The sequence below is a fragment of the Morus notabilis genome, unplaced genomic scaffold (assembly GCF_000414095.1).
Source record: "Morus notabilis unplaced genomic scaffold, ASM41409v2 Scaffold2342, whole genome shotgun sequence".
Classification (NCBI taxonomy): domain Eukaryota; kingdom Viridiplantae; phylum Streptophyta; class Magnoliopsida; order Rosales; family Moraceae; genus Morus; species Morus notabilis.
The window spans coordinates 4,776-67,499 of record NW_010363825.1 but is presented as its reverse complement, the minus strand read 5'-3'; the positions used below and the strand labels follow the sequence as shown (position 1 = coordinate 67,499).

Sequence of the window (62,724 nt, the reverse complement as noted above, 5' to 3'; positions counted from 1 at the left end):
CTCGAGCAAAACTTTAAGAAGTTTCAAAGAAATTTTATTGTGAACAAGAGGGTGTAAGGTTTTAACCGGAGAATTCCTAATGATAATCAATTAAGTTAAGTTGGTTCATTCATGACTTAAAAGTATTTTATCCGTAGCGTATAGCACTATAGCTCTAGAATTATGGAAAGGAAAATGTAAAAAATAAAAAATGCAAAAGATAAAAGAATTTTCAAAAGAAAATAAAAGAGAAGGAATCTTAGGGGTTATTCTTTTGGAGTGTGACTTGAGTGTAGTTTTTGAGTTGAGTTTAAAGTTATAACTTGAGTTTAAAGTTATAACTTGAATAAAGTTGAATAAAATTGGAACTTAAAAGAACGTAAACTTAAATAAAATTGTAACTTGAGTTTAAATTTTTTCTGAATTTTATTGTAAAAGAACAACCCTTTAATTTCTGAAATAAAATATTTGAAAGTCAAATATTATTAAACAACCTCTCTGTGACGTTTGGTTGCATATCAAAGTCCCGAATAAAAAGGAAAGAATGATTAATATTCGTTCAATTCACCAAATCTATTTGGTCGAATCAAACATCTTCACAGAAAGACTCTTCAAATACAAGGAAGAAGCTAAGCCTCTCCTTTTCTTCTGTTTTTTTTTTTCTCTCTCTCTCTTTCTCTTTCTCTTTTCTTTACTTTTCTTTTCTTTCTGAGAAGAGACGAAGATTGAAATTCTGCTAGAAATGGTACAAGGGTTATCTGTAGTTTCTATATGTAAGCCTTCCTTTAGGCGAAGCAGGAAGAAAAAGCAGCTGAGGGAAAAAGAGAATGGGAGAGAAGAAGGTAAATAATATATTTTTAAAAAAAAAGGGAAATAAAAAGGCCGTTGGATAACTGAAATTTAAAGTTGCAGATTAGAGGAGGGAGAAGGAGGAGGAAAAAGTTGAGTTGATGATGCTTTCTTTCTTTGTTTCTTTATTTATTCGTTTGGCAAAAATGCCCTTTAGCTTTAATCAAATAGAATCTTTATTGCTTTGAATGAGAGGAGTGATGGAATTGCACTTTCAATCATTGGAAAATGGCTTCCTTGTAATTGTATTTGAAGACCTCTTTCTGGTGACAATGAAAGGATAAAAGTCACCATCCAGCTTCGACCAAATCTATTGCTTTCTGTACCTTGTTTCAATTAGGGTTTCACCATCAAACTTCTAATGACAACATGAAATTTCGTTATCTTTTTGTTATCTTTTTTTTTACCTTTGGCCCTGTCATTTCTTCCTTTGGAATCTAAGGGCCATAGATTATAAGAATTATCTAACGCGAGAAGCGCACGTAATTCCATCAATATCTTCTTTATATAATATATTATAATTTTAGAACATATATATATATATATATATAAATCTTCTTTTAAAAAAAAAATTACGGTGGAAACAAATTTTTTTCACTACTTTTTTTGGTGAGCCCTTAGTAGAGCTGCCAACATGTTGTTTATAGGCGTGTTTTCAATAATAATGAGTCCTTTTACAATTTCTCTTTATAAAATATAACACACTGTCATTATTCTTGAGCGGACAATGCTCGTGGTATTCTAAGAGAAATATACTATTATAGAACTTTAACAACACAGTTTCAGCCAGTCAGAAATGGAGTCAACTACTCGTAGTGCTAAAACAAGGTTCCACAATCATATCACACAAATAGCCTCACGATACGTCACATACCCGCATCACAGTCAATGACTGTAATACCCGAGATTTAATTAAGCCTTAAGCTAATAATAAATAAATTTAGTAAATTAAAATCATGCATCACATTTACCATTTACCTAAAAATTATTTGTTGGCATTATATTTTATTATTATAGTTATCATATGATTTTATTAAACTTATAGCTTTGCTAATCGAGTTTTCAGTTTTAATGTGCAGTGCAACTAGCTCAATGTGGGAACTCAATGTGCTAAACTTATGAAGAAAAATGATATTTATTATATTATTTGATTTATGAAGAAAAATGATATTTATTATGATTATTTGATATGATAATTTACCTCTATTATGATTGATTTAATGATGAATCATTATTTTATATTTTTATTATATGGTTTTATGTAAATGTGTTGAGGACTTAGTTGTTATTTTGAGTTTTTGGTGAGAGAAGTCTATGTTAGCAAATTGAGTGAACTTTAGGCACCTAATTGAAGAAGAAAAATAGAGACTTTAGAGCTGATTTTATGAGTTTAGGATAACTATTAAAGGCTTAGAAAAACCTAGGCACTTGTTTTATTATAAGGCCATTTTACTTTTATTTAGTTTCTATCAAGTTTAGACTTCCTTTTCGGGTCTATTTCAGCAAAAAAAACCCTAGAACTCCGACCATAGCACTTTCTTCTCTCTTCTCACTCATTTTCTCACCTAAAACTCAGAATCAAACCTAGGTTTTTAAGAGATAATGAGCTAAAGACTCAACCAACCCATCTCAACTCGTTTTCAACCTAGAACCAAAAATAACCACTAAGTTTTGAGCTTCTATTCACTTGGGAATATGGTTTTATGTAAATGTGTTGAGCACTTAGTTGTTATTTTGAGTTTTTGGTGAGAGAAGTCTATGTTAGCAAATTGAGTGAACTTTAGGCACCTAATTGAAGAAGAAAAATAGAGACTTTAGAGCTGATTTTATGAGTTTAGGATAACTATTAAAGGCTTAGAAAAACCTAGGCACTTGTTTTATTATAAGGCCATTTTACTTTTATTTAGTTTCTATCAAGTTTAGACTTCCTTTTCGGGTCTATTTCAGCAAAAAAAACCCTAGAACTCCGACCATAGCACTTTCTTCTCTCTTCTCACTCATTTTCTCACCTAAAACTCAGAATCAAACCTAGGTTTTTAAGAGATAATGAGCTAAAGACTCAACCAACCCATCTCAACTCGTTTTCAACCTAGAACCAAAAATAACCACTAAGTTTTGAGCTTCTATTCACTTGGGAACACGTTTTTCTTTGAGGTAACTTCTTTCTTATGTTAGAAACTAAGATTTCAGAGATTAAGATATTGAAATCCTACTTCAGACTCGGATTTTTGATGGGGCTTATTATGCATGTTGGTTGTAGACTCTTAAAAATGGGTTTCTTGAGGTTTTGGTTCAAATATTAGTTTATGGGTGAAATTGATGATTTTAGCTTGATATTATTGATGATTATTTGAAGATAAAGTCTTATTAAGATGATGATTCATGTATGTGAGAGTGGTCTTTGAAGATTAAGATCTACATGCTAGGTATTTGATGAAATGTTCAAATATAAGTCCTCTGTACAGCCTACGTAGATTTTATTTTCGTGCCATATATACTTATGATTTTGACTGATATTATATTTTTCTATTAAATTATACATCTCAAGGTTTATGTGAATTTTTGAATCACTCCAAACGAATTTTTCTACATTTAGTTATGAATTTTATAATTTCAGTTAAAAAGCTTTCATTTTCCTGACGAGATTGTACTTCAATTTAGATTTCGGGCTGTTTTTGGTTAGTTTGAAAAATCTGAAAGCCATCATGTAGTAGCTCTAAAAAGAGGGTTTTGAGTTTACTTTTATTTGCCACTGGCCTCATAATATTTTGAGTTTTGATGAATTTGTTATGAATATTTTCGTAACAATGCGTAGTTATTTGTTTCGTTAAATAATGATATGAATGTGATTTTTGAAAGCTGTGGTTTTAAACATTAATTAGCACATTGAAGGCGTCCCACAACCAGCTAGTTTGTGCTTGCAAAGTGGTGATCAAAATTCAGGTTAGTAGAGTTAAAAGCATTTAAAAACTGCATCACAAGACCTTATATGATTATGTTCAAAGAGTATTCATGATTAATTATTTTGAAAGATATTATGATATTTGCTTATTATGTTTTTATGCTTTAAAAGATTTTATGGTATGGTATATGGATGAGAGGCTGGGGAAGCAAGTGTGCGAGGGACCGGTGCCCCAAATTAGAGAAACTGTCTCTTTGAGACAACTAGAGAAAAATGCTAGTGAGAAGTCTCTTGTTGATCACAAGAGAAAGAGATTCTAAAAACCCCACTTAGTGTTGAAGAGAAGAGAATTGGCCAAAAGTAGAGAAGGTCCTGTATAGAGAGGCTTACTTAGAACCGAAGTTCTGTATCATATCTAAATTAAGAATAAATATGAAAGTTTATGAACAATGTTTAACAAAGAGATTTTAGCCACGGAGATTTTAGATATTTACTTTATTTGAAATCTACTTACTGAGTTTTTGCTCATTAGTTTTACCTTGTGATGCAGATGATGTTGTTGTTACCGAAAAGTAAAAGAAAAAAGAAAAATGATTTTCAAGGTTGGTTGAGTACTCCAAGTCCTACATCTGGCATCTTGCTCATATGTACTTCCAAACAATAGATATGCTCAAAATGTTTTTTTTTTTGTTATCGCTTTTGAATAATTGTTTAATGTCTAAGATTTGTGATTGTAATCATTTTACGCACTGACTCATTTTGTTCAAAAACTTTTAAGAAAATTTTGTGATGATATCAACCACAAGTTTCTGCATCTTATAAATGACATTGTTTTAAGTATAGAAAGTATGTTTTAAGTAGCACCACCTCGCTAAATTCGGCCTTAGACTGGTTTAGTGATGGGGGCGTTACAAGGATGCTACGAGTGTCTATTTGATACTTTTTTAACAAAGTAGCTCCTCCTTTTATCCTTTATGCAACTTGATTAATCCGCATCGAGAGATCCAACTACAACAAAAGTGTTAGTTCATCGATACACAACTATCTAGTACTTCATTCCCAGTTAATTTAGTAATAATAACAACAATCACTCAAATACCGAATCTGCACGTCAACAACAAACGCAATAATAAGACATGTGCATACTTAAGCATACATCAGGCTGCTAAACATGTAAGCATAAGGGACAATTTTATATGATCTCTCTTACTTCACCATAAGGACATTACACCTTTATGAGTTTGTCACTTTAATAAACAATGCTTACTAGGAGAACAAGAATGCATACTGAACCTGTTCAAAACAAGAACAATATGGGTTCTCTGAGACGACTAGAAAATGCATTTATCCTTGTCACGGAGAGTCTACATGCCTAGAACATAAGAGGTTTTTTTAAGATTCTCAAATCAAAGTGACTAGGTGACAAGCTATTCGTCTTAACCAGTAGGTCAGAATCATTAGGCGCGAGCAAGTTGTCACCGATATAAAAAATAGAAACATGCAACTGCTCCCACTGACCTTACACCTATGCATTTATCAACAACGCTCTCCATAAAGCTAATTTTAGTGACTGTCTCATCTTAAAATTGAGACGCTACTGCCTCGGTGCTATCCATATACTCCCACTCTTCATAGATTTTCTCAACACAATAGTGGAGTTAAGAAATACATCCACTCTCAAGGCTATGTCCATTTCATCATCAACAACATAATCACGAGAGATCCATACAATATCTAATGACTTGTCTCATTTAGTGTCAAGACTGTGGAGATGCAGGATTGCTCAAGGCTAAAGAAAACAACATGGATCACCAACAATAGGCATGTTAAACAAGATCGCGCAATTTGCCCTTTACTTAGCCTTCTCAATGATCCAAACCAATATGATCATTGTGTGCTAGAGTCGGTTGAGCAAGAATAAAACTCTTTCGTAGGTAAGGACAATGCATCAAACATCACAACCAAATGCATCACTCCAACACTGACAAAGTAGTAAAGATTATGCGGTTCATGACATCCAACAAACTTCCTTCATCGGTCTAAGCATCCTACTAAAAAATTAATTATTGATATGATAATTTAATTACCCGTATGGATCTTAGCAAAATGGTAAATACATATCTTTATCTTTCACACTCCAATATATTATTTGACCATAATATGAGTTTAGTGATTATAGAAGTCCATATATAATTATTTCTAATATTATCTCACTTGAACTGCATAATCAAAAAACATGATACTCTTATAACCAAAAAAAAGTCAAATAATAATACGAATAGCCGAGACATGGATAAAGATAATAAGCTTAAGCTCCAACCAGACACAAGTGTTCTACCAAGCAATAAAACTGTCGATAGGATAATTATATTACCTGTATGGACTTTCGGAACATAATCAACAAATTAAGTTTATCCATATAATCTCGTAACTTATTATTTGATAATAGTATATGAGTCAGTGATTATGCTAATCCACAAAAAGATGTTTTAAATTTTCTCCCACTTGGATAGCATAATAAAAAAACATGATACTCACATAAAACAAGATATCAAATAATAATGATAGCAATAATAAATAAATTATGGATAAACTTATAGTTTAAGCTTTAAAATAACACATGAGCTTCTAATAAAATTTTCATTCTCACTTTTACACAAAAGAGACTATGTATGCCTATACAAAAACTAGGCATTAAAACATTAACATAAGATGGGCATTTCAAAAAAAAAAAAAATTGAACAAACATCCATATTATAAGTCTAAATTTTATTTACCAAAATATCAAATTATGTGGGAGAACAAATAAAATATGACCATATAATATGGAGTAACAAATAAAATATGAACAAATAAAACATGCCCCAAAATGTTAGGTCTCAAAATAGTGAGAATTAAAACTACCCAGAAAATATATGAAAATTATTACAATAAACAAATATTTAAATAAAATATTTTCTAGTAGCTCATGTACATCCATGTAAGGATTGTGTGTATCTCAATGCCTTTTTCAAAAGGAAATGTTAAATTTTGTGAGAGAGTCTGTAACATACGCAGATAATTTGACATCTTTAGACTCACGACAGGTGAGGACATAAACATTCACTATTGTCAAATTCTGACCATTAAAATTTACTGTGCCGTACAAAATCAAACAATACAATTAAAACTTTATGGCATTTAATCATCAAACAAATTATATGCAAAATGCTAAAGAAAAATTTGTTTAAAAATTGTGAGATAATAATAGCCACCCATAAAAATATACAATTAATAATATAAAAATATTAAAAACATGATTTTATGGTGGCCCAAACCCAAAATGAATCATTTAAATGTGTAGGAAATGAAAAACGAGCGCAACGGCGAAAATGGTGGTCAAAATGGACTTCGGATGTGACCGTACGGACCAATGAAAACTTTTTTTTTTGGTGCCCATAACGACATGTCGTTTTGGGCTTACTGAAAATGACATGTAGTTTTGCCAATACAACAGCCACACGTCCTTCAAACGACATGTCATTTTTCTCAAGGATGAAAAAGGACACGTCGTTTGGAGCTTCCCTGTCCTCTGAAATTGTTGAAATGGATCCGTGACCCGGCCCGTCAGAAAGTTGAGCTCCAGTGGTCCATTTTTGACGTTTTTAAAGGGGTTTTGCTCCAAATTTCATTCTCTTTAGTTTTCAAACATCAATTTCACTCAATAATCTACAGAAAACAAAACCCCCAATGGAGGACACAAACAACAAATCAAAAAAAAAAAAAAAAACTACAACCTCAAATCCAATAAGATAGGCTCTGATATCATTTGTTAGAAATAAGTGGGTTCTCAATACTCATAAAAGAGATTAGAACAACAATACCATTGAACCCAAAAATAAAACTATTAAATTGGATTTTGAAGCATATAGAAAATTAATGGTTTTAGGATTACCTCATCCACTGCGTAAGAACGGTGTCGTTCATGGTGGCCGGAATCCGTTCTTGATCGGCCATAGTTGAAGCTTCAATGATCTGATAAAATCAAGGGACTTGGAGGGTTTTTAACTCCTCTCTCCTCTGCCTCTCTCAACTCCCACAGGCACACACACATACACGGCGGGGCGCTCAAAATTTCTGCCCCTCTGGTTTTGTTTTTGCCACATTAAGCAATGGGTCTTAACCAAAAAACTTGGGAGGAGAGAAAATTTGGCCCAATAAGCTGATTAAATATACAGAGAGAGTGAGTCTAAGGGTCCCAAGTACATTAGTAATTAAATTGTACATTCTATTATGGCCCTTATTATAATACCATGTGTAAATCATATTACAATATAATTGTCCATAAAACTATGCTCTAATTTGTAGCATATTTGAGTGAATTAATAATGATTTGTACTAGTCCATAAAAATATTCCAACAGTTGTTGCCATTGCGCCAGATAACTGAAGACTCTCAGCAAGATATTGAAAAGCAGGTTAACGATTTAGTTGCCAATGGTAACACAAACATCACCGACGGGCTGAAAACGGCCTTAAGAGTACTGAATGACCGCCATGTTAAAGATGGCCGTGTCGGTGCCATCTTGCTTATGTCTGGCGGTGCCGAAAACAGGGGTAAGGCTGCCGAGGTTGACGTTGGAAACGTGCCTGTACACACATTCAATTTTAGCGCGGAATGTGAACCAAGCGTATGTCCCTTAAGTAATACTTGTTAAAGCAAAAGCTGTATGAATAACTTTACCAATTAATTCATGAGTACGTCCTAAATCATTCAATCGAAATGTAATATAGGTGCTACAAGAGATTGCAAAGAAAAGCAATGGAGGCACATTCTCAGATGTTCTAAACCATAGCAACTTGAGCGCCGCATTTTCCTAATGTTTGGCTGGTCTTCTCGGCGTGGTTGTTCAGGACGTGAAGCTGACCGTCAAACAATTCGATGGAGATTTGAAAATCATGAATGTATATGCAGGAGACTATCCACAATCCAGTAACAAGGACTCTTCTGTAACTATATCTTTAGGCGATCTCTACAAAAAAGAGGTACGCAAGGTCATTGTGGATCTTTTTCTTCCAAAAGTTGATAGTCAGACGAGCCCGGATGTTATCAAAGTAAGTTACACATACAGGTGAGTGTGTGGTACCAAATAAATTAGTCCCAGCAAGCATTTACATTTAATTATTATTATATATTATGATCTGATATATATGTATATAATGGATGCGGATGCAGTGATGTGGGGAAACGGCTGTATGAAGCAAATCCAATAAAAGCTACCGTAACCCGCATCGACACCCCCCCAAGGAAAGAAAAAGAGAGGGAGAACCGTGTCAAGAGTGCAAAGATGGTCAACGACGGCAAGGAAGCCAACTACAAGATGGTTGAAACCAAAAACTTGGCTAACCCGTTGCCAATTGAGATAATGAAATTTGCGACGCAACTGCTCTTCAAGCGTTTCGCTGATCTCCAATCGGCTGGGAGTAGTTTAAGATTTGACATGATCAACAGAAAACAAGTTGGGCGTGATCCTTTTGCGCTATCTACATTCAGATCACCCTTCATGAATCACGAGGCTCTCAAATCCAATGACAACATAATCACTAGTAGCCGTTGAATGCTGCAATGCGTGATTTAATTTTAATTTGCAATATTTTACTTTTGCACTAGTTGAATAAATAAATCAAGCCGCCGTATGTCTATCTGTTACTATATACACACACACACACACACACACACACACACACACATATATATCGGCAAGCATGCATGCATGTATGTTTGCATGGCTGCGTTGCATTGTATGGTTTCATGCTTTTTTTTTTTGAATTATATTCAGATTTCAATTTCAATCGGACAACAACCCGTGTGGATAAATTCCTCCCCTTAAAACCATACTTGTGAGTTTCCGATCTCACACGGCTTAGCAGTCAAGTTCTCAAATTCTTTTGGTGCCTTTTTCTAATCTACCCAATAGGAATTGATTCAGAAATTACTTGACGGCACCAACTAATGTGGGAGGCTTAGTATTAGAAACCCACAGTTAAAAGCCGTACTCAAAAAAGTCTCTGATCCCGAGCGATGATGAGGGGAGAACGTCAAGGTGCGAATCGGCAGTTTATTTCGAGACCAGTAGAAGAACTAGCAATAAATGCAGACTTCGCTGGCTCCGCACCTTTAGCTAAATACCCCCATTGTGAATATATTATAATAAATGCTAGATTGTACTTTTACATATATGGATAGCCTATTCAAATTACCATATATATCGCAACAACATATAACGGAAAACAAGAAAAATATGAAAAATCTGTCTAGGGCCTTCAAACAAAAAATTATAGGGTAATCTTCAGAAGTACGAAAACTCACCCCTTTTTCTGTCTCTGAGAATCACAATACTCGGGAAAGTTACATTTGCAAGGTGTTGTTCGAACCTGAAAAACATAAAGATAGTTTGATTTTTAAAAGTACCGACCTTGTCAAATAGAAGATAACTATAGAACCTACATAATTGATTGCGTAGAGGGATAGTAGAGCAACATTTTTCAGAGTACAAGTTTTTCCTTCAAAATCATCTATCATATCACATATTTGTTGACAAATGATATAAGAGTAACGCTAGATCAACAGGAAACCAAGCAGCGAAGAACTTAAAAACCAGACCTTACGAAATGTGAAAGACACTCTCCTTGATCCTCTTCTGATCACAGTGTCGTTCACCATATCAATCTTATGGTGTGGTATGTAGTGATTCCATGCGTGGCGTGCCTCTCCAGATAACAATAGCATAGATCGCGGAGGAAGATGGATCGCCTTTCTAAGAAAATTGGAGTTGTTTTCAGGATTTTCTGTTGTCGTATCAGTACTAAGTGTAGCTTTAGTATGCCGCCAATCACCATCAATGTATCTCCTGAACTCCATGATGCAAGGTCCTGCTAGTGAAAGGCTGAAAATTAACCCCTCAAAAGCAGAATGGGTATCTATATGTGGGGACAAACCTACACCTGGTGGATACTCGTTAACCTATAAGACAGAAACAATCATCGCTTCTTAAAGCATAGCCTAGCAGTAATTCAACACTAACACATACAGCTTTTCTCTCCTTCATAGTTAAAAACAGCAAAGGAACATTATTTTAAGGTTAATTTCACAAATGACATATGAGGTTTACACTCAATCCAACTTTGTTCCCTGACTTTTTAAATGTCCCACAAATGGTTCCTGCGATTTTATTTTGTTTCAGTTGCGGTCCTTCCAATAACTAGGCGTTAAAATTTGTTGGAATGTGTATAAATTAGGGACCAAAACTAGAAAAAGCTAATTTGAAACCATCTTTTGTTTTTTTTTTCTTTTGTATTGTTTTAGTCCCAAAACTTTATATGTTTCCAATTTTAGTCCCTAATTTTCGCATATTCCGTCAAATATTTACACCAAGATAACAGAATGACCGATACTGAAACAAAATAAAACCTCAAGGACTAACTATGAGACATTTGAAAAGTCAGGAAATACAATGGGATCGAGTGTAAACCTCAGAGATCATTCGTGAGATTAACCCTTATTTTAAAGATAGGTTTTTTGCTGGGGCGGAACATATAATCTAAAAAAACAAAAGAAAAACATAACTTCATACCGTCAATTGGTCCAACGCTACATCTGCAGTTATTTCATAAAGCTTTTTGAACATGGACATTTTCTCCAGTACAGGAGAAACAAATGAGGGAAGTTCACCTAACTGCTGTTTTGAATTGACATTCCTTGTCTGTTACAAACAGATTGAACAATTCAAAAGAGGAAGATACCAAAATGCTTGAAAATTTCAAAATGGAGAATTCATGTAAGGTAAAGCAGAGGCTGAGAAATAATAATTAAATGCAAAGAACAAGACGTCATTTTAGATTAGGAGAAATAGAAGAGGCAAAAATTGTTTTTTTCCGCATTTTAGACATAATTAAACAGCGGTCAGAAATCACATTGTCCCAGTTTCCTCCTTGCTGGAACATTTTATACGAGAAATATGGGTACTCCGTACTCCCAAAACTTTCTTTTTGGCTCAGTGACTGATATTGTGTTTCCAAACATACATTAACTTGTTATTTACTATTAATACTTTTCTAAGAACAGAATAGTAAAATTGATAAAGAGGTTAGTTTTAAGACTGGATAGAGACTAATATTTCCTCACCTGATAGCAAAATTCATAACCATAATGTTGGACCCTTCTTTTCGCTAGATGTTTCCAAGGTCTTTCATCAACCGCTGCAAGCAACTCCTAACAAGTCCAAAAGTAAGAATGACATCTACATACATACATTATGCGTGTGAATGAAATTTTGGCAGAAGAGAAATGACAAAGAGACCTATGGACCTGCTCTTCTTGAAGGCTGACAAAATCATGCACCAAGTAAAGCCCAGGAATGTTCAACTCCAAAGCGTTCAAAGACACCGGAACAACATTATTCGGCTCTCTCTAGAAGCACAGGGACATTCTTTCTTTAATAACATAAACAAGGATGAAAATGTGACTGATATTTTTACAAGGGGTGACTGTGAGTACCACCTGGAGAGGAGGTTGGACAAGGGAATAACGAATGTGCAAAGTGCGGCCATGGAGGTTGGGACAAGGGCGAGCGTTGAGTGCTTGGAAAGCAGCTTGAGCGGAGGAGTGATGGGAAAAGCAAACAACAACATGGACGCCAGAGTCGTCGGCTGAATAGACACCCTCGACATCTCCAAATGCACCAAACACCTCTTTGATGTCTGCAAACGAAACTCCTACTGCCGGCCCACAGTTGGCAACATACAGATTCCCGCTAACCTCGCCCTTTGCCGGCCTGAATCTCGCCGGTGGTTGAGGTGGTGTTGGTGAACCCGCCATCAGTCCTAATGTACTATTTCAATATGAACGTTCCAAACTCTCAAACTTCAATTATTGGACTTGATGTTACTAAAGTAAATGACACTAATTTCCTTTGACAAAAATCACAGAAATACTTTTTAAACAACGAATTCAGGTCATTACATAATCTTGAAACACAAAAGTTGAATGAAAAAAGCATATAAAAATACATCAAATGACATCCTCGAAAACTTTAGATTTATTTAGATTAAATTGCAAGGATTACATCGATTGTATATGAATGACACCAGATATACAATTCTTTCTGCCAATAGTTTCTATCACCAGAATTTTATAATTTTTCAACTATAACGCAACACATACGAAAACCCAAAAAATAAAAATAAAAAATAAAGATAAAATCTTCCAATCCCCTAAACGAAAATGAATGACTTCAAGCGTCAAAAACCATTGTCTACAAACCCAACAAAATTCGATCATGCAATTAACAAAACTAAACCCAAAAGGATACCTTTTTTTCTTAGAAAGCGATCGGGAGAAAAAAAGAAAAAGAAATAAAAAGACAACAAAGAAAGAGGCATGGAAATGCATGAACAGGGGATGAATACGATCTAAGCAGATGACCCTCGTCGGCCTCCGCCGCGTGAAACCCAGACCTCGCCGGCCTTCGTCGCCAGCATCAAATGGCCAACCCACTGGCCATCAACGTCCCACAACCAGCCCAGCCTCGTCACGCAGCCCAGCCGCCTTCGCAAAACCCAGGACCTCGTCGCGTCGGCCTCCGTCGGAAACCCAGGACCTCGTCGCGTCGGCCTCCGTCGCGAAACCCAGGACCTCGTCGCGTCGGCCTCCGTCACGAAACCCAGGACCTCACCGTCTCGAGGACGAGAGATACAAATTTTTTATTAATTTTAAAATGATTAGTTTAACGATGGATTTCTTTAAAGGAATTTAATGGTGGATTTGGTTTAATAATGGTTTTTTTAAAAAGAAATTAAATGATGGATTAGGTTTAAGTTTATTTTAAAGAAATTTTTTAAAAGAAATTTAATGAAATTTTGTGATGGATTAGGTTTAATGATGGATTTTTTTTTTTAAGAAATATTATGATGGATTAAATTTATGTAGAAAATGTATGGATTTATGTATTAAATCTACTCTGAATGTATATAGTTACTGAGATTAAAAATTAAGGCATCGTTCATTTCACCAATTCGAGTTTTCAATTTTAGGTTTTTACAGTAAAAAGCTCTCAGAAAATATCACATCTAACTTTTTTTGCTACAGTGAAAAATTCTCACAAAATGTCATATCTCAGCTCGAATTGAAAACTCGAATCCGCGAAGTGTAAGAGCTTAATGTATATTTTCTAAACATACCTAAAACATAAGGTATAAAAATGTAAGAGCTTGTTCTTTTAGAATAAAACTAAAAAAAAAAATAGAACTCAAGTTATAACTTTTTTTTTAAGTTCATGTTCGTTTGTAAAATTTGAGTTTTAACTTGAGTCTGAGCCTAAAATCTGAGTTTAAGTTTCTCCTTCAACTCAAGTTCTTAAACTCAAACTCAAGTTGATAAACAGTATTTTTGTTATTCTTAAAAACATCATAACTTTTTCATTTTAATTCCGATTGAGATGATTTTTTTTCTATACGTTCACAACAAAGAGAACAAGTTAACTCGAGTTTAACTAAAACTCAAGTTTAACTTGAGTTTTAGCTTGAGTTTGAGGCTAAAATCTGAGTATAAATTTATCCTTCAACTCAAATTTTTAAACTCAAACTCAAGTTAATGAACATTATTTTTTTTATTCTTAAAAATATCATAACTTTTTCATTTTAATTTTGATTGAGATGATTTTTCATTTTATGTATTAAATCTAATCTGAATGTATATAGTTACTGAGATTAAAAACGAAATGTATATTTTCTAAACATACCTAAAACATAAGGTATAAAAATGTAAGAGCTTGTTCTTTTGGACTAAAACTCAAAAAAAGTTTGAACTCAAGTTATAACTTTTTTTTAAGTTCATGTTCGTTTGTAAAATTTGAGTTTGAACTCGAGTTTTAACTTGAGTTTAAGGCTAAAATATGAGCTAAGTTTATCCTACAACTCAAGTTCTTAAACTCAAACTCAAGTTAATGAACAATACTTTTTTTATTCTTAAAAACATCATAACTTTTTCATTATAATTCCGATTGAAATGATTTTTTGTCTATACGTTCACAACAAAGAGACGAATAAAACATCACATATATACCCTATTAAAAATTTTCATCACCATTGAGTTTTTATTAAAATACTATCTAAATACAAATTCAAGTTTTGACTCACTCAAACACAAACTCAAATAGATTCTCAATTGAAATCATAACTCAAATGTGTACATCTAAACATCTCAAGTTACAATTTCAACTCAAATTATAACTCAAATTTAATTTAAGATCTATACTCAAATCACTATAACTCAAAAATATAACTGAACAAACCCTAAATAACCCAATATAATAACAACCACAAATTGAAACCATAACGGTGCATACAGAATCTTTAGAAGTAACAAAAACTCGCCCTTTTCTCTGTCTCTGAGAATCACAATACCCGAGAAAGTTACATTTGTAAGGTGTTGTTCTAACTTGAAAAACGTAAAGATAGTTTCATTTATAAAAGTACAGTCCTTCTCAAATAGAAGATAAATATAGCAACTACATAATTGACTGCATATAGAGAAATAATAAAGGTCAGGCATGAATTCACTACAGATAATCAGCAAAAAGTGATAGTAGATCAATATTTTTCAAAGTACAAGTTTTTCCTTTAAATCATCTATCATATCACATATTTGTTGACAAATGATATAAGAGTGACGCTAGATCAACAGGAAAACAAGCAGCGAAGAACTTAAAAACTAGACCTTACAAAACGTGAAAGACACTCTCCTTGATCCTCTTCTAATCACAGTGTCGTTCACCATATCAATCTTATGGTGTGGTATGTAGTGATTCCACGCGTGGCGTGCCTCTCCAGATAACAATAGCATAGATCGCGAAGGAAGATGGATCGCCTTTCTAAGGAAATTGGAGTTATTTTCAGGATTTTCTGTTGTCGTATCAGTACTAAGTGTAACTTTAGTATGCCGCCAATCACCATCAACGTATCTCCTGAACTCCATGATGCAAGGTCCAGCGAGTGAAAGGCTAAAAATTAACCCCTCAAAAGCAGAATGGGTATCTATATGAGGGGACAAACCTACACCTGGTGGATACTCGTTAACCTGTAAGAAAGAAACAATCATCACTTCTTAAAGCATAGCCCAGCAGTAATTCAACACTAACACATACAGCTTTTCTCTCCTTCATAGTTAAAAACAGCAAAGGAAAATTATTTTAAGTTTAATTTCACAAATGGCCTCTGAGGTTTACACTCAATCCACTTTGGTCCCTGACTTTTTAAATGTCCCACAGATGGTTCCTGAGATTTTATTTTGTTCCAGTTTCGGTCTTTCCAGCAACTAGGCGTTAAATGCGGGGACAAACCCACACCAGGTGGATACTCGTTAACCTATCATCGCTCTTAAAACATAGCCTAGCAGTAATTTAACACTAACCCGTGCAACTTTTCTCTCCTTCATAGTTAAAAACAGCAAAGGAACATTATTTAAAGGTTAATTTATGGTCTCTCAGGTTTACACTCAATCCTACTTTGGTTCTTAACTTTTCAAATGTCCCATAGATAGTTTCTGAGGTTTTATTTTGTCTCAATTTTAGTGCTACCATTAACTATACGTTAAAATTTGTTAGAATATGTGTAAATTAGAGACCAAAATTAGAAACAACTAATTTTAGTACTATTTGTGAAAATCATCTTTTGTTTTTTTTTCTTGTCTATTGTTTTAGTCCGTAAACTTTATATGTTTTCAATTTTAGTCTCTAATTTTTGCATATTCCGTCAAATATTTACGCCAAGTTAATAGAATAACCGAAATTAAAACAAAATAAAACCTCAGAGACCAACTGTGAGACATTTGAAATATCTAGAAATAAAGTGTGATCGAGTGTAAACTTCACAAACCATTTGTGGGATTAACTCTTATTTTAAAGATATGTTTTTTGCTGGGGCAGAACATATAGTCTAAAAAAACAACAGAAAAACGTAACTTCATACCTTAAAAAAATTAAAAATATAAAAAATAAAATAAAATAAAATCTTCCGGTCCCTAAAAGAGTAATGAGCTATAAGAACATAAGAAATGAGTAGTCAGAAATAAAATTGATTCAAGTTGATATGAAATTATAGAGAAACGAATATTTTGTGTCCTCTGAAGGGAAGCTGGTTGTACTAAAGACGTAGGGTTGTTCTGAGCTGAAATCGACAAAAATCTGATCGGTGTTTTTAAAAAAAAAAAAATGATAGGCCTTTTTTTCAGGGGAAATAGTCTTCTCATGATTTTATTTCGTTAAGTAATCTGCTATTACTCTCCACGATCTTACTTTTCCTACCTGTATGATTTTTAGCACATTTACCTTTTAAATTTATCAAGATTTAGCAACTTACATCTTAGATTTTTAATTTTAAAAATTAACCTCTAAATTTGTTTAACTGTTGGGAAAAACTGTTACAAAACTGCATTTTCAGAAAACAGCTTATGTAAAAGTGTGAACTTGCTTAAGTGTGAAAATATTTTAAGAAAAAGTATTTTTTTATATGAATTCTAATGTTTTATTTAAGGGCATTTTTAGAAATTCAATTGCATGTACATATGAATTTACACCTAAATGCCGTATTTGTTTTTTGTTTTTTTCCCCCCAAATCTTGGCCTATATTTCTCTTTTATTTTGATTTATTTCTCTCATTATCCCTAAAAAATATATCATTCCGCTCTTGTTAAAACCTTAAACAAATGAATAGTTCACACTCAATATAACTAGTGGCTAGTGCTCTAAAAATTTGTTAGGATGTGTTTGTTTCTGAAAAATTTTAGAAGTTATTTAACAATTTCAATATCAAGAACTAAAATCCTTAAAAAAATCAATGTTTGCAAATCATCTACAAAGCAAAAATTGTTCCAAGTATAAAATACACAATGCTCCTAATTTAGTGATTATGAAAATCCTTTATGTTATTTGATAAGAGGGAAGGATAGTTTAATAATAGTTAATTATTAATTACTATAATGTACATTTGTACAATTTATCAATAATTTTTGTAAAGGATCAAATAGTCTTCTAAAGATTAAAATTTATGTATTGCTCAAATCCATTTAATGGAATGATACAATTTGATGTATTAAGAGGGAGAATACATCCCTACTTTTTCTCTCATTCCTTTCATCTGTCCAACAAAATAATTGATTAGGTCTTTCCTTCTCTCCATCTCTCTCCAACCAAACATACTCAAAATGTTTATTACCCTCACATATTAAAAATGAAAAAAAAAATAAAAGATAAGCAAAACAAGCCATGAATTCAAATATCACCGTCTGTTTATCCAAACCAAAATGAAAAGAAAAAATGGAGAAATTTATTATTGAGAGTACATGATTTTAGTCCTTTACCCCTTATTCTTGATAAATACCCTTTTATTAGTGTAATTATTTAACTAAAAAGGTTATAAATTAATAATAAAGAGTAAAAATTCTACCCATGCACTTTTAAGAGATATTTGTCAAGATTATCTAAATGAAAAGCAAAACACATCGTTAGACTCAGACTTCAACTATAAGCAAATGAATGGATCTTTCCACTCTACTAGCCCCAAAATAATGCGAGCAAAGATAAGTACGTGAATTTGTTTTACTCAATCCTTTTTTATCAATTCATTTAGATATTTACTTGACACCATGTTTATCCATGAAATATTGCATCTTTCTGTTTAACCAGAAGAATTTTGTGTTCAATATAAAAAAAAAAAAAAAGAAGATGAAAACAGAGTTGCAATTGCAAATTCATAAACATAAACTTTCTACTATTATTCCAATAAAGGAAAATTACATACTTTATATAATAATCAAACAAAGAGTGTCATCTGATTAACAATACAAACACAAAGTTAAAGCATACACGTTAGAGACATGAGACATAATTAGATCATACACCCGTATAGATGTAGATATTGAAAAGAAGGTTTGCTCTCACAAACACAAAAGGAACATTTTTTTTTTTTTCTTTTTTGGCTTTTAACAAAAGGAACATATTTGAAACAAAGCCAAAACCTAAAGCCCTTAGAACGCCGACAAATTGTCCACATCCTCATATAGAGACGCCAAGTTATCCTTACTTGGATTCCTAGCAGAGCAATTGGCACGTATCTCACCTTGGCTGCCTGTCAAGACACTTAATTGGCCCATTTTGGTCATGGCGATGATGAATTTTTCGAAGAAGAGTGATTGATTAACGGCGAAGTTGATGACAATGTCCTTGGTCTTACTGTAGCTGTACAAATCCTGATCAGATGTGAAGAGTCCTTGGCGGTTCATGAGGTTGACATAGTACTTGTTGTCAAAGGCATTAGGGCTTCGAATATCGAGCACAGTAGTGGCAACCGTGTTGTTCGTAGGGCAAATCGCCTTTAGGTTTTTGGCAAAAGTCTGGTCCATGACAGGGTCTTGGGTGGGATAGAGGCGGTTGTTAAAGGAGGAGCAATTGCTGAGGCCAATGGTGTGGCCGCCTGAAAGGGCAACCGCGTCGGTGGCATCTAGGTTTTTCGTTGCAAGAAAGGCGACGATAGTGCTAGCGTTGCTTGCTGATGAAGGAAGGTTGGCTATAGTTACTGCTCTTGTCGCAAATGTCAACCCGTCTCTTCTTCCTAATGGTACTGCATAGTCAGGACCACCTGACTGCATTACAATTATATTATATAAGTATAAACATGTTATCATATAACAGTATGTGATTTAAATAAGATTTATTAAATATATTTCACGCCATAATACCAAGAAAATTACTAAATTAACCGATATGTATAATTTTGTGTCATGATGTTTGGCATTAATCATGTGTCAATTATAAGAAGATTGTGCTTATTCGTCCACAAAAGAAATAGGGAAAATATATTTCCTGGAAAATGCACATGCCCTAAATGATTGTCTAATATCAAAGTGGTGTTAATCTATGCATGAATCAAGCAATTCTATTTTTTGTCTGCGGTGTCAATTAACGACTATTTTTATTTCTTTAGTTACAGTTTATTACAGAATTCATCCCTATTTTGGGTGTATGTGTGTGATGTATGGATTTAAGCTGCTAGACAATTAATAATTACTATTGTTGGGTTATGTGCTTGAAATTTATTTATTTTCTTAATATTGTTTAAAAAAGTTTATATATTGGCAGTGTTAGTTTATGTTTAAGCAGTAATTCTTAAATATGTAGCATCACTCGTCATGTTGAGCATTAGACTAGTTACTAATTTTGGGTATTGTAAAATTTATTTTTAAGAGTGTACGAGTTTAGATTTATATCTCTCATTCTTAATATTTTTTATTAATATAGTTATTTAATTAGAAAAAGTATTAATTAAAAATAAAGAATACTTGAAATTTATTTATTTTCTTAATATTGTTTAAAAAAGTTTATATATTGGCAGTGTTAGTTTATGTTTAAGCAGTAATTCTTAAATATGTAGCATCACTCGTCATGTTGAGCATTAGACTAGTTACTAATTTTGGGTATTGTAAAATTTATTTTTAAGAGTGTACGAGTTTAGATTTATATTTCTCATTCTTGATTAATATTTTTTATTAATATAGTTATTTAATTAGAAAAAGTATTAATTAAAAGTAAAGAATAAAAATTCTAATTCATACAAATTTAAAAGGTACTTATCTCATTTACCCTTATTTTTTACTTACCTAAATTTTCACTTATTATCAGTTTCGGCATATGACAAACAAACTATAATCTATATCCACAAAAAGAGAAAAAATAAGATGAAAAAAAAAAAAAGATATTGAATATTTTACTAGCTAGCGTAAACTAATTCATTATCCACGAGCTATTCAAATGTCTAGAATACAAAACGCACATATTTATATAAACAGTGCCTCCGGCTTTATTTAAATATTTAACGGAATTAATTGGCTGGAAAGTGAAAGCCATTGAAAGCCAGAACATTCCCTTTTGGGAAAAAATTAATTTATACTCTAAGGTGAAATTAATTTTTAATTTCTCAATCAGAGCTAACAGAAAGAGACTGATCCTAAAATGTCCCTACAAGTAAAGCAAGAATTAAACAAAAAGATGAAAGTGTGTAAAAAAGTATTACCAAGAAAACAGAATCACGTGCTGCAATAGCAGCGATATCAGAACAAGAGACGACTCGACCGCACTTCTTATGAACTCTGGCGCGTAGATCATTTATTATCTCAAAAGCCTTCGCTCTTAAACTCAGGTTCGGAGGCGCGTTCTTCTCATCCGGCCCACTCGCCGACCCGTCCAACAACACTGACCCATCACAACCCTGCACAAATTATATATTTTAGTATACTATTAATTAAGTAGTTTGTATATTTATTATTTATACAAATGAAATGATATGAGTTATGATCAATAACTTTATCCCCAGTACTCTCTTCAACGCTCTCATTAAAACTTCACCAATAAAAAATAAATACATAATCTCCTCAACGCTCTCATTAAAACTTCACCAATAAAAAATAAATACATAAATAACAACTTATGAGTTGGTACAAAAGTTGCCTAACATTATTCATCGAAAATAGAAATATCAAGATTTAGCAGTCAGAATAATCTCTTTAATCAACATGATCAGTTTCCTTGAGTACTAATGTCATTGATATATAGCTTTACTGTTAATTCAAAAGATTAATGTACTAAAAAATGAATAAATTTAGTAGTAATAATTAGAAAAATAAGTAATGAATATTTAGTATTATTTACCTGAACAAAGCAGTCATGGAAATGGAGACGAAGCAAGCCAGCAGCTTGGCCAATGTCCTCGTTAAAAACCTTCTTGAGTTGAGTTCTTATGATGGACTCAGCATCTGGACAGCTCTTGTCATAGAAGCTCCAAGACAGTCCTTCTGCAAGAGGCACATCTGATGATTTATGTGCATAAACGACACAACTTACACAGATCATCATCATCATCGTCATCACAACAACAACGTTATCTGTAGCCATATTGCCTTTTGGTTTTGGTTTTGGTTTCTCTAAAGCAATTTTTCAATCTGTTTAAGGTTTTCTTTTGGTGAGACGACACAAGTCTTCGTTTTATATAGGCAGTGTGAAGTCATAAATGGGGGACCAAGTCTTCGTTATCTTTTTAATACGAGCTTTCTACAGTAGGATAGGGGAAGGAAAAAAAAAACACGACAGTGTAAAGTCATAAATGGGGGCCAACTCTTCCTTATCTTTAGAACTAGTTTGGTAGTGCCGTACACTTTAAACGTTAGTTGTGTTAAGAAAATAGCTATTATAAAAAACAGTTAAGTGTTTAGTAAATTATAACTATACAAGTATTAATTTTAGAGATATTATAGATATTATGAAAATTTTATTAATTATATTATAAGGTGATTGTCGTATAATCTAAAAATGAAAGTTATTTTTAAACTTCTTTTTATTTTGACCGTAAATTTTTAAAAAATTATTTAAGAATTACTTCTTATGATTTTTATCAAACATAAATTTTAACATGGTTAAAAAATTAATTTTGAGCTTTAAAAATCATTACTAAACATTCTTTTAATACGAGATTTATAGAGTAAAGTAGGAGAAGGGAAAAAAAATCATAAGACCGCGATCATTTCGTGGGCTCTCAGTTATAAATTTCACTTTCTACTTTGCATCAAATTTGATTAATTTTACATTTTTATGTGATTTTAAATAGAACCATTTAAAAATATTCATTCATCGTAAAGATACTTTATTATATAAAACTCCAAAGTAATAATTTGAAAAATATTATACACTTGGGTTGCACATTACAGTGTGTTTTTTTCTTCTTCTTTTGAAGATCAGAACCACGTGGTAAGCACGTCCCCAATTAAGGTTTGTTTTGGTCATGATTCTTATACCTTTGGTTTCACAGTGGAGCAGGTGCACGGCGGCTGCTATGATTGACTAGCCATTCAAATAAAGTCTCTGTCGCGTGGTTCCTGTAAAATCTTATTTATTAATTTACTATTTATATCCGGTAAGAGAAAATAATAGGAATGAAAATGAGAGGAATTATTTTACGAAGATAAAAAAAAAAACCCCTTGTTAGTCCTATTTATTTCAAATAGTTAAATTTACAAGTATATTTTTTGTAGATAAAACGTAAATTGACGTATTGAAATGCCTAATATTATATGGAATGGACAAAATTTAAAAGTCAGTCATCTTACTAAAGTCCTGGCTATCAAATAAAATAATAAATATAAATTTTTTGATAAAGTAAGAGGAAAAAAATTCTTAACTCGTCGTGTGTTAAGCTTATCTAAATCAAAAAAATTTTTTTTTTTTTTTGCTAAATATAAAGTGTTTTTTGCTAAATATAAAGTATGTAAATCTAAATAGTTAAATAAGTGGGTACCAAGCTGTCTAGCGCAATTAACACTTGTAGCCAAGGGTTAATAATAATTTACCACAAAGGTCAAACTGACACAACCTTCCCCCACCAACTAAAGTGTACAGGTGTGAAGAAGAAGGACCAGAAAAAAAAAAAAAAAAAAAAAAAAAAAAAGAAAAGGTTCAGATGAATGCAAACATCGCAAGTTGAGCAACAAAAGTGACTTTTTCTTTAATTATATATAAATCATCTTCAAATTTATAGTAGTCATGATTTTTTTTTTTTTTGGCTGAAATACTGTACTAGCCGTGATTTTATCTTAAATTATCAATGTTCACGAGATCAAACACATTTTACTTATTACTACTCAAAAAAAAAAAAAAAAAAAAAACATTTTACGTATTAGTTAGTGAGAGTGCAAAATTATATTAAAATTAAGGACCAAAAAAAAAAAAAAAACAGAAGTACTAATCGAATTCAACATTAATTCATAGCGTATTTTAATAACTCAATCAGTTGACATGCTATTTGAAGTAACTCGGACGTGAAAGAACCAATTTTTTCGCGTACCCCTACAAAAGCATTATTATGTATTGAAACATTAATCATATTATGCTCTCTTTTTAATTATGAACATTACCCTTGTAAAACTTGAGTTAGTTAACACTAATATATTTTAAATGTGAAACTTCAAATATTGTAATTTTTTCCCATAAATAAGAGAATTCCTCGAGCAAAACTTTAAGAAGTTTCAAAGAAATTTTATTGTGAACAAGACAGGGTGCAAGTTAACTGTGGAGAATTCCTAATGATAATCAATTAGGTTAGGTTGGTTCATTCATGACTTAAAGTATTTTATCCGTAGCGTATAGCTCTAGAATTATGGAAAGAAAAATGTAAAAAATAAAAAAAACGTAAAAGATAAAAGAATTTTCAAAAGAAAATAGTAATAAGGAAGCTTATGTCATGTTTAGAATTATTCTTGTTTTTATTTTTCACATTTTTTGAGAAAGAAAAATGAAAACACAAAACGGTGTTTGACACAATTAAAGATAAAAAACAGAAATGAAAAAACTTTTTTAGTTTAGTATAAAATGTAAGAGAAATGAAAAACGACTAAAAGTCATTTTTTCATTTTCTCCTCTCTTGAACAGAGAGACATTAATTAGTTTTTTTATACTGAAAATAATCTATTGATAAAACTACCAAACACATTTTAAAAAATAATTTATGTCTGAGATTGAAAACGTTTGCATTTCCTTTTTCATACAAAAAATAAAATCATTTTAAAACGAGTTTCAAACGCACCTTTAATTTTTAGGATAAAATATCTAAAAATCAAGTCGTGCTAATTATTAAACAACCTCTCTGTTTCGTTTGGTTACAAATTAAAGTCCCTAGTGAATTACAACTGAGTAAAAAGTACTGGAAATAGAAACAACATTATTTATGTCACTCTTCACATTTAGTATTTGATACGTGAATTCTACGACTGCCATGGGAACGGTAAAAAGTTTTGGTGTCGTAACGGGGCCCATAATCTGTCAGATCGAGACTCTCTTCGCACTCTACAACCGCCACGGAAACGGCGATAACTTTTAGTGTCATAACGGGACCCATCAGTCGTTAGATTAAACTTGCATTATTAAGAATAGAGAGAAGAAAAAAAGGACAAAAAAGAGAAAAAGATCTAAAAAAAAGGACAAAAAAATTGCGAAAGCATATGTCTCTCATGCGCGTAACATTTCACAAATGTCAAAGGGAGAATCATATTCTGAAATTATAACTTTTTGTTTGTTCACAATATCACCCAACTAAAATTATAACACAACTGAGGTTTAATAATGTAGTAAGGATAAAGATAACAATATCACCCACAAATAGAATTATTATAGTACAAGGTTAGGCCCTCAAAGCAAAAAGCTTCTGAAATTATAACTTTTTGTTAGTTCAATAATAATGCTTAGAGCTTTTCTATCACATCCACCCACTTTTGTTATCTTTTTTTGTACCTGAGGGCCACATATTATAAGAATTATCTAACGCGAGCAGCCCACGTGATTCCATTAATATCTTCTTTATATAATATATTATAATTTTAGAATATATATATATATATATATCTTCTTGTCAAAAAAAAAAATTACGGTAGAAACAAAATTTTTTTTTCACTACTTTTTTTTTGGTGAATAAGGATTCAATTTACAAACCAACACAACATAAAAAGAAGCACAAAACACACGCCCAGGAATGCAACAATTTTATATCACATGTTGCAAATTTTTAACACGTACACCTAAAAATTATACCGTTAAAAAATTAATTTAATAATTAAAACAATAGTTCATATTAATAATAATAAATGACAATTTTCTTCTTTCTTTTTTTTTTTTTTCCTTTTTCTTTTATAATTAGCGAGATGACTAAAAGATATTTACACCAAATAATAAAGTACTAAATATTTAATAATAGATAAAAGTTCAGTAAAATATCTAATATTTCTACAACAAATTATATTGGTCTGTATTATTGTAATTGATTTTGTCTTAAGTTTGAGAATGATATTATCCCTGCGAACATGCAAGTTCAATAGAATTTGATCATAATATTAATAAGACCTATTTGCTATACGGATATAATTTCTGAATGCTCTAATTTTCCTATCATGCATGATCATCCATGGCTCCAAGTTGAAACTGTTGGTTTCTCAAACCGGATTTTCAAAAAAAATTGTGCGGAAGCGTGGTATCGATTGAATCACATAAATCAAAATTTAATGCGATCATTATTTCATGTTAATTTAACTACAAAGATATTAAAGATAGGAATAAGGATTTGACCGTCGTTTGATGATGACGAAAAGCTTGAACTCCTCCAACACCGTCTTGAGCTCTTAAATTCCAAGAACACCACGGTTCTTTCTCAATGTATCTCCGGATTAACATGATCTCGACCGTGTGGGCGTTCTAATGGGTTTCTCAACACATGAGATTGATGAATAGGAAAGCTACCTATAGTTATCACTCACTTTTCTCAAAAGTATATGATGGCATTCAAGAAATTTTTTTTGGTTTTTTTTTGTTCTCCCGTTCTTTCCTTTTTCTTACTTTATGTTCTTTCTGGAAAAAAAAAAAAAACTTTTGGTTTTCGTTACTCACTTATCTCCAGAATTCATCCCCTTATTGAGTAAATGTACAATCGCACATTTACTCCATTTCCTCAGGTGAGGCACGTTTCCTCCCACTCCCTTTCTTCTTCTTTCTTTTTTTTTTTTTTAGGAAACGCGTTTCCTTCCTTTTATATATATATATATATATATATATATTAACGGGGGAGAAGAAGGAAACGTGGAGAAAGAAAAAAAAATCTCTCTAAATTCATCCATATTAATTTAAATTTTTAGTTCGCTGATTTGAATTAAGATATAATTTTATGTGATAATTTTTTATTGTGGTAAAAAAATTAAATATAATTATTTTTTAAAATTTTTTACTGTAATAAAATTCGAATTCTAAACTCGAATCAGTTAAATGAACGAAACCAATCCAACAAATGCAAAAAGAGGGACTAAGGAACGCAATATTGCACAAAACAAGAGACGTCGTAGAGGGAATGCCCCTTCACCTTCGCATGAGACCCATACGTCGTTGTCTTCCGTAGCCAACCTAGGCACGCAGACCTCCCAAGGTTTCGCCACACAACAAGAACAAATCCCCCAAATCAAGGATCCACCCAAGGCCCCATGTGGCCCATGCCGACAATCACAACCGCGACACCATCTCTAATGCTGAGCGCTCAACCACACACCCCTCCCACCCCAGCACCGCCATGACAAGAAGAATGAAAACTCGAGGGTGAAGACCCCAGCACCACGAACGCACCCTATATAGGTGGCCAAACCCGACCAACCAACTCCTCTTCCTCGCCAAAGAACATCTTCCCCCCACCACGAGATGGAGAGAGAGAGAGAGAGAGAGAGAGAGAGAGAGAGAGAGAGAGAGAGAGAGAGCTGTAGGAGATTTTATTCTTCCTTTGGTTTTTTGTACCAACATTTACTATAGTTAGCTAAAAGAAATGTTATTAATAGGTTGTTCTATTTTGTGTTCTAATATTAATTTAAAATATTGTATCTAATTTTTGTCATAAATTTTAAACTTTGAAACTAGCAGTAGACTTTTAGCTTTTAAATAATTTAAAATGAAAAAGTTACTCATTAAACTAATAGCGAATGTCAAAATTTAGTGTATGTTGTTTGCCTGTAGAGTGAACACATGCTCGGTGAGTTCTAGCAGTTATTTTCCATATGCAGTTTTCCATTTAAGCCATTATTTCAGCAGACTTTTTATTGCTTTCAATTTTCACTTTCATTTTCTTTATTTTTTTTTTATCCTCTCCCTTGTAGAGCTGTCAATTCAGTCCAAAACCCAACTCTTTCATCCAGTCTCGGTGAGGCCCGACCTTCTACTCAATTGGATCGGCCTAAATTTGCATCTCTACTCCCTTGCCCACTTCCTTCAAGATAGAAATTATGAACAACATAGCAAGTAGAGAAAATTCTATTTAAAAAAAAAACCAAAAAAAAGGCAAACTTAATATCTTTTCCACCCTTAGGGGAAAAAAACATTTATTTGTTTTTCACAAAAAAGGGTGTTAGAAAGAAAAGAGAAGAAATAAAAAATGGAATAATTGATCCCTTTTTAGATTTTATTATATTTTTGGAAAGTGAAATTAGAAATAATCCAACTTCTAGTCTTTACTAACTATAAACGTTTTCCGCGGTTTATTCCAATTAAAAGGGAAACAATACCATGGAGGGGATTGGCTTTCCCTTTTCACCTTATGTATAGGTGGAAAATGGGAAAAATTCCTTCCTTTCTCTTTCCATTAAAAACAAGTAAACATGTCCTCCACCGTGACACTGAGAAAACTCCAGTGGAGATTGAAAGCTAAGCCAAAAACCCAAATCAACATTATCTGAACTACGTTCAACACTTTGAAAAAAAAAAAAAAAAAAAAAAAAAAAAAAAAAAAAAAAAAAAAAAAAAAAAAAATTATTAGAAACACCTTAAAAACTTTAAAAAAAAAAAAAAAAAAAAAAAAAAAAAAGAAAGAAAGAAAAGAAGAAGAACTATGTTCAACAAATTTAGGGAAAAAGATTACAATACAAGCACACAATTGTAACAGAATCAAAATCCACAAGTTCCAGACATACTATATAGACAATTTTCTGCCACGAATATGGACGATTCAGGGCGTAAGTGGTATGTCTTTGAAGTACTCATGCTCAAGAGCACTCCTGGCTGTAATTCTTTTGCTGGGGTCACAGCAGAGCATTTTCTGTCATGAAAAACAATATACTCCGTTGAAATTCACAAAAAACAAGATGGTAATAACATTTTTTTCTAAATCAAGTAAGAAATTCACCACAAAATATTTCCTAATGTTTAGATTTGTTTTTCTTTATGCTATAGGGTAAGGACTTTGTTAAGATGCACTATAACAAGCTTACCAAACCTTTTTTTCAAGTTGCTTGAAATCGAGAGAGAGGGAGGGAGGGACAAAAACCACCTTTGAATGAGCCATAAAAAGGGTGGCAGTAAAAAGAATCAAATATCACTTGCACCTTTCAAACCACCTTTGACAAAGAACAATAGACATCAAGGAAAAAATGTCTTATTTTTGGCAGTCTCGAGCACAAGGAGTCACAAAGTAAACTCCCGTGCTAGCACATAAGCCAAGGACCCTATATTTTTCAAACAAGTTAAATCTCTCTCTTTTTATGGGTCATAAAAAAAGGTTAAAAAAAGGATTTCCAATCAAGCAACTTCTCAAGAAAGCAAGTAGCAATTATTGCCAATGGTAAAGGAAATCTGTAGACACCAAGAAGTGCTATTTAAGGACAATTATCATATTCTCACACAAGGACTCACGGAAAGAAGATCAACACCAGCGGATTCAAGATTTGGAACAACAGTTGCCAAGTCCTGCAAATTAAAAGGTACATCATTAAAGATTTTCCATCATATAATCCCTCGGGATTTCATATAGAGGAATTAATGAGAAAAAAAAAATGTCAGGTACAAGAAAAATTACCTGCGTAGGCCACTTGGGAAAGGAGGATTTAAAATCAGGCAAAGAACTCACGCCAGGCCATGTGTCCTCAGTTGGAGTGCCCGTGATTCTTTGTATACAAAAAAAAACAACAGTGAGAGTACAATTGCAAATTTAAAACTTTTTGCAACTAACTTCTTTTATGACCAAAGCTGACCAATGTTAGCTCTCTTTTTATCTATACAAGTGAAACACAGAGAGGAAAAGTATATTAACTTGACAAGGTCACAAAATGATTTTTTTTTTCCTCGTCGATAATGGAAAGTCAAAAACTGACTGATCATAATAAGGAACAAATGGCAATTTAAAAGTCATCAGTATTAATTTACCCTATTTCAAATTATTAATTTATCAAATATGTGTGTGCATTACTGGATACTTGACTGATGACCTAAATAAAAGTTTCAAGAACTGGGCTTGCTAATCTTAATGCCAGTAGTGGTTGCAGATACATGGTTGAATGCACATTTACCCGAAAATCTTGAACAACTCATCAATCTCAGAGTCCCCGGGAAACAACGGTCGTTGATTCACCATCTCAGCAAATATACACCCGACTGACCAAACATCAACAGGTGTCGAGTACTGACGGGATCCAAGCAATATTTCTGGTGCTCTGTACCAGAGGGTCACCACCTAGACAGAGCCACCACAAAATTATAAACCCAAGCCTGGCAATAATCTGTAGAGTAATGACGAGGTCCAAGCAATATTTCTAGGGCTCTGTACCAAAGGGTCACGACCTGGACAGAGCCACGACAAAATTATAAATAAGCCAAATGTGGAATAATTTGCGGCCCGGAGAAGTCAATCATTTAGAGTGCGTTTGGTTGGTGGATTCGTGATATGATTCAGATCATGGTTTGTGGTTCGCTACAGTGTTTTCTCTCACAAAAAATACACGTAAATTGAGAATAATTCTGAATCTATGAACCAAACGTAGCCTAAGACTCCCATTAAGAGGTGGCTTTCTTACTTTTTATGGTGAATGCACTAGGAATACAAATATATCATAAGAATATACTAGTCTAGATTGACTTTAAAATGTAGAGTAAATAATGTTCCTACATCCTCATAGCTATCTAGGAAGATGCTGCCTAACAACGGGAAGGGAAAGAAATCCTATCATATAGAGTTTTAGAGATCTCAATTTAATTAGCAGCTATCAGAACCCTATGAACAAGAAAGGAAACCCAAATCCATTGTATGTTCATACCTCATGAGTAAAAGTCCTGACAGGAATACCAAACGCTCTGGCCAGTCCAAAATCTGCAAGCTTTAGTGCATTGTTGCGACGATCTATCAACAAATTCTGTGGTTTTAGATCTCGATGAATAACTCTATGAGAATGACAATATGCAATCCCACGGAGAATTTGATAAAGAAACATCTGCAAAAATGAAAATAAAAATTGAAGTCCTATATCAGATAGTCCAAATGCATCAACAACATTGATTAAAGACCAATTGATTAATTCATTCAAGCATAGAATACAATAACTGATAGAAGCCGCAGACAAAGCCTAAGCATCAACTGGATAAAGATGTGAAATACAAAAAAAAAAATGTTTTACAAAGAACCATAAATAAAATGGAGATGAAGTATGTGACATAGAAATTAAAGACGGAAAATTTGTACCAGACATCTGATATCTGGTTGAGAAATATTGAAAATTTATTAGAAAACCATTCATGGTGAATAAACAGTAAGGTATTGATATATAACTCCTTTAACATCCTTGAAAACTCTAGTAAGATAAACAGGAAATGGCCTGCAACTCATGTGAAATGTACTGTTTATTTTAAGTTCAATAAACAAAACTCACCTTTATCTGGCGAAGATCCTTTGCAAATTCTGGAGAAGTATCCATGTGCTTCTTCAGATCCAAGTCCAAGTATTCAAAAACCAAATACAGACGCTTCTCACTGTGCACTACATCCTCTAACCTGTCAACCAAATACCCATCAGCGATATTTATTGCTGCTCTCTCTTAAGATTATTTGCTTTTTAAAAATAAAAATAAAGAAATCTTAGTTGTAGTGTTACATGCAACTAAATATGTGTAGCCTAACCTAAGGCACCCAAACAAATTTGTTAAGTAGCAAAAACTATAGAAGTTAGTATCTTCGGAGATGTTCCAACCAGAAACTTGTCATCTTAAATCAAAAAAATTTGCAGGATACCAGTAGGCAAGCACATCTTTACACTCCATATCTTCTAATTTGTGAAAAGCATATTTCTTACTTCTTACTTCATAAAAACTAGTCAAATGCACGAATGGACTATAATCTAAATAAATACCTGACAATGTTTCCATGCTGCATTTCTTTCAAAAGGGAAATTTCCCGAATAGCCGTGCTCGGGACGCCCTCGTCTTCCTGTTCCAAACGGATCTTCTTCAAAGCTATAGTCTTGTTAGTGACTCGATCACGAGCCTTGTAAACCACACCATACGTTCCCTCGCCAATCTTCTCAACTTTTTCATACTAAAAAAGCATCACAAATTCAGACCAGACAAAACAAAAATGAAATACAGTGAAGTTGAAACGTAAAATGTGAGAGAGAAATCTACAACTAACCTGATCCATATCCAAAGCTCAAACCACCTTCTGCCGAATATGAAGTTCCTAAACTTAAAAAAAACCAAACAATATTAGTATTTCCACAAAAACCAGTAGAGTTATCTTGCATTGCTTTTTCCTTCCTCTAATCCTTCCATAAAATTGTAGTTCTGCAGAGGATTTGATCAATTCCTAAATCTTAGAATCCACCACTAATCTCACCAAACAAGGCCTTTTCTTTACTTGTTAAAAACCAAACGCACAAATAAGATTCAGTTATTAACAATAACAAAACTGATGATCATCTTTGGTGATCAAATTCTTGCTTGATTATGATCTAGATTAGAACTGAATGATACAACAATGCTTGCTTAATTATGTATGAACTTTAAATTAAATCAACATTTTGTAATTCAGTCTCTACTACTAATCTGCTTTACGGATCAACAAAACTGAACGTGAAACGAAAGAAAAATTGATAATATGAAAGAGATGATAATGAATAAATTCAGAGCTAAAATTTTAAAAAAATAATAACGAAAAATAAAGAATCAAGAAGTGAAATATGAGGGAAATTTCTGACGAGATTGTGAATGCTTGCTTAATTATGTATGAACGTTAAATTAAATCAACATGTTCTAATTCAATTTCTACCACTAATTTGCTTTACGGATCAACAAAACTGAAAGCAAAACGGAAGAAAAATTGATGATATGAAAGAGAGGATAATCAACAAATTCAGAGCTAAAATTAAAAAAAGAAAAAAAGAAGAAAATTTAAGAAGTGAAATATTAGGCAAATTCTGACGAAATTGTGAATGCAGATAAGAGTTAATGGAAATTGGAATAAGAGAAAGATAGAAATGAAGAAGAGTACGAACCAGAGCGGAGAAGAGGGAATGTGATTTTGAGCGATTGGCGAGGGAAGGAAGATTTGTGAGATTGTTTGTTTGTTTGTTTGTTTGGCTTATAAACAAACCAACTCCCATTTTCCTTTTATTTTCTCTCTTTCACTCCCTCAAGTAATACGTGAAAATTAAAAATTCGTAACACAACACCTCAAAAAAAAAAAAAAATATATATTGGCGAGGGAAGGAAGATTTGTGAGATTGTTTGTTTGTTTGTTTGTTTGGCTTATAAACAAACCAACTCCCATTTTCCTTTTATTTTCTCTCTTTCACTCCCTCAAGTAATACGTGAAAATTAAAAATTCGTAACACAACACCTCAAAAAAAAAAAAAAAATATATATATATATATATATATATATAATATTGTCCCTAAGATTGCCTAATATCTAATTTGTTTTTCTAATGTGTGTGTGTGATTTTTTTCTGGAATGTGCCCCCGTTGTAGTTTTATGTCCCACTTGGTCATCCTCATTCGGTTTTGTGCTCTTTTTTTTTTCCTTTAAAAGTTTAAATCCTGTATTTATATGCAGTATTCAAATACTTGTTTTTTTTTTTTATATATATACAATTCAAATAATTGTTTTAACTTTGTTAAAATAACTATTAGTCCTGTAAAGTGATATTTATATTTTTTCTGATTTCTCCACTAAATAATTTCTCTTAAATATGTCCCTATTCAAAACATCTTTTTCCTACAATTTTCTGAGCTATTTTCTTTTTTTTGTAGATACACGTTCCATGATTTTTCTCATTAAAATAATATCTCTAAAATGTATTGCTATCTAAATATTTGTTTCTTATAATTCTCTAAAATAATTGTATATTGAGAGTGATTGTCAAAAATACGTTTTCTTAATCATCTCTAAAATAATTATTTTAAAATATATCCCTACTTAAATGTTTTTCTTCCTAAGGCTCTTTATTTACTATTTTCTCATATGTACCTCTTAATTAATGTTTGATACGATTCGCCTATTGATTTTATTTTCTCCAAACATGCTCGACTTGTATATACATAAACAATACTCAATCAAAACACACGTTTATGTCTGACAAAATGCAAGTTCATACAAAGCAAGAAAAATTTATTAGTAAATACACTATAAACTACCAAAAAAGTCATAATTAAAAAGAATTCTCGTGCTGCCAAGTGAAAGACAATTGTTAATGTAAAACTCAATAACACCATATTTTGGTGAAAATAAATAGTAATGTGGCAAACGTTACAAGGCAAAAACGGCCTTCGTTTCCCTTAATTAAGGACTTTAGGTTTAGGCAGAAAACAATGTAGTAAATACTACAAATAAACATGAATTTCACTCTCATACATATCCTACAATTAAACCTTACTTATATTGTACATACACAATTTAATCCACTGTCAACCTCCAATTTACATTCCTTTCATAATTAATCACATTATACATTGGAAACATTATCCTTACTCTTATTCCCTAAGATTAATTTTCAAGCGGGAGTTTTAGTCAACATTCCGACGACATCTTTCATTGCGGGCCTTTCTCGCGGAATCTCATTGGCACACAAACAAGCAATCCTAAAATACTCCTTGACATCCTCCTCCAACAATCCCTCCCTCGAAATATTCACATCCACCGTTTCCATCTCGCGATTCTGGGCCACCATTTCCCTGGCCCATTGGATCAATCCCATCTCCGAGCCGCCCATAGGCAAGTTGGGCCGCTTCCCCGTGGCGGTCTCGAGCATCAGAATCCCAAAGCTGTACACGTCGGCCCTGGGCGTCGCCACCGTGAAGCCCTCCCTATACTCGGGCGGCATGTAGCCCGTCGTGCCGGCCACCTGGGTCGACACGTGGGAATGCGAGGATTCGATCGTCCGGGCCAGCCCAAAATCCGCTATCCGGGCCTCGAACTCAGAGTCCAACAGCACATTGCTAGCCTTGATATCTCGATGAATAATGGGCTTATCAAGCCCATGCAAATAAGCCAGCCCATTAGCAACACCCCTAACAATCTTATTCCTCGTGGACCAAGACAAAGGCAATCGTAGAACCTCAGAGTCGTCGTGAAGCCAAAAGTCCAAATTACCCCTCTGAATAAACTCGTAGATCAGAATCCTCTCGGCGCCGGAGACACAAAAACCGAGAATTCGGACGAGATTCCGGTGATGGAGATTGCCGAGAGTCTCCACCTCGGCCCGAAACTCACGAAATCCTTGGAAGGCGTCGGGATCGAGCTTCTTCATGGCGACGGTGCGGCCGTCGGAGAGCTGGGCCTTGTAGACGAGGCCGAAGCTGCCGTCGCCGACGATGAGATCGGCGGAGAAGTTTCTTGTGGCGGCGAGGATTTCAGCCATGGAAACCTGGAGAGACGGGTCGAAGGACAAGCTCTCGTCAACGGTGACGGAAGTCAACCCTGGAATGGAAATGCTTCGGGTATTACTATTCCGATCGTGTTGATTGGTGGAATCTTTTTTGTTTTTGTTGTTTTTGCAGATGAGGAAGATTGCTGCCAGTACTAAGGTGATAAAGAAGAAGCTGGCAATGGCGGCCACGACGGCTTGGAGATTTCCGCCCGTCATAACATGTGGTGATCTAGGGAGAAATTGGGGGGGAATTAGAGAGATGTTAGAGAGAGAGAGAGACGTGAGAAAATTGAATTGTAGTAGAGAAATATTAAGAAAAAAATGGAGGATTGACTAATAAGAAATGGGTATGCGAAGGTAAGAGCCGCCGTTAACGGGGGTCATGGATGAATGAATGTGAGTTTCGTGGAAGAAGCACCATACTCCACTACTTGGTCCTTACTTACTCTGCTCCAGTCAACGCCTCTTTTTTTTTTCGTTTATTAGTTCGATTCAAATTTAAAATTTAAATTTTATTATAGTAAAAAATTCTCAGAAATAATTACATTTAATTTTTTTATTATAGTAAAAAATTATCACATAAAATTACATCTCAACTCAAATTAAAAATTCAAATCAACGAACTGAATAGGCCCATTATATACACACACAGAAAAAATGATTTGGTGGATTTTTAGATTTTTTTTTTTGTTACAAATTGTCTATATAGCTGTGAATACCGTAGCAGAACTCATTGTTTGGGAGATTTTTAGGGTGGGATTGGAAAAGAATAAACTACAAAATTTATGTTTTAAATTGTTAAGTGGACGTTTTGTTCATGAATTTAAAATTATTCTCATTTTATGTGTATTATTTGTGAAAGAAAAATACTGTAGAGAATATAAATAACATTAACCCACTTTGGAGTGGGGGTTCGGTGTACCAAATGTGAAAGGAGGAAAATGATGAGGAGAATTTTTTGTACTCAGCTGGATGACTCAAAAGTATTTCGATTCTACATCAAAACTTAAGTGACAACCATTTTGTTAACTAAATTAGTGTCACCTCCTTTTGTAGAATATATTGCTTGTGCTTTTGCATTATAGGCTGTTGGCATATTACTTACATAGGGTTATTAAAGAAAAAAAAAATTGTAAAGAAAAAAAAAACATATTCAAAACTAAAGAAGATCCAATATCACTCGCAACTTTTCATAGTCTCGTTTTAGGACGACAACCAAGCAATAAATTGTGCAATATTGAGTGTATGATGACAGGAAAAATTAGATCTATTTTCCGAATAAATAAAGTCTGCCAATATTACATTCGGAATTTGAGGAATTAATAATTATTGTACTAAAGAGCTTAGATGAAGACTCGTCCTCTACAGACTCGTAGAGTAGACACTTCTCAACTGAATATCTCCAAAACAAGCAGTTAAAACATTAAAAAGATGTTTGTTTCTTGTATTCGTCCATGATTCTGAATTATAATTTACGGTTCTCTACAGTGTTTTTTTCTCACAAAAAACGCACGTAAAACAGACACTTCTCAACTGAATATCTCCAAAACAAGCAGTTAAAACATTAAAAGGATGTTTGTTTCTTGTATTCGTCCATGATTTTGAATTATAATTTACGGTTCTCTACAGTGTTTTTTTCTCACAAAAAACGCACGTAAAATGATGTGATGGACCAAAGAGGAAAAAAATAGATAAAGAGCAGTTCCACAGCACTTAACAGGAAACATAAAGGTTCAAACACTTTTATATGCACTCTAAACATTCCAGGAAAAAGATTTCACGTGGGATTTAAATTTTTTTTTTTTAATGTCTAATTGTAGTCCTAAATAAAAGCGAGTTTGAGGACCACAATCCCTTGTGATGGACCTGAAGGAGGGGAAACTTGGCAAAGTATCCATTTGGAGCTATTCTAGATTTGTAAATTCAATATCAGTCCTCCTAATAAACAATTTCAGTTGGAATATGTCGTCAAATTATTGTTAGTAGTACATGTGATCAAGGAATGTTAAACCCAATAATCTTCGTATATGCATATCAAAAACAGGAAAAATGTTAAAAAGAGCCCACGGGGCCGCGATCCCGTTGGGCCTAGTAGTACTGCTTTGGAATATGCCATATTTCTGTGCTACGGAAATGACTTTGCCAATTAAAATCAAGGATAAGGCGATTTAGGAGGCACAATAAAGTTCAAGAAGATGGAGCAACTAATTTTAACCATACATAAAAATACAGAAAAAAGATGTGGACAAGAACAAAGAATGAGGCAAAGCGAACTTGACAATATAGAAAGTCTAGCAAGTTGCTCTGAACATTTTCAGGGATTAGAATTTTCGGATTAGGGGTCAATTCGCATCCAATACAAAATTATCGGATTAGAAAAATCTTAATCGGTTATTATTATTAATTCAAGAGTTTTTCAATCCAATCCAAACTTATCGAATTTTGTGGATTGGATTTCACAAATTAGAATTTGGGCCTTTAAAGTTGATAAGCATATTAAACGCATTTTTTTATCATTATTTAGAAATTAAATTAGACCTAAGAAAACTCAAAATTCAATTTGTTACAACCCAATCAACACAATTAGAAAAAATAAAGAATTTAATGCATAAGTCTGGACTTTTACCTTTTACTCTTGATGAATACCCTTTTGTTAGTGTAATTATTTGACTAACAAAGTTATAAATCATTAATCAAGAGTAAAAGATAAAAATCATGACCGATGCACTTTCAAGAGTATTTGTCAAGATTATCCAATCAATTATGACAAACTAGCTTCAATCAAACTCAAATTGAAGTCTTCCCATAAACATTAATTTAAAGATTAATTTCAAATTTGCCACTTTAGACTTTGTAATGATTTATCATTCTAACTTTAAAGCGTGACATCAACTTTAAAATTTTAACAATTTTAGCACTTCTATTAGTTTTGTAAATTGAATTGCCACGCGTCACATAGGGACTAAACTTAAAAAGGGTAATTTCATAAAACGCCAAAAACCTCATAAAAATTACTGAGAAAAATGAAAATATATCTCATCAACAAAAAGAAACCAAGCACTCCCAACGCCCTAGTAGAGCGCACCCCTTCCCCCTAATGCAAAAACGACAGTATCTTCTGTTGTCACCCTATGTTTTTTTCGGATATTCTTAAGAGTGCATCAACTTTAGAAAAAATCATAGGAATTTCACAAGATCTTTCGTCAACAGCCATTCAAGAGCATTAACAATTTTCGAGCCTTTTATGGTGAGAAAAGAAAGACGAAGCACTTAAGAATGAAGTAGTCAAAAATTACTAATCTTTAGAAAAAATGTAGTCGTCAAGAATTAATAATCTTATAAAAAAAAAATCAAATGTGTGACAAGTAACGAATGCAGTAGTCAAGAGAGAGATAGAGAAATAATGATAAGTAACGAATTAAAATAAAAAGATGGTGTAAAAAGAAAAATGAAATAGTTAAAAATTAATAATTTTATAAAAAAAATCAGAAATAATTTTAGAATAATAAAAGTGTGTAAAAATAAATTTAATATTTTAAAAATGATGTGAGATGTGTATTTAAAATGAGATGTGGAGAATAAAAAAAATGTATCAATAGATCCGCTCAATTTATTATAATATTGAGATTTTCATCGGTAGAATATTTATGTAAATTATATATCTTTTCAATGTTTACCGCATCCAAAAATGTCAATGAGAAATATGTCTTATAATCTAACAATGATAAAAGTGCGAATTGCATGTTTCCCATTTCAACCAAAACGTCCTAGTTTTTGTTGAAAGTGCTATTTTTTTATACAATTTTTTCTTTGTTTTTAGTCCTTCTCTCTCTTTTCTTTTTATTTTTTATTCCTTACTTGATTTTTCTTTTTTCTTTTTAATCATTATTCTCCTTTTTATTATTACTTTTATTTTTTAGTGTTTCCATATTTTTCTTTCTTTCTTCTTTTAGTCCTTCTTTGCGTCCTAGTTTTTGTTGAAAGTGCTATTTTTTTATACAATTTTTTCTTTGTTTTTAGTCCTTCTCTCTCTTTTCTTTTTATTTTTTATTCCTTACTTGATTTTTCTTTTTTCTTTTTAATCATTATTCTCCTTTTTATTATTACTTTTATTTTTTAGTGTTTCCATATTTTTCTTTCTTTCTTCTTTTAGTCCTTCTTTGTTTTTTTTTTTTTTTCCATTTTATCTCTGTTATTTTTATTTGTTTACATTAATATTTTCTTCCTTATTGATATCTTTTCTAATTACATTGTTAACATAATGTTTCACAAATATTTCTTTGTTTCCCTCTCTCCAATCAAATTTTATTTTTTCAAATGTATCTCCTAAAAAATATATCATCTAATTTTGTCTCACTAATTTATTCTACTTTTTTTTTACAATATCTTAAGATTAAATAAATTAACAATAAACAAATAAATTACTTAAAAAAGAAATTTAGTCATATATTTAAAAGAATTTTAGAAACTAAATATGCACGTGAATAGCATTTGCTTTTCAAAATGCTGAGATACTAATTTAATATTATAAAAAATATAAGATACTAAAAATAAATTTCGATACGACATAAGATATCAAAATGAAATCTTCTCCTTTCACTATATCAGTATTTCCACCCATTGTAATTAGGCCTGTATGTGGGTTGCGTTGGAGGTTTAGATTATTTTTTAACCTAACCTAAAGACAGTGATTTTAGAAAACCTAAAAGGACGTTTAGTTTATGTATTCAGAATCATTTCGTTTTACGTGTATTTTTTATGAGAGAAAATACTCTAGAGAACCATGAATTATGATTCAAAATCAGATACGAATATAGGAAACAAACGTCCCCTAAATCTAACAAACATTAAATCCTGAAGCAAACTGTGGTTTTTGGGTAGGTTGGTTCCCGTCAGTTTGGGTTGGGTTGCTCAGTTTGAACTTATCAAATTAAGAAGACGTTTGGTAAGAGGATTCATACCATGATTTGAATCATGGTTCATGGTTCGTTACAGTGTTTTCTCTTACAAAAAATACACGTAAATTGAAAATAGTTCTAATCTCATGATTCTAATCTCATGATTCTAATTCATGAACCAAACGTCTCCTAAATTAAAAAGCGTCTAATGAATAGAATAGATTACTTATACAAAATAAAAACATAATCGCAATATAATAGAAGCTATCAAAACTCCAAACTCAAAATCAAAAAATAAGCTCAATATCAAACTAAAAATAAAACTCAAATCCAACATCATAATTTCCAAGTCCAACAATTATCCAAAAGTCATATGCCGAAAAAGAAGTTAAACCAAATATATAATAAATGAAAAACAAAGTTCAGTTTGAGTTGGGTTGTTCGGATTGGAAAAAGCTTAACCCACCGACCACACAAAAAATTTGGGTTAAAGATTTATAAAGGACCCCAAAATATTTACACGATAGATGAGTTGTCAATTTTGGTGTGTGGGTTGGGTTGAGTTTTTGGTTTGAATTGAGTTGTGTTAAACAGATATAATTGTATTTTCATCCAAGATCATGTCTAAGCCCCCACACATATTATATATATACTAAAGGAAAAAAACGTGCACTGTTTATACACTAATAATTTATTGTTTATTGTATAATAACATTTTCAAAATTCTGTTTCTATCTCTTATCTTTTCAATGTGAATTGTTAATTTTATCATTTTTTTCTTCTCTTTTCCCATCTCTGCACATGGACTTTTGTGTCTTTCGATCTAAGATTGCCACGTGTTGACGCCCGGCTGGCCGAAGGAAAAAGTGGCAGGGTTGTCACGCCCCCAAACAGGGGTTAGTGATGTGGAAGATTGTTTAGAAATTAAACCTGATTAAGAGGGTGATTAAACCGTTAGCAGTTCAAAATTTTATTTCAAATCCAAGACACTCAGGTATTTTTAAATAGGCCCCGCTATTTTAACGAAATTGAGTTTTAAGAAAGAGGGAGGCGGACTTTAAAAAACACAGTTACTATTAAGATCAACATCAAAAGTCAGCCTCCGGCATCTACAGGGTTTACACTTGTGCATACATAAATAAGTACAGAAAAGTTTTAACTAACATCAACCACAGTCTAGTAAAGTTTAGGGTTTTACAATCCATAGTTAATACATGTCTTAATGTGTATGGTAAAGGTGGAAAATGCATCACCGCTTCTTTTCTTCTATAATTGAATTCCTCGCCTATTCTACGCTACTTCTAGCGTCGCCTGAGTAGGGTTAAATACATTTTGAAACATACGAAGAATGAGCGAAAGGCCCAGTAGGATAAGATTTATAAAACTAAATAAATAAGTGAATAAAATGAAATAACCAGGCCCGAAATAATCAATCGGAACCAAACAACCTTTTTCTGAAAGATAAATAAACTGAAATTCCAGATTACAGGCAACCAACAAGTAATGTAACTTAAATTACTTATGACCAAAGTAAGGCCTTAACACCACCGTAGTGGCCCGTCCAGATTTCGGGTTCTGTCTCCAAGGATACGATCTCCATATCCTATCTAGGCCATCAACGAGCTTACCAATTCGCAAGGTATCTTATCTTAAGAAAATGTTCATTAAAACTTGAAATCAGTCCATTATGAGATCAATAGCGAAAATCAAGCTATTATCTTGAAAGTACTTTTCTTTATCAACATAGTCTTATCTTTTGAAAACATTACTTGGGCAAAACACTTTAAAATAGGCTAGCAATGATATGGGAAGAATATCCTACCTCTTAGATATCAAACCTGCGGCTATTTTCACGTAGCCCTAGCTCCACTTGTCTTTGAAGCTCCAAGTCCAATTGTGCCACTAGTTTCGTCATCAAGACCAACAATTTAGAGTTTATCCTTTCCTCTAAACAATCTTGCTTAATTATATACAATTGTATCATGCTAGTGTGCCTTAACTCAAAATCAAAGTTCATAAATAATTCTTAATTCAAATCATGATTCTTTGAGAATTGGAATTCAATTAAGAGAAATGGAATGGAAATAAGGATTAATGTGGCTAATCCGCTCACTTTAAGTTTCTAAATGAGGTTGGGTGGGCTCTACATTGAATTTCGGGGTCAAAACAAGGTTATTAAACTGTTGAGGGTCAGATTAGTGTGAACCGGTCAACCGGTGACAGAGAAGTGCAACTCCACCGGTTGGCCAGTGGAGTGGTGACCGGTCGACTGGTGGGGAGAAATGTCAGGGCCAAAAATGGCTGATCTGCGAAGAACAAAGCCAAATCCTGTAAATTTTGGGTCCGATTCAACATATTCTCAAAAGAAATTAACAAAACCAGGTTCCAATCAACAATTGGGGTTCAAAGAATCAAAACCCCCTAAATTTCATCAAAATCCATTCAAAAGTAAATCTAAACCAAAAATCACTAAACTCGACTAAAACGAGTTCCACAATGCTAGATCTGAAATTTAAAGAGAGTTTCAAAGAGTTTTTACCTTGATCTAGACTTTGATGTTGAAAAGTTCTTGCAAATCCTTATTTTTGGTTCGAATCCGGTTCAAAATCCGCTTAGAGAGAGAGAGAGAGAGATAAGCTTTGAGCGAGGGAGAGAGACAGAGAGTGAGTGAGAATGAGAGAGAGATGGAGAGAGAGAGCTTTGAGAAAGAGATAGGGAGAGACGTGAGAGAGGGTGAGAGAGAGATTGAGAGAGTGAGAGAAGGAGAGAGTGAGAGGGGAAATAAGGAAACGAAAAGGAAAATAAAATAAAAAAGTAATATTGAAGGGTAAATAAAAGGAAAGGGTGGAAGTATGTATTCCCACACACTTCCGGGGTGGAATTGTGAATACTAAAAGTAATTTAAAATTTCTTGATTAATTGAGAAAATCAAATTAGGCACACTAATAAATCACAATTAGTATAATTAAACATACTTAATTCTTGAGGGCGTTACAGGGGGCCACCACTGTGAAGCTGGCATCTTCTCCTCGCTGAATGCGCTTCTCTTGCGCGTGCTTTTCACGCGCGAATCACAGCCTTCAAAATTTTTAATCAGACGGTTTCAAACCATTTCTTGTTTATTTTTTAGATTTTTATTCTTTATTATAGTTATTTACTATTTTGAATTGATTTGGAGTTCAATTTTGTCCGTTTTACCACCGTTTTGTGCTAAATTTTTTATATTACTTAAATAAAAATACCATAAATAATACAATAAAATTAAATAAAAATATGCTAAATTAAAATCAAATAACACCAAAATAAATAAAAAAAATAAAATAGAATTAATTTAAAACACAACGAAATAAGTTAGATTATTTTCCCTCTCTATTTGCTTAAGATTTTCCTCCTTTATTATTTTCATTTCTTCTATGTCGTCTTTTTTACTTCTTTTTTTTTTTAAATAATTTGTGTTAGCCGTTATTTTAAATTAATTATGTGTGCGTAGCGCGCGCTTGAGACTAAAAAAGAAAAATATTGAAAAAGAAATGTGTTGATTTGTGGTCCGATTTTATTAATTTCAATATCATTTTGCTCCAAATTTTCAAAGTCTCTCAAATGATAATAGTATAAATAATTTAAATGAAAAATATAATTAAATAAAAATACACTAAAATAAAATAAAGTCGCACCTTTTTAAATAAATTAAACTAGAAATTACTTTAGTGGTTGGAAGAACAACACACACATTGATCAAAAAACCATGCTCTACATTAACAATTGATGAACATTAATAATTGATGAAAGCTTTACTGATCTATTTATAATTCAACCAATTATTGCTCGAACAAACAAAAATCTTGCAAGTTTATTTTCAACAAAAAGGAGCACAAATAACTACAGTTATTTCAAAAATATTTGAAAATATCAATATTTCAATATCACTATCACAAATATCAACTGCCACAACAATAGATCTAAAAACACCAGATTCAAAAAGATTGACCACAAGGTAAGACATATTTACTAATTTATATCAATTATCAATAAAAATCAACATTTACTATTTTGAATACATATTTTAACAATTTTTAATCAATTCAAATCTGAATCAAAAGCAACGGATCCACTCAAAATCACCCAAAGACCATATAATATAACTACTTCTAAATCCTATAATCTATACTACATATAATTAAAGATTTTTAACTTCTTTAATTATTATTATTAATTTTTTAAAATTTTTTATTTTGTAGTTAAAAAGAACAAAAAAAAACAAAGGCTATAATATATTGTATATATGTATATATCTTATACTATAAATTTTTTTAACTTTTTATATAATATAACAGTACTTTCTACATTAATGCACATACTTTTAGCTAGTTTTCTTCTATAAAAGAAAATTTTACGTTGTCATCATGTAATAAAAAGAAAAAGAAAAAAGTTATCATTTTTGGGTTTTTTTTATGAGGAAAATCATTTTTGGGTGATTACTCGGTTTATTTTGCTGATGAATGTAATTTTGAAAAAGTTTTCCCACAAAATATAAATATTGAACTGTCAAAAATCAAAGTCGTAGAGTGAGTGCTGGACTATTAACTTATTAACAGCCACCAAACAATAGCCACGTCATACAAAGCCTCTGACGTGAGCGGTAATTACATTCTAATTAGGGGCAGATTTTTTTTGAGAATCTAATTAGGGGCAGATTAGAGAACGTTTAATTGATAAATTTAAAATTATAATTTAAAATTATTTTTAAGAGTTATTTAATTAAGAGATTCGTATCTAATTTAAATCATAGTTCGTGATTCGTTAATCTCATAATTTTAATTTATAAATTAAATATTTTTTTAATTTATGTGTATTTTTTATAAAAAAAATATTATAATAAATTATGAAGTATGATTTAAACATGATATGAATCTTGAACCAAAGTCATTCAAAAGATTAGAAAAAAAAAGGCACGCTGGGTTGGTCATCACACGCAGAGTGTAAGAGTGACGTGAGGTGAGAGAGAGAAAGAGAGAGAGAAAGAGAAAAAGGGTTTCTTTTCCTTTCATTTCCATTTCATTTCATTTATTTTGCAGTTCGCTATATATTCCAAGCACACAAAAATTTTCGAAACCCCTTTTCTCACACCCAAAAAAAAAAAAAAAATCTGAACTCGCAAACCGCCATAGCCGAGATCATCACTCCTTTAGGTTCTATTTGTTAGGGAATAATGGTGGACTGTATATGGAAGAATATAAATATGAATGCGAAATGATGAGATGGGCAAGTCTCACAACTTGAAAATGTTAAACTCTGTTCCTTTTTCCTAGTCTTTGAATTTTTTTTTTGTTGGGTTTTTGTGGGTGGTCAATGGTGATGGCAAAGCGCGTCTACGAAGCCTGGAAAGGAAGTAATGTAAGCCTTTCTCACTCAATTTCAGATTTTCATTTCTTTTTTTGGTTTCAGATTTGTTGGGTTTTTGATCAAATTAGTGGATTTTGATTGCTTCTTTTCGTTCGTTTGGTTTTCGCTTTTTTTAGCTATTTTGATTTGATTTTGCTTAAAGCTCTGGCAATGTAGTTGAGTGATTCTCCATCTATGAAGCATTGAATTTAGTGATTCTTCTAGATTTAGGCGTGCCCTAGGGAAGCTTTGTCTACACCGTTGGAGTAATGAAATTGAGTTTTAGGGCATTTTACTAACTTGCAATTAAAGTTAATACGAAAGCAAATAGGCAAAGAGATCATTGATTCCCTTTCTATCGTAGTGTTTAGTACCTATTAGGAAGTGGAATTTGATACAATACGATTCTCTTGCTAGTGTTTTACTGACTTTAGGAATCGGAATCCTAATAACTAAAGTACTAAAAATGTGCGTGTTGATACAATTATTAGTTAAAATTTAGAAATATGTAAATGTAATTCTAAAGGAAAGGGAAGAAATACCCATTTGGCTAACTAAGGATTGGCTTTCCCTTGAATATTAAGTTAGTATTCCTCATGTTGTAAGAAGCACTTGAATAGGTGGGAATGAGAAACATTTCTCCCTTTCCGTTTCCTATTCACGACAAGTAAACATGTCCGTCGATTACTTTTCATAATCAAGTAATATCACGTCTAAGAGAATCAGTGGAAAGAGTAAAGTACAAGATTATAATACAAGGTAATATCATGTCAAATGGAGAATTCACACTTTCACTTCACTATAATTGAACTCCATTAATCCTTTTAGACAACATTTGCATGAGTAGATGCTTTTGACTTATTATCATTTTGTTTTTCCATTCGTGTTGATCTCAAAACACTGAATTTTTCTATTTCTGGAAACTTACAACATTTTTTTCCTCTTGTTCACCGTGAAACCCGGATCCTAAGGCTCCGAAAATCATCAGCTACTAAAGTCTGAATTGACCTAGTCGTTATATGCTAACACTTTTATTCTGTTGAAATTTCATTCTGTGCAAGTTGTGCCATTACATCTCCTCTGTGAGTCTTAGCATACTTATTGCAGTCCTTCCATATCCAGCCTAGCCTAATAGATTAACAAAATTAAGACTTCTTGTTTAGAAGAAACCAGAAAATATTATTGATGAGTAATGGAAAAGATAAGGTATAACAGGGGACAAGGAGTCCACCAAAGCATAACAGAACAAAAGAGGACTAGGAGCACAAAACTAAAGCGGGACTAAATCCCATCCTCTAAGTAAATCTGAAAAGGAAAATGAATTGAAGCCTTTAACTTGCGAAAACCACAGTGCCACACTAAATTTAACTCTGTCCCACACTACATTAACATCCCCTTCTAAATCCTCAAAAATACATTTTTTCCTCTCTTGCCAAATAGCCCAAGTGATGGAGAGTGTTGCTAGTTGGACTTATCAGTGTTGGATTTCATATAATATTATATATGCTGACAATACACACGATTCTCCTCTGCATCTGTATTTTACTTAACATCTGCTTTCCAGTGTTGTGAAGGGGAAGCATTCAAATCCAATGTTTGATGTTATGTTACAGTACTTGCCATGTCTTTACCCTTCACTTGGAGGCAAGAATTTATAGGATTTATGTGAAGAACAATATCTTTTCTTGTATAACTTATTCCATTAACTTTACCCTCCAGATAGCTTTTGGATATACTGAAATGTTAACATTATTCTAATGTAATCAGGAGCCTGGCGAAGCCCACTAATAAAATCTGCTATTCATATTTTGCTAAAGCTTTTTCTGGCATGGTTTCAATAGTTTAATTGTATTATGTTAATACTTACATAAATTCCCTCTGTTTAATAGGTTAATAAAATACGATTGCAATTTTATTTTTTTCTTTCTCTGTCCTCAGAAATTCATCCTTGGTGGAAGGTTAGTATTTGGGCCAGATGCAAGGTCACTGCTTGTCACTTTATTGCTGATTATAGTGCCAGTGATAATCTTTTGTGCGTTTGTTGCGAGACATCTTCGGCACGAATTTTCGCCAGTAAATTCGGGATATGCGATTCTCGTGGTGGCAATTGTTTTTACTATCTATGTTAGTCCTCTTGACTTTATATCTATATCAATGTTTGAGTTCCTCAATGCATCATGAAAGATCATGTACTTGAGCGTGTCCATATCCACTTGGTGATAAGAAATTTCATATTCCTGTTAACAAGAATTTGAATCTATTAGGATCTGCGTCCAATTCCACAACAAAAAAGGCATAACTATTGCAGTTAACAGGGTTTCACTTTATTATTTTCTATTGGTTTAAATCATTCATTATCCTCTATAACTTTGAAGAATATTTACCCTCTGCCAAGAAGTGTAGTTGATGCTGTTATAAATTTGCACAAAGTCCTTACATTTGGTTGTACATTACTGTCATATTTTATGGTTAAACTTTAGTGTGTGTGTGTGTGTGTTTTCTTTGTCTTTGTCTTTTTTTTTTTTTTGATAAGTTGTTTTCATAATTGTGTTGAAAAAGATCTCTGTTAGTCTAAAGTCTAAACTTCTATAAATGAAATAAAGCCTGAATTTCCACTAATTTTTTTCCCCCTCTTATTAGTTAGTGTCTGCCAACATTTTAGTCCATGGACACCTAAGTTTTGGAATGTATAAGTGTTGAGGGTGAAGAATGATTTTAGTTGGTCTTGTCTTCTGGTGGCATCCGGCCTAAGCATGAAATTGTGTACTTTTACAAAATCAAATATTTTTATGTTGTCTTCCTTGGAATTTCCATTTCCATTTTCTTTCTCATTATGTTAGTTTTACATAGCTTTTGATTAACTTCTTGTTTATTGATTTGTTTATTATTATCCTAGTATTTTCTATGATTTGATTCGATAGTTGATGTTTATAGGTGTTGGTGCTTCTTTTTCATACTTCAGCCCGGGACCCAGGAATTATCCCACGTAACTCACATCCACCGGAGGAAGAGTTTCGTTACGACTCTTCTGTTTCAAATGAGATTGGGGGAAGGCAAACTCCAAGTCTTCAGTTTCCTCGGACGAAAGAAGTGATAGTCAATGGTCTTCCTGTGAGGGTGAAATATTGCGAGACTTGTATGCTATACCGTCCTCCACGTTGCTCCCATTGTTCCATTTGCAACAATTGTGTGGAACGTTTTGATCATCATTGCCCTTGGGTGGGTCAATGCATTGGATTGGTATGCTGCTCACATTATTTATGCCTGCTCCATTATATTCTTTGAGTTTTGATTGCTGCTTTTAGTAAGCGGTTTAGATTAGATATCTAACTGCCTATGTATATGTGCAGCGGAACTATCGTTACTTCTTTCTGTTCGTTTCTTCTTCGACTCTTCTTTGCATCTATGTTTTTGCCTTATCAGCTTTGTACATCAAGGTTCTGATGGGCGATAATAAGAGCACGGTTTGGAAGGCAATGAAAGAATCTCCTGCATCTGTTATACTAATGGCTTATTGTTTCATTTCACTTTGGTTTGTTGGTGGATTAACTGGATTCCATCTGTACCTTATCGGTACAAACCAGGTTAGTTAAACTTCTTATTTCTGTATTTTTTGGGTTAGCTTGAGGTCCACTAGTCATTTGATGACTGCGAAAGACAGATTTGCTTTTAAAAAGTAGATGATTCAGTAGTGGGCGTATTCGAATTTTCGGTGCTTTCTGTTAGAAAAACTCGACTAACCAGTAGGGCATCTCATGAACTAAAGTCAGAACCAAGTAAAGAAACTCATTTAAAGAACTTGTTGCCAGCTAACATGGAAGGATTTATATGCCCTTGAAGCAAAGGTATTCATGATCTACGTGCTAAAATGTTGGAAATTTGGAGTTAGAATAACTGCTATTAGCCTTGATATAGCCGCTTAATTGCTTCCTTTACCAGTTATTATTGAAACCTTTAATATGGTTAATTCGTAGAACTGCTTAATCAATTACGCTTTTGCTGTGGCTACATGCAAGTTAATGGACGATTTGGATTCACTTTTGAGGATAGTTGACTATTCTGTTTCATTTAGGTTTTGTTCCTTGTGTCATTTTGGTTAATTTTGCCTTTTGTTTTCCAGACTACATATGAAAATTTCCGATACAGAGCTGACAACAGGATCAATGTCTACAATCGGGGCTGTTTGAACAATTTTCTCGAAGTATTCTGTACAAAAGTAAAACCCTCGAGGAATAACTTTCGGGCTTTTGTCCAAGAGGAGGTACAAAAGCCACTGCCTCTGCCCTCTCCGCGGGAAGCAGAACCAGACGATATGGCCGGAGATCCACGCTCAAAGGTGGAAGACGATTTAGAGATTGGCGAAGATCTTTTGAAGATCTCCCAACGTCGTAATTTTGAAGAAATTGACGAGGACATACGTAGCAGAGGTAGCAATGGACCACCCCATAACACCTCAGAGGTTGACTCCGTTTTGGGCGCCGACCATCGGGCTCCAACAATACGGTCAGAAACTCGCCACTCGAGTTGGGAAAGAAGAGGTAGCTGGGAAATCGCACAGGAGGTCCTCGCTAATGCTAATAACGTGACCGAAAGCAGAAGCTACGTTACTCCAAAGGATGCCCGGCAATGATTAGTGGATTGCATATTTGATCTTAGCACGGCGTCTAATGTGGGTGGTGCGAGATTATTTTGATATATTCCTTATTCTGGAATAGGAAGGGCAATTTCCATTGACCAGAAACTTACAATTAATGGCAAGGGGAGTCTGATGTAGGATCCTTTAGGTATGAAAACATCATCTCATATTTCCATTTTTTTTTTTTGGGTTGGAATGCTTGCTCTTCTATTTTCTTTTTTGATGAATAGAATGCGTGTTTGTAATTGCTTGCGAAGGTAAGGGGATAGTGTTTTTTTCCCCTTTTTTATTTTTACATTCCATTACTTCCTCTTTCGATATTGTGTAACAATTTGCTACTGTAAAATTGAAAATCTTGTGATGGCTTTATTTTGTGTGTGTAAATTAATCAGTACTTGGGACCCTCCCAAAAGTGCATTTCCCACAAATTCACACATATCTATCTCTATTAAAATGTAGCCTTCAATTTTTTTTTTTGTTTCAACAAAAAAAAAAAAAATGTATATATATGGACTACTTTTGTCTATCTCTATTAAAATGTGGAATGAACTATGGATTACTTTTGTCATAAGTGATGTTTGGTTAGGGAATTTATACTCTGATATGAATCATAATTTATAGTTCGTTACAATATTTTCTCTTAAAAAAATACACATAAATAAAAAATAATTTTACTCTCATAATTTTAATTTATGAACCAAACGTTTCCTCATAGCTCAAGGTTTTATTGAAGCTTCCGATCACAAAATTCATATTGTACCTTCCTATACTTATCCAATGAGATCAATCCACCTGGGGTGTGTCCAACCTCTTGCTTTTCTTGTGTGTCTAGAATACTGTGGCTGCAAAAAGTGGGCAATGGGCATCAGAAAACGACATCAGAGAAGCGTGTATGTGGGGAAAGCGACATTACATCAGTAATGATAAATGATGTTGTACGACTATCTAATGAAAAGAAAAGATAAAACATTACTAACAATAATAATCATAACAAAATTTGCATCACCATTTAACTGTTTTGCCGAACAGAACGACAAAATGAAATTGTTTTTCTCCTCTCATAGTCCTTTTTCTTAAAGTTAGATCTGGTTGGAGATCGTTTCCTAGTATATCTAATTTGTTACAAAAGGACTTGTTAGTTGTCAATTGACCCCATCCTGCTGACATGGATTCTCTAAGAATCTCATTTCTTTATTTCTAATTCATCTTAAAAGTCTTAGATTTGTAAAAAAAAAATATTTTACTTGTAGGAAGAATCAAGTCAAGGTTGGATGGAATACATAATTATCAAAAAGTTCAATATCTCATTGGGATTGCTATATCCTATATATCTTGTTTCATAGCACTAAAAACATACAGAACAGATTCTCTTTTTCCTTTTCATATTTCTTATTAGAAGGCAATGCTATTAATTACAAATTTCCTGCCTTTTCTTATATCATATTTGCATATCTGACAAGATGTGAAATTTTTTAATCAACAATGCAAATACCCCCGTATAAGATTCAGAGACAAGCTCATCAAAAACCTTATAAACTCATTCTAGCCAAAACCACATTTAATATTTTTATCCACTTCTAGCCAAAATCAACAGCACTCTTCTCTTTCATCAACAAAGGCAGATACCAACTTGGTGGACAGTATCTGCAAGGAGACCGTAAACTACACCAAGTGCTTGGAAGCTTTCGAATCCGATCCGCGATCAAAAAACGCAAACGATCTCCTATTTTTTTCGCTGATTCGAGTTTAGAATTTGAGTTTTGCTACAGTAAAAAGCTCTAAAAAACAGTTACATCTAACTACAGTAAAAAGTTCTCACACAACATCACATCTCAACTCGAATTAAAAACTCGAATTAGCGAACCAAACGTGTCCCTGATCTTGCCAAGTCAGCCCTTGAGTTGGCAATATCAAATGCAAAAGACAGCGAAGACTCCATCAACAGCATGATCAAGAGCATGGATGGACCTGTCCGACAAGTGCTTCAAAACTGTGCGTTTTGGTACAAAGCTGTCGTTGGCTCGTTCACAAGTGCACTTCTTGAACTCGAAGAAGACGTCATGTCCGCCAACTACGACGTCAAAATCGCCGCCGACGATGCGGATTTCTGTGAAAATACATGGCATTGAAGAAAATTGAAATTCCATCTCTATCGGTTAGAAATTATCAAGTGAAGTTATACAGTGACATTGGAGATGTAATTACCAGCAAACTTTAATAATGGTTTAAAGATGTGAAGCCTCATTTCTTTACTAATAAGAATAAATTCCATTCGTGTATAATTTATGTTGTGCTTTTTGATTTTAGGCCTAGCTTGAAAGATTTATAATAAATATAACTGTTATGTAATATTTTGTATACCAATCCTTTTAACAAATACCTTGACATATATATTATTATATTTACCAATTACCAAATTAATGAATGTTTGTGATGTCCACTTGTTTAAGTCATATAGAGTGAAGAACACGAATATTAATTAGACATAAGGTCACTTTCAAAAAAAAAAAAAAAAAGAACATTAGGTAAGTTTGAGGACAACTAAATACTAAAATAGTATTCCTTGGCCTAAGACTTCTTGGTCTAGTGGCATTAGGGTTTGGAGAGTGATTGTAGGTTCAATCCCGTGTTGTATAAAAAAAATAGCATTCCTTGTACTATCAAGCATAAATCTTCCTAAAAATAAACGTACATTATCCACATAAATAAGTTTATAAATAGTATTTGCAACTAACGAGATCTGTAGGATAGGAGGCTACTGACAAGATCTGAGCTGTGCAAGGAGGAGACCATTGCTATCTGACAATTTTGTGCCGTGTTCTTTTTACAACTCAAGTCACAACTTAAGTTTTATTGTTATAGTGTTTTCTCTCACAAATATTTAAATTTAATATTTTTACTACAATGTTTTTTTCTCACCTACACAACTCAAATTCTTAACTTAAATTGTGAAACAAACATACCCATCGATTTTTGCGGTTTTTTTTTTGTTTTAATTTCCCTTTGGTAATCCGTTATTATGGTATCGAATTATGTGTTTTTTTTATTATTTTTATTTTGTAATCTGGCAATTTGATACGGAGTTTTTTGTATTTTTTTTCCTTTGCAAATTTGGTGTTTTTTCTATTGATTTCTTGAATTGATCTCGTAGATTACTGGTGTTAATCTACCAGAGGACCAGTGGTGTGTGTTGTTTTTTGGAATTAATCCGGTAGATTACTAATTTCAATCTACCAGATTACTTTGGCGGCCGGCTGCCAGGTAGTTTTCAATTTTAAACAGAAATTATTTTTGAAAATGCGTTTAGTAGTTTTATCAAAAGATTATTTTCAGTATAAAAAAACTCATTAATGTCTCTCTTTTTCTCTCTCTGCTCGAGAGAGGAGAAAATGAAAATAAAAAATAAAAAACAACTAAAAGTCGTTTTTCATTTCTCTCATATATTACACTAAACCAAAAAATCATTTTCATATTCGTTTTCTATCTTTAATTATGTGAAACGCCGTTTAAAATCATTTTTATTTTTTTCTCAAAAAACGTGAAAAACCGAAAACAACAACAATTCCAAGCAAGGCAATTATTTTTCCCATGTGGCCTTATAGTACTTCAATTAGACGTGATAAAAATTTACTACTTTTAACCCTATTCTTCTTGCTGTTTCTCTCTTCATCTTCACTTACCAGATGCATGGAAGCTCTAGGATCCGATCCCCGAACTATATCGGCGAAGAGTCTCAAAGAACTTGCTAAAGTATCTCTTCAGTAATGCAAAAGAGAGCTTTCGTATTCATCAAACAAATGCTCAAGAAGAACAACACGAGTAATTCACCGGTACTTAAAAACACTGTGCTTCTTGCTATGAAGCAGTCGTTGCATCGTTCAAAAGCGAAACAAGATGCCATGGCGGCAAACTACGACGTCAAAACGGCCGGTGACGACGCTGATTACTGTGAAAAAGAGTTGGCTTCCAAGAGCATTAATCTTCCATCCATGTCCGACCGGAACTATCAAGTTTAATTATATAGTAGCATTGGAGATGCTCTCACCAAAAAGCTTTGATTTTCAAATACAGATTCTGTTCATGTTTTTTTTTTTTTTTTTTTTTAAATATTGTTTGTCAGAAAATATTCATACCTTGTTTAATTTACCACGAGGAATTTCCTTATTAACGCTTTGTTTTTGTAACTACGCTTAAGTTTGTCTATTCTCAGTTGTTTTTATTTATTTATTTAATTTAAGGAGACGATATGAATGGATGGCGGTTTTAAAACAATGGGCCTTATATTTATTAGAATTCCTAATTTGGCGGGATTTGAGATATTGAAGACTCGTTAGATGAAGATCATTACAGACCAAAGATTCAGCGCGATAGATTGTTAGATTTGACCCGAAAGAGCTACGATTTGACATACGATGACATTAAAATTCTGGGGAGCTTTGCTTATCGATTTACTTTGACGAAATAAATGGTTTCTAATTTCTTTTTTCTTTTCAATCGTTTACAAAAATGTACAGTGAAAGATGTAAAATAGTTTTTCTTTTTTTAGAAAACTATTTTCTTAGGCCTGTTTACTTCGCAGATTCGAGTTTTCAATTCAAGTTGAGATGTGATATTTTCTGAGAGCTTTTCACTGTAATAAAAAAAATTAGATGTGACATTTTCTGAGAATTTTTTATTATAAAAATTTAAAACTGAAAATTTAAATTGGTGAAATGAACGAGAAAGTTACGTAGAGTTAAAAGTTTAGGCTATACCAAACAGGCCATACTTGAGCTTTTTTAGCCCAGTTTTAGCATGTTCATCGTGAATTCTCAGCGAGATTTTGAGCCCAATTTACCGTCCTGCTAAGAGCTTTTTTTTTCCTTATAAAAAAGCAGGCCGGTCCAAACATTAAAGTCGGGCTGGACGACCTTCGTTATTTTAGTGTCAGACTGATCGGATTAATATAAAGTAGGGCCGGATCAGGAATTTTCTAAATGTGGCTGGAACTTTCTAAACTCTTAAAGTTATGACTGAAAAAAGTTATTAAAGAGAAAATTTCCTTTTTACTCTTTTGCTTCTTCAGGAATTAGGCAAAGATGGGAAAGTTTTGAGGAAGTCAAAGAAGCATCAAAATCTCATAGCAAACTCAATACTAACACCACACAATGATTCTCTAAGCGGCATCACAGTAAACATGTGTTGGCAAAAGAGGCGTGGGAAAGCCAGTAACTGCTGAATGAAAAGGAAATCAATGTGTCCAATATTTGTTTGCGTAGATGTCCTAAGATATACTGAAGCACTGATACAGTTTATTCTTGAGCAGATTAGTTATTTGATCTTGCCTCTCCTCTCAATGGAATTAATTTTTTTTTTTTTTTTTTTTTTTTTTGATTCCGTATAAAATTTAACTAACCAAAAGAGAGTAGCATTGTGTAGTGTTTCTTTCTGAATGATTTTACTATTCTAACTGCAAGGTGGCTTCTGCGACATGCTCAGTCTGACTGATGCTTCTTCACGATTCTTCTTAAGTTTGAAACTAAATGCATCATAGAATTTTGTGAACTTGTTTTAAAATAACACTTTATTCGTCTCCTTTTTGAGAGTTTTGGCAACTTATCTAACTTTTGGAATCATCTTACTGTAGTCGCCGGAAAAATATTAGCATCATTCTTTTCGTCACTGATTTTATAACTCTGGTTATAGCTTGACGGAGGAAAAGATCCCCTTGGCGGGTTTAATCGATGCGCGAAAAAGGAGATGGCAGCCATTGGAGATGCCAACATGAGGAATCTCAAGCGCGGAGAGGTAACTGGAGCTCGAGCGGAAAAGGGTACTACCAATGTGATGTACCCTTTGTCAGACCTTCAAAGCTTGTTGTTCCGTTTGCGATTCCAGATAGCCGACAACAAAACTGTTTGAATTAAAAACCTATTTCTGTTCATAAAGCTTTCTTGATCTATTCACTTTCAAGAACGTCTTCAATTTTCTTCCATATGTAGTTATGTTGTTAATTTGTATTGCAGTTTCCTATGGGGTGTTGAGATTGGCCTAAAGGAGGTTGATATAGAAGTTTATACATATAAAAAGGAGCAAAAATCTGATTACTATTATAATATGATGGTAGAGAGTGGGCGCAAGAGATGAAATCGGGGTATTGATTCTAGACTAAGAGTCTGTTTGGGAGAGCTTCCTACTATAAGTTGTTTTTTGATTTTTTGACTTCAAAAGCTACTTTTAAAAGTATTTAAATGATCTGTTAAAAGTACTTCAGTTTTTTATAAGTCCATTCAAAGCCACAAAATGAGGCTTTTAGAAAAAAAAAACTTTTGAATAGACTTTAAAACTTGTATCATAATTTCATTTAAGATATTATAAACTTAATTACGACACTTTTATTTCTTAATAGAAGATTTAAAAATAATTTTAACCCATCAAGCTTTTTATTCCAAACACTGACTCAAAAGCTATATTTTTTACTTCTCTTCTTTAACTGACTAAAAGTAAAAATAAAAATTCTGAGAAACGGACCCTAAGGTTGATATAGAAGGCTATACTTAAGAAAAATAGCATGATTTAAGAGAAATTATAAGCACATATGAAATGGATGTTCATGTAAATAAGTAGATTGAGAAAAGTACTGGTTTCAAAACGAACTCAAAAATAAATAAATCAATCAATCAATAAATCTAATAAAACAATTAAACAAAAACCATATTAAAGAAGTGACTAAAACTCACCTTGAATTAAAAACCAAACGACGAGGGCAAGAACAGGGGAGGCGATATCTCTGCCCCCCGAGGAAGCTCCTTGGGTGAGGAATTTGGGTTTAGGGTTTGTTATTTTCGGGGTTAATTATGTGAAATTTGAACCTTTAACACTATTTTTTGTTTTTATTCTTGACATATGAAACAACGGTTTCTTGAAAACCATGATTTATATTGTGCGGTTTAAATTTTTGAGACACACAAATCTATTTCGTATAAATGCGGCAAAATTCTCGTCATCTATCTTAAATTTGCAGCGCAGCAGCAGTATTAGAGTTTACAATTGACACACATACATCGATCTTAACTTTTAAAAAATAATAAATAAGAAAGAGCAGAAATTAAAATAAAAATATTGGAGAATAGAAAGAGTACTCTAAAATGATTAATCACCACCAGTGATAGGTATTTCATAGCTACATAAATATCCATAAAATCATCTCCATCTGGTCTCCTTTCTAGGAAATTTAAGGCCCCGTTCGTTTCGCGAATTCGAGTTGAGATGTGACGTTTTTTTAGAATTTTTAACTGTAATAAAAAAAATTATTAAGTAGTATTAATGAGTCTACTAGATGCCATTATTGCATTGGAAAGTCAAGATATATATTCCGGATCCTTTCAAAAGCAGGTTTAATAACCCATTTTTGGAACAATAATTTCTACAGCAAGGAAGACTTTATCCAAATCAGCTGGACATTCCTTGCATATCAATATCTATTATATCTATACATATATAATATATATATGTCTGTATATAATAATATCCCTCTTCAATTAAAACAAGAGTTTGGTTTGAGTTCTTTCAAGAGAAGGGACCACAGAGGGTACCAGAAAACGACACTAATTGATCACATTATATGATCATGATCCTCGAGATTCCTATAATTAGGGAGTTATGTTAGGCTGCTGTGTCTAGTTTGGTTACTAGCTAGCGCATCAAATATTTGTCCTAAAAATTCAAGACATGAACCAAACACTTTGAATATGCCCAATTTCTGAAAAAGGACAATATTTAATCAATTGTATATATTCAGACAAATGGCATCAGCTAGCGTAATGTTCTCATGGTAGAACCATAGTCAATAATATGTAACCCCTTATTTTGTCCGTTTCAAGAGAAAGGGTAAAAGGATAATTAACCACGAAACACATAGCTTTGTTTTAATTATAAACTACTGTATTAAGAAGGTAATATAACATAAACTAATGTTTTACATACTTATCCAGTACTTTATGTATATCTAAATACGCCACGTGTGTTTCAGTAAAAGCACATGATACGGTTTTGAGAATAATCAAAGTACATACTTAGTAGACAACTAAAGAAATATATTAATGGTCTTGAATGCGACACTTCAGACGAAAATGGATTAGGCCAAAAGTTATACCTATAGAAAGATAAAGATGAGGAAAATATGGCTCAGCCATTCCTTTGATTAATCTTAGTATAAATAGTATATACAACGTAATCTAAAGTTGAAGAGAAATAATTCAAATCTTAAAACTAAGTATATCCTAAGATAACAAACGAAAACAACTGGATAACAAACTACAGTTTAATAATTCAAAATTTAAAAACATAAATAAACTAATTATCTTTATCATGCCCCCGCAAGATGGAGCTCCGAGAGGAGAGTCCAATCTTTGTCGTTAGCTTAAGAAAACGCGCTCGTGGTAATGGTTTGGTAAGTGCATCAGCCAACTGATCTTCCGAAGAAACATGTGTGACTCTAAGGTCACCATTCTGAACCTGCTCACGAATGAAGTGATAGTCTAACGCGACATGCTTCATGCGTGAGTGAAAAACGGGATTAGCACACAAGTTGGTGGCACCAATATTGTCACAGTAGATGACAGGCTGTTGAGAAATTTTTACTCCAAGTTCAGTGAGAAGAGAAGCAAGCCAACGTAGCTCGGCAGCCGTAGTGGCAACAGAGCGATACTCGGCCTCAGTTGATGATCGAGCAACCGTGCGTAGTTTCTTCGAACTCCAAAAAATGGGATTGCGCCCTAAATACACAATGTAAGCATTTGTGGAGGTAAAATCATCCTTATTATTATCTTTATCAATACCAATATTGATCACCATCAAAAAATTATTGTAAAAAAAATGCATCTGAGAAAACTAAAAACGATCCATGATATGTCATCATACTATATTCGGCCATTATAGTTAATTTTATTACACATGTATCGTAGACGTTTGATTTATTTTCCAAACAAATTAAAATTATAGAAACAACAGTATCACAGTATCGGGGTTAAAAAGTTTGGAATTTTTTTTCAGGTTGCACTTGTAACATTTTATGTTCGTCATTATAACATCATTTATACTTTCGTCTAATGCTCATTAATTATTTAAGTGTAACGCTCAGTAAAGTATAGCATGCCGTAATATTACATTAAATTTATTATACTGTTATCATGTTTTACCAAAAAGTTAATAATCGATGTGAAAAATGTTTAGAGTGTCATACTATACAGCTGTTGGCTGAAGACTTTTCTTAGAGAAGTCGACCAATAAATGCCGAACTTTAAGGACTTTCCGCTTTTCTCGTAGAACTTTTAAACTTCTCAGAGGAGTCCTTCAACTTTGATTAACCTTTATAAATACACGTGTCATCCATGCGTTCGATATTGTGTACGTGTTTTCTGCTCTGAAATTGGTGGTTGGGATAAGATCATTTCGGACTTGTTCAGCTGTATTTTTGAGTTATAGTGATTTATGTGTAGATTTTGAGTTAAATTTAAATGTAAATCTTGAGTTAATTTTGAGTTAAAATTGTAATTTAAATTTGTGTATATTTGAGTTATGGTTTAATATGAAAATCTCTTTGAGTTTATATTAGGGTGGGTCAAAACTTGAGTTTGTATTTAGATAATATTTTAATAAAAACTCAATGATGATGAAAAATTTTAATAGGGTATATGAGTGGGGTTTTATTCTTTACTTCGTTGTGAACGCATAAAAAAAGAACCATCTCAATCGGAATTAAAACGAAAATATTATAGCGTTTTTAAGAATAGAAAAAATATTATTTATTAACTTGAGTTTGAGTTTAGGAACTTGACTAAAATGAGAAATTTGAACTCATATTTTAACCCAAAACTCAAGTTCCAACTCAAATTTTACAAAAGAACATAAACTTAAATAAAATTATAACTTGAGTTTAAACAATTTTTGAGTTTGGATGGAAACGAACAAGTCATTCATCTCACAATAAACTTGTTAACTCGGCTCGACCATCAAGTACCATTTTATGGAAATAGATCTTAAGCTCTACAAATATAATGGGAGAGCCCAAACATTACAGCTCATAATTTCTTTTTTTTTTTTAAAGAGCTTTCGACATAATTTCATTCACGACGAAGTGAAATAATTGAACAATTTTGATTAGATTGAATAAGCTAGTCGTACTAAAACTAGCTATAATATATGTACAAAATTTAGTAATGGAGACTCGAGTTTAGAAATTACGCTTTTTTTAAAAGCGTTATTTGTCATCTCTCCTTTTGAGATTGTTTAAGGGTTTAAATGGTAAATCGCTTTCAGGATATGACAAGCCTTTCAAAGTGTTTCTGAACTAAGTAAAAGTGAAGAAAACACAAATAACAAAAAACGTTTTTTTTTCTAAGAAGAAGAGAATGAGATTTCAGGATATCTCTTTCTGAAAATGTGCTCTCTATTTATAACTTTAATGGCAACCTTTAATTACACCTGTTAGAGAAACTGTTACCCAATCAAAAAAGTTATATCATTTCAGTTAATTTAAAATTCAAAAAATACATTGTTTCTGAAAGGTTACAACATTTCAAAAACAAAAAACAAATTAATTTATTTTTTGAAATTTGAATTTTTTTAAAAAAATATTATTTTAAGCAATATTCTCTACACATGTCACGTTTGCGTCAGCACCAAGTGCCAAGTGCAACTAATAAGAGCCAAAAGCACCTCTACAATCTCATTGCCCACTCCACACGCGCGAGCCACAATAGACTCTTTCGTTGTCACTTCATCAACCCACTCACATGTGTGTTGACTTATAAAGTGCTACTCTATCCTATAAGGTTTTTCTATGTGGGACTTTAGCTATCATATTTTTTTATATTTACACTTAAACAATTCCAACAATATAGACGTCAACTATGAGACAAGTGACTTATTATAATTACTTCAATTTAACCATGGTCATCATAAAATTGAGAGAAACGTTTAAAAATATTGTTTTGGCCATTCAAAAACAAACAGAATAAAATTAAATAGAAAAGTGAATACATCATTCTTTGATACATTGGCACACTACAAATAATTTGTTTGGTTTGTTGCTTTCCAAGGGTAAACATGGCATTCGAAAAAAAGTCTCTTAAATTTCTGATGATCAAGATTAAGAGCCCGTTTGGTTAAAGGATTCATTCTCTGATTCGAATCATGATTTATAGTTCGCTACAGTATTTTTTCTCACAAAAAATATACGTAAATCGAAAATAATTCTAATCCATGAACTAAACGGGCTCTAAGTCAAATTCGAAGCAATTTTTTAAACTACAATGTTTAGTTGTGATGGCTTTAACATAGATGTTCATTTTAGGGAGAAAAGGACAATGTTTTATTTACAACAAATATTTGATTGTGCAAATTGATTATGTTGTTTGTATCTACTCAATATACGACCAAATCCTAATCGACTTGTTAAAGAAAAATGAATATTCCATTGTACACGTAGTGCATTTTGATAAGGAATGAGATGAGCAAGAGAATTGTACGTATTAAGCTAGTCTATTTTGAAAAGATAAATAATCGTATGATTTAAACTTCGTTCATTTTACCGATTCCAGTTTTTAATTTTAGATTTTTATAGTAAAAAGCTCTCAGAAAATGTCACATTTAACTTTTTTTTTTGCTACAGTAAAAAGCTCTTAAAAAATATCACATCTCAACTCGAATTGAAAACTTGAAACGAACAAGTCATTCATCTCACAATAAACTTGTTAACTCGGCTCGACCATCAAGTACCATTTTATGGAAATAGATCTTAAGCTCTACAAATATAATGGGAGAGCCCAAACATTACAGCTCATAATTTCTTTTTTTTTTTTAAAGAGCTTTCGACATAATTTCATTCACGACGAAGTGAAATAATTGAACAATTTTGATTAGATTGAATAAGCTAGTCGTACTAAAACTAGCTATAATATATGTACAAAATTTAGTAATGGAGACTCGAGTTTAGAAATTACGCTTTTTTTAAAAGCGTTATTTGTCATCTCTCCTTTTGAGATTGTTTAAGGGTTTAAATGGTAAATCGCTTTCAGGATATGACAAGCCTTTCAAAGTGTTTCTGAACTAAGTAAAAGTGAAAGAAAACACAAAGAACAAAAAACTTTTTTTTTCTAAGAAGAAGAGAATGAGATTTCAGGATATCTCTTTCTGAAAATGTGCTCTCTATTTATAACTTTAATGGCAACCTTTAATTACACCTGTTAGAGAAACTGTTACCCAATCAAAAAAGTTATATCATTTCAGTTAATTTAAAATTCAAAAAATACATTGTTTCTGAAAGGTTACAACATTTCAAAAACAAAAAACAAATTAATTTATTTTTTGAAATTTGAATTTTAAAAAAAAAATATTATTTTAAGCAATATTCTCTACACATGTCACGTTTGTGTCAGCACCAAGTGCCAAGTGCAACTAATAAGAGCCCAAAGCACCTCTACAATCTCATTGCCCACTCCACACGCACGAGCCACAATAGACTCTTTCGTTGTCACTTCATCAACCCACTCACATGTGTGTTGACTTATAAAGTGCTACTCTATCCTATAAGGTTTTTCTATGTGGGACTTTAGCTATCATATTTTTTTATATTTACACTTAAACAATTCCAACAATATAGACGTCAACTATGAGACAAGTGACTTATTATAATTACTTCAATTTAACCATGGTCATCATAAAATTGAGAGAAACGTTTAAAAATATTGTTTTGGCCATTCAAAAACAAACAGAATAAAATTAAATAGAAAAGTGAATACATCATTCTTTGATACATTGG

General features: G+C 32.7%; 6 protein-coding genes across 9 annotated transcripts; 1 reads left to right on the top strand and 5 right to left on the bottom strand.

Moving 5' to 3' along the window:
- Window positions 1-8,422: 8,422 nt before the first annotated feature.
- LOC21385544 (alkylated DNA repair protein ALKBH8 homolog) lies at window positions 8,423-13,475 on the bottom strand. 2 transcript variants are annotated; one of them, XR_002902794.1, is made up of 9 exons: window positions 13,193-13,475; window positions 12,269-12,590; window positions 12,077-12,178; window positions 11,894-11,980; window positions 11,343-11,471; window positions 10,373-10,732; window positions 10,079-10,143; window positions 9,117-9,252; window positions 8,423-8,741 (listed from the first exon to the last, which is right to left on the bottom strand). XR_002902794.1 is itself a non-coding variant. In XM_024170074.1 (8 exons), the coding sequence occupies exons 1-8, from the start codon at window positions 13,246-13,248 to the stop codon at window positions 8,723-8,725; spliced, it is 1,140 nt and encodes a 379-aa protein (XP_024025842.1). In that variant the 5' UTR covers window positions 13,249-13,475; the 3' UTR covers window positions 8,423-8,722. The 2 variants fall into 2 exon arrangements, 1 of the variants encoding a protein (XP_024025842.1); XM_024170074.1 differs by lacking the exon at window positions 9,117-9,252.
- Window positions 13,476-15,478: 2,003 nt separating this feature from the next.
- Window positions 15,479-16,201, bottom strand: LOC21385543 (alkylated DNA repair protein ALKBH8 homolog). The gene is made up of 2 exons (XM_010105050.1): window positions 16,178-16,201; window positions 15,479-15,844 (listed from the first exon to the last, which is right to left on the bottom strand). Exons 1-2 carry the CDS (start codon window positions 16,199-16,201, stop codon window positions 15,479-15,481), a joined length of 390 nt encoding a protein of 129 aa, XP_010103352.1.
- A 2,345-nt stretch (window positions 16,202-18,546) lies between these two features.
- LOC21385542 (peroxidase 12) lies at window positions 18,547-21,759 on the bottom strand. Its single transcript, XM_010105049.2, has 3 exons — window positions 21,468-21,759; window positions 20,833-21,027; window positions 18,547-19,405 (listed from the first exon to the last, which is right to left on the bottom strand). The coding sequence occupies exons 1-3, from the start codon at window positions 21,708-21,710 to the stop codon at window positions 18,791-18,793; spliced, it is 1,053 nt and encodes a 350-aa protein (XP_010103351.1). The 5' UTR covers window positions 21,711-21,759; the 3' UTR covers window positions 18,547-18,790.
- Window positions 21,760-28,195: 6,436 nt separating this feature from the next.
- LOC21385541 (cell division control protein 2 homolog) lies at window positions 28,196-32,726 on the bottom strand. 3 transcript variants are annotated; one of them, XM_024170073.1, is made up of 9 exons: window positions 32,635-32,726; window positions 31,773-31,825; window positions 31,495-31,679; window positions 31,019-31,139; window positions 30,410-30,583; window positions 29,666-29,829; window positions 29,176-29,263; window positions 29,001-29,066; window positions 28,196-28,419 (listed from the first exon to the last, which is right to left on the bottom strand). In XM_024170073.1, exons 2-9 carry the CDS (start codon window positions 31,779-31,781, stop codon window positions 28,330-28,332), a joined length of 897 nt encoding a protein of 298 aa, XP_024025841.1. In that variant the 5' UTR covers window positions 31,782-31,825; window positions 32,635-32,726; the 3' UTR covers window positions 28,196-28,329. The 3 variants fall into 3 exon arrangements, with proteins under 3 accessions (XP_024025841.1, XP_024025840.1, XP_010103350.1); XM_024170072.1 differs by having other exon boundaries at window positions 31,773-31,820; XM_010105048.2 differs by having other exon boundaries at window positions 29,013-29,066; window positions 31,773-31,820.
- A 1,114-nt stretch (window positions 32,727-33,840) lies between these two features.
- LOC21385540 (phytosulfokine receptor 2) lies at window positions 33,841-35,442 on the bottom strand. Its single transcript, XM_010105047.2, has one exon. The coding sequence runs from the start codon at window positions 35,220-35,222 to the stop codon at window positions 34,131-34,133; it is 1,092 nt and encodes a 363-aa protein (XP_010103349.1). The 5' UTR covers window positions 35,223-35,442; the 3' UTR covers window positions 33,841-34,130.
- Window positions 35,443-44,848: 9,406 nt separating this feature from the next.
- On the top strand, window positions 44,849-50,342 carry LOC21385539 (protein S-acyltransferase 8). Its single transcript, XM_024170071.1, has 5 exons — window positions 44,849-45,298; window positions 47,225-47,410; window positions 48,221-48,526; window positions 48,637-48,870; window positions 49,407-50,342. Exons 1-5 carry the CDS (start codon window positions 45,254-45,256, stop codon window positions 49,914-49,916), a joined length of 1,281 nt encoding a protein of 426 aa, XP_024025839.1. The 5' UTR covers window positions 44,849-45,253; the 3' UTR covers window positions 49,917-50,342.
- Window positions 50,343-62,724: the final 12,382 nt, after the last annotated feature.

Bases quoted from the DNA above. Each gene is read 5' to 3' on its own strand.
- LOC21385539 (XM_024170071.1), top strand. From the start codon at position 45,254: ATGGTGATGGCAAAGCGCGTCTACGAAGCCTGGAAAGGAAGTAAT. The intron at 45,299-47,224 runs GTAAGCCTTTCT...CTCTGTCCTCAG, and splicing joins AAGCCTGGAAAGGAAGTAAT to AAATTCATCCTTGGTGGAAG. The intron at 48,527-48,636 runs GTATGCTGCTCA...GTATATGTGCAG, and splicing joins TGGGTCAATGCATTGGATTG to CGGAACTATCGTTACTTCTT.
- LOC21385543 (XM_010105050.1), bottom strand. From the start codon at position 16,201: ATGAAGGAGAGAAAAGTTGCACGG. The intron at 15,845-16,177 runs GTTAGTGTTAAA...TCTTTCTTACAG, and splicing joins AGGAGAGAAAAGTTGCACGG to GTTAACGAGTATCCACCAGG.
- LOC21385542 (XM_010105049.2), bottom strand. From the start codon at position 21,710: ATGGCTACAGATAACGTTGTTGTTGTGATGACGATGATGATGATGATC. The intron at 21,028-21,467 runs GTAAATAATACT...TAATTTGTGCAG, and splicing joins TCCATGACTGCTTTGTTCAG to GGTTGTGATGGGTCAGTGTT. The intron at 19,406-20,832 runs GTAATACTTTTT...ATTGTAATGCAG, and splicing joins CACGTGATTCTGTTTTCTTG to TCAGGTGGTCCTGACTATGC.
- LOC21385544 (XM_024170074.1), bottom strand. From the start codon at position 13,248: ATGCTGGCGACGAAGGCCGGCGAGGTCTGGGTTTCACGCGGCGGAGGC. The intron at 11,981-12,076 runs GTCCATAGGTCT...TGGACTTGTTAG, and splicing joins TCAGCCTTCAAGAAGAGCAG to GAGTTGCTTGCAGCGGTTGA. The intron at 11,472-11,893 runs GTGAGGAAATAT...TGTTTGTAACAG, and splicing joins GTTATGAATTTTGCTATCAG to ACAAGGAATGTCAATTCAAA.
- LOC21385540 (XM_010105047.2), bottom strand. From the start codon at position 35,222: ATGACGGGCGGAAATCTCCAAGCCGTCGTGGCCGCCATTGCCAGCTTC.
- LOC21385541 (XM_024170073.1), bottom strand. The intron at 31,140-31,494 runs GTATTTATTTAG...TTTGGTTGACAG, and splicing joins CAGCATGGAAACATTGTCAG to GTTAGAGGATGTAGTGCACA. The intron at 30,584-31,018 runs GTGAGTTTTGTT...TCATTTTTGCAG, and splicing joins AGGATCTTCGCCAGATAAAG to ATGTTTCTTTATCAAATTCT.